The sequence below is a fragment of the Dreissena polymorpha genome, chromosome 10 (assembly GCF_020536995.1).
Source record: "Dreissena polymorpha isolate Duluth1 chromosome 10, UMN_Dpol_1.0, whole genome shotgun sequence".
NCBI classification, from domain to species: Eukaryota; Metazoa; Mollusca; class Bivalvia; order Myida; family Dreissenidae; genus Dreissena; species Dreissena polymorpha.
Window position 1 is genome coordinate 68,863,884 of NC_068364.1, and position 72,089 is coordinate 68,935,972.

Below are 72,089 nucleotides of genomic sequence, written 5' to 3' on the forward strand. Positions count from 1 at the left end.
TTATTTAGAGAAGGTAAATAATTTTTATAAAACCTTGATGGAAGTATGGTTATGACAGTGAACAAATAACACACCAAACATGGTCTTCAAACAGCTCAATTGAAATTGAAATATTGAACAAGACTATTGCCAATCAATATAAGTTCCTTATCGGTGAAAGTCCACCATTTTCAGCAATATTTTTAGTCTAATCTTGGCGTAGGAACAAAATGAAATGACATGCATAATATCTATATTGCCATCTATTTATGTTTCAAGTTTTATGAAAAAAAAAATATGAAGAACTTTTAACGTTATCGCAGGATCGACCATTTTCAGCAATATTTCTAATCTATTTGTTGCCATAGCAACCAGAATTCTCGACGTAGGAACAAAATGAAATTACGTGCATAATCTCCATATTGCCAATCTCCAAAAGATAGCGCAGTATCCAGAAAAGTGTGACGGACTGGCAGACTGACTGACTGACAGACACACAGAGCGCACACCGAATGTCCCTCCAGTGTCACCGGTAGGGTACAATAACAAACAAGTTTTATGTGATACCTTTCTAATATGATCTGCAAAGTCTTCTTTGTATTTGATCCACCAATCAGTGAAAGATAATTAACCTGAAAGAATTATACATGTGATTAGTATGTGTTTTTAGGGCTGCAAAAAACATGCTCATTAACCTGAATGACAGTATAATTTTGGTGTGGATTAATTTAAAATGCTTATTTAAAAAGTTCCTGTGTCTCTTACTTAAGGGCAAGATTTCATATATATTCAAAATATGAATGGCAATCACTGTAGTTGTTAACAACATACGACACAGAATATTGCTTGTCATAGTAGGTTGTGCCTATTTCCCCGGCCAGTACCATCTCCATCCTGTACATCGGCGACTTATATATTCGTATATCCCAAAACACATATTTGCAAAAATTGTGAAGAGAATTCAGGTACGTTTCTGTCGCCTTGCATTAAATTAGTATTAAAACTGACAAAAATTTAAGGACCTGATGTATTGTAACTATTTGAATAACCAAATTACAGTGAATTAATATAGGCGTTTTAGCGAATTCTAGCTTTGTTAGTTCTAGGCTCGAATGGCTTCCAAAAACTCTAAAATGCGGCTTTTTTATTTTTTACAATGGTCGCTCACCCAAAGTTACGAGGAATGCCAGTATGAAAACGTACCTGAATAACATCTATCATGAAAACATGGCCTGTATATATTGAACAACGGTTACAACATCACGTAGCACTATTTGCAGTAGAATAATGAATATAGTCCAAATTTACAACACAAACAAGAAATTTACCAAGCGAATGACCGTTTACATTGAATTGTTTGCACACATGATATTCAAAACAGCGGGACGTCATGTGTGCCAGAAATTTGTGAATTAAATTATAGATAATATCTTCTTTTTTCAACGAACTAATCTAATGTTAAAGTGGCACTTGTGTAAAAAATACTTAAATTCATTTTTCAAATTCTACGTGGTTACGTTTACAAAAAACTGTTGAAACGGATCCAATTTTGAAGGCGGAGTTACGAGCTCTTTACATGTCATTTGAAAACATTGCAACATTTAATTTGCGGTCACGAATAAAAAAAATGACATCTTCGTAACATAAAATTATAAAGGTATTGTTTAATAAAGTATCGTAATCTGCATGTTTATATTTGACTAATTGAAAATTTAATGATGTAACTCTAAATAAATTTTCGCCCTGCATTACTAATGGGAAATTTAAATGCGAGTGTACCAGATGACTGGCGAGATAAAAATATGTTTTCGCATAGGAATTGTCTCCAGCTCGAAAATTTTTAAACACCATAGAATATGTGAAAGCTGGAATTCTGCAGCTATTGACCTTTTTGCCGATCCATAAAGGGTACACTAAATGCCGGTTTCACGGACCAAAACAAGGGGGGTCCGCGTGTATATTTACATAACAGTGAGAAATAAAAAATATGAATTATATCCGATAATAAAGCTAATTAACACAAACATTTGTTCCGATTAACTTCACTCTATATTGTTTATTAACTAAACAGACAACAGCACATTAAAATAAATTTTGATTACAATTGATTTATTTAAGTTAGGGGCAGGTGAGAATTATCCGTAGAACATCGTCAGTTCAGTACTATACCCCATCCACTTTCAGACATTGGACTTTCATTTTAAATGACGGTCGATATGCTGTTATTTTGGCATACTCTTGCATAAACACACATGATCACTTTGAATATCTGTCTTTCCTGGTCAATTAAGTTTTCTCTTTTTCGTTGAATCGGAGGTTTTTCTTCAGATGATTTTTCTCATTCGGTTTTTAAAAATTCCGGTTTTCTAAGCGAATGCGCCACAGTTTCGCATTTTAATTTTCATTGTTTTACATGCGTTAACCATCGTTTTTTATTTTCTTTTTACAGAATAAGACACAATTACATATTTAAACATTGAGTTTTTCACATTTATTACAAAATTAATTCGCATTAAAACATAATTAGTTATGTACGAAATTGTGACTTGAAATGCAGCCCCACCTATTTATATACTGTGAAACCATTATTATTCGTCCGACATTAATTTCCGCCTTTTTCGTCCTTCGACCGATTATTTTGCAAGGGAGTTAAGTACTAAATTAGGCACCAAGAAGATTTGTAGCGATTACTGTACAAGTTATTTAACCTTTCTTTCATATATTTGGAATGGTTTAAACTACCCCGGTTGGGTGATCGTCAAGGTTTACTTTTACCAATATATAACGTTGGTACAACGTTGATTACTGACGTTGTATTGATGTTAGTATTTTAACGTTGCATCAACGTTGGAGTTTTTTTGGTTGATAACTAGCCAACCAAAATCCGACCATAACCTGACGTTGTATGACGACGCATGTTTGCTGGGTAATGTCTATTAAAGACAGTTAACATATCGATGGTTGAAAACAAGAATCCAGTGTCTTACCATTTATTTATGGTTTTCTTATGCAACAACATATCCTGTAATGAGAATAACATATTGTGCCAAAAGCACAAAATGTATATTTGTTTGTAAGGTACTGATGAAAAATCAGTCAGCGATTTAAGAGGACTTCTACCATATAGCATCATGTTCAAATAAAACAAAATCCTGTATTTGTTTGCCATTATGACCGACCAAAACATAGCCGTATTCAATATTTAAGGGTACCGGGTACTTTGATTAGCTTTATCTAAACCACAATATGTCGAGCATTTGTCAGTATCCAAAATATCGCATATCACAATACACCTATCTGACTTAACAACATGTGAAAACGTTATCGAACTACTAGAGGTCAAAGCAAAAAAATGTGTCTTAAATGTGTTTTATCCATAACCCCCCAAAGTTTACTGTCTATAATGGTTTATATATACGTTTCTCATTACAATGTGTTAAATAAATAAAAAGTTCAATGCACTCGTAAAAGCGATAATAACCTGAAAATTTAATGTTCAGTTCCATAAATATGTAAATATCATTACGTCACATAGCTTATATTATTTATTTTTTTATATTGGTAGAAATATTGAATAAATTTCTACTTGTTTTGTTTCGTTAACTCAGCGAATGAAATGCTAGAAATTTAAGTAAAGGAAAACAGGCAAATCTGATTATTGGCACCTCCAATTAAGAACTTTTAGTTAGATTCTGGATTATATTGCAATAAAACATAATACAGTTTTACATTGGTAATGATATATTTGTACGAGCCATGAATGTAGATAATTATTTTTGTCTTAGAAAAGGTTCTATTTCAGAGCATAAAATGAAAACGTTATTGAAAAGCATCCATGTTTAAAATTTGACTACAAATGACGTCTTAAATCATTATTAAGCATCTTCAATGAAATAAATATCATGAAAATTCATTCAATACAAATATAATAAATAAATAATTTGTCAATCGGTCATACTGTTTACTTTTGCAAACAGGAAAGTCGCAGTAATGTAAGAATAAGACTCCATTTACAATTTCATTCAGCAATAAAAGACATTAAAAGTCTTAGAACTGTACGCAACTTCGTGTAATTTAGATTATGAGCGTCAAACTAAGAAGGTTTAATACAAATCAAAATAAGAGGTCATTATGATCTTTTTCGAGCCCGACTTCATGTCATCATACCTTATTTTAACATCATTTCGATTTCACTGTATGAAACAAATTACATGAACATAGCTCTAACTTCGTAGAAAGAACAACCTATGATAATATTGCTGCATTTTTCATTTAAGAGCCACTTAACATGACCATGGTGTGCCATGAGACTAACTAAAACAATAATTTCATGAGCCTCCTGAACATATGACTGGGTTCAATTTACTTTAATTTAATCATTACTGTTTTTCTCACATGTATAAACTATGGCAACGTGCTTGCTTGTTTCTCGCAGACTTCCAGGTCACTGCTTGGACGGAAACGCCGTTTACGGTAACTACTGGAACAGGTACTGCAACTATCTCTGGTTCAGTCACGACCAAGGTCGCGGTAAATGAAGTCCCCGGTTACACCCTTTTCACCGCGGCCGCTACGGGAGCTTCTTCGTGCACCATAACTTCCGGCAACACCGGCAGTGTGATGCAGATCAGTGCAGCCGGTGTGGTCACGTTGGTTGCTGGAAAGAGCCTTGACTTTGAACCACGCCTTTCTACACCTAAGTTATAACGTAAGACTTTACAAAATAATTTATTGAAATAACGCTGCTTTGTTATACCGTATGACTAATTTGCACGCTTTTGTAATAACAAAATACTTATCATTTGACGTTGTTATAAGGAAAGACTTAAAACACGTCCTTTTTATATTGTAAGACTTGTATCTGAGTTGCTATACTGTAATGCTTATCACTAAGACTGTAATAACTTAAGTATGATCACTAGAACTGTGTTCCTTCGAATGCATGCACATTACATCATTTCAATAAGCAATATAATTCATTTGCGTACGATAATATGACATACATTTACACATATGTACCTAATTTATTAACGGACAATGTTTACTTTATTGTTGTCATACCAGCTGACTGGGTTATGGAGGTTTCGGTAAATGACAAGTTCGGTAAATTGATTTATATAGTAAAAGCCGTGGAGGTTTCGGTAAATTGATTTTATAGAGGAGGTATACCTACAACGAGGTGTTAATGACACCTATTATCGGCTTACAATAACATTAGGGGCATTTATTTGCAAACTGTGGAATAATTTTGATGTACATTAATTGAGTTGTTTGGCACTAATTAATTTATCAGTTTAAATGTACGGACTTGATTTTATCAAATTAGAGATGTTTGCAAAGTGTTATTATTAATTATCCAGGCTTGCAACCTATTGATATTCTAATCGATGGAGGTAAATTATATATTAAAAGTTTATCTTTAGGTCATGATCGTTTTGTATTTTATATATGTTTTTAAACAATTAGTTGATAAAAACCTTAATTAAAGCGTATCAGTTAAAAAATATAATAATGTGGCTCTTACAAGAGGTGGCCTCCACGTGGCAAGAGCTGGGCAACATATTCATTATGTTGGCAAACTACCTCATGTTTATATAATGGTTAAGTTTCGGTGGTTTAAAATACTAAGATCAAATATGTTTGTTTCTTATATAAATAAATTTCTCGCTTCTTTTTCCTACAATCAGGTCAGCACATAAGGTATTATTCTTAAAATAATCTAGATATGTATGTTTAGATCGTGAACATGCTTTAACACTGGTGGCCGAGTTTTTACATACACGACCAGTAACTTTCAAACTGTGAAATAAACAAACGTTTTCCTTCTTTAATCATGTTTACCAAAAAATACTGGTGGTGACATCAAAGGATGTTTGTTTGTGGTAAAAATAACATGTAATTGGGTAATTATAAAATTATCATGGTCATTGTCAAATAAGAAATGATCATCAGCCACATCAATGCCCTGGGACCATCCACAGCGGTCCACCACATGCTCGACGACGACGAGTCTTGAACGATGAACGACTGATATGGTTGATATGTAACATTAAATTGAACAGTGTCGTACATGTATCTCATTTGTATTAGAAATGTAATTAAATTAAATCAGCATGCGGAAAATCTGAATGATAATAATGTGTCGCATTAATATTGTAGTGTGTCAAAAATGTATCTTATTAATATGTGATTACTCCCTCATTATTGTTTTAAATGACATGAAATATTCAAATATATATATTGTATCCATGTTTTACTTGTTGCTAAATAAAACGGATTACAAAGTAAATCAGTTATTATTTTTTATTGAACCGATTTGTTTACGCAAAACATGATATCAGTTATTTTGGCCGTAAAACCCATTGTTCCAGTGCAGTAGCCAGGTGCCTGTGTATTATGTTGATAAAATAATGATCATCACAGCAGCTTGCTATTACACAGTGTATTCATTCTGCTGGCGTTGTGTTAGATGTCATTTTAATCAGTTTTCAATTATGTGTATCTCTTCGCTTAACTCAACGTTCAATGGCACGCGCACTTAACATAATTATAAAACATAACGCGTATCATTATATTACTTTTTATTAATTACGTACACATATTAAATTTTATATATTGTTTTTTTCTTGTGTTTTTCTCAACCAGAAAGAAATAACAAAACATATAAATAAATATAAAATTCAACATGAAATCATTTTTATTAAATCATATTTTACAAGAAACTTTTTAAAATAGCATTAAACTTAATTGAAGAGCTTACATTGATTCCGCCATAAATCATTACTTCTTATTACTATTATGTTACTATTATGTTATTTAAATAAAAGCACCAATTAAAAAAAAAAACAGTATTGCGTTATTTAAATCATAAAATTAACCAAAAATTTCCTAACAGAATTCGTTTTTCAGAGGTAGCTCATTCATTTCCCTTAATTCTTTACCTTAGGCAAAGCATTAATTACTCAACTCAAAATTAATCCACAGTTTGCAAATAAATGCCTCTAATGTTATTGTAAGCCTATAATAGGTGTCATTAACACCTCGTTGTAGGTATACCTCCTCTGTAAAATCAATTTACCGAAACCTCCACGGCTTTTACTATATAAATCAATTTACCGAACTTGTCATTTACCGAAACCTCCAGCACCCCAGCTGACTTATCTTGTCTATGAACGCACGATCCAATAATACAGCTTTTCAGCACTAATTCCTTGCAATAACGAACGTTTATGTTTGTATACAACGCGTCTCTACATGAAACTAAACAAGAAAGTACACACAGCACGTCTTTGAAAGTATAATTCGTATTGTATTTATGTGTGAGAAGATAATCCGTATCTTTATTAATGTTAAGTAGTAAAATGAGCATATGATTTAACGTTAAACATTATAAATTGTCTTTTTCTTTAAGTTAGTCAGTACAATAATTGCGTTTTTGTATTAAGGTAAGAACATATTAATTCGCAATTATATTGACATTAGAGGTTAATGATTTTTAAATTTAATTTAATGTTAGATTGTAGATTCTGTCGTATAGGCTAGTGCACTTTTCCGCCTATGCATACACAAACGATAGTGTAACTTTAATTTGATAAATTCATATTCGTATTTATGTATGACACTGCAAGCCGTTTTACTAAGAGCGAAATGATTTATATCACAAGCTTATGGAGTTAATATGCATTTATCAATTAAACGGCACCCGAATTAGTTAAACCGTACTATGTATGAACTTAGTTTTTAATGCATTTCAGCAAGTGAGTCTTTTCACAGTGATGTGTTTATTCGATCTGCACTGACTATAAGACCTCTATTGATCATTGAATGAAAGTTCAAGGCAATATCGACCGCATTTACGAATATGAATCTCAAATATCGCTCGGATTTATTACTGAATTTGTGTTTTGTTTTACATAGTGCAAATCCTGCGAGCGGGGCTGTAGGAGGTTTAGCACACAATTTGAACATTAAAATAAAACCTCTAATTGTCTGTCCCGAGGGACTTACTTGCTTAACATATTCAAATAAATAGTAAATAAAACACCATTTAACAGTATCCAGATTAAGTTTGCAAATCCAGATTATTTGCAAACTTATTTTATTTATTTATTGAACAATTGTTATGAAATTTTGCATATTTGTAGGGGGCATTGAGTACATACATATAATTGAAAAAAAAGAGTTAAAATGTTTTTGGAAAGTAGAGTTATTTGATGATAAAGTTGCCATCCCCCGTTGGATCCCAACGGGGTTTTGGCCCCCCCGTTAAAAATTGCAATTCTCCAACGGGAGTTTTTTCCAGACGGGAGAATTTTACCTATATTTTACAAAAAATGTTATTTAAATATTATGCTTTGTTTTCTGTTTCAATGTTTACAAATACACATGTTTAAGTTATAATTGTAAGAAATTTGTACTTTAATAAGAAAATAAAGTGTTTGTAGATTTTCTTTCCCCGTGGGATTTTGACGGGGGATCCCGTCCATCTCCCATATCCATTAAACTCCAACGGGGTTTTCACGGGGGACCCCGTCAATCCCCCATTTTAATTAAACCCCAATGGAAGTTTGACGGGGGATCCCCGTTTAACTCCAATTTATAAAGAACTCCGATGGGAGTTTGACCAGAGAAGGGAGGGGGGGGGATCAGACTTCAATAAACAGTTTATACCCATTGCAATATATTCCATTGTATAAAGAGTAAAAGACACCAAACTTTATTAAACAATTGATGTTTTCTTTTTAAGGTGTCAAAATCAATTTATAATTTTTGAATTTTCTTAACTCGGTACGTTACGTTGAATAAAATGTCTTTTTGAAAGAGATTAGACCCACATATTGCTATTTCTGGACAGATGAATTTAAAACGTTCCATTATTTTGAAAGACTGTATAAATAATATAGTGACTTATCTCGAAAATATATTACATTTACCTTTTGATAATCCAAACGTTGCTTTTATCCATTTCTGTGATGATAAATACAATCCAGAAAGACAATAACATTGGAAGCATAATTATTGTCATTCGGAATTGTATTTCTTTTGCTGTTTATTCCCGTGTAACAGTTTTGGAGGTTTTTTCCTAGAAATTTAGCTTGCAAACATTTTCGGTGCAATGTCGTACCTTAGTGTACCGGTTACATTCCACAAGTTGTTTTTTTTTACACAAAATGCCTGAATAGGGCAGTGTGTTAGGTTCATTGTTTTGTTATTGTAGTTGTTTGTTTTTTATCTTTAACAACACCGTGTACTGGTAGCGTTATTAGCAGAGACATGGGGGAGTCTTCTTGAAACATACTGTACTGGCTAGTTTCAATCATGGGACACACCACTTCTCCAATAGAATCGATGATGTTTAAATACATTTGAGTTATATTTGCAGTTTCAGTTATTAAAGGGATCTTTTCACGCTTTGGTAAATTGACAAAATTGAAAACAGTTGTTTCAAATTCGCAAAGTTTCGTTTTAGTTATGATATTTGTGAGGAAACAGTAATACTGAACATTTACCATGGTCTAATATAGCCATTATATGCATCTTTTGATGATTTAAAACCTAAAAATTATAAAGCGTTGCAACGCGAAACGATTGAATAATTTGGAAAGTTCTGCTTTTGTCGTTAAATTTTGTGAAACTACGAAGATTGCTTATATAACGTATAAAATACGTCGAATATGTGTACTCGGCGGAATAGCTCAGTAGGCTAGAGCGTTTTTACTTCAGGACTCTTGCAGGACTCCAGGGGTCACAGGTTCGAAACCTGGTCCGGGCAATGTTCTTTTCCTTTTCTTAATTTTATTCTTGATTTTTTACTGGAGCTTTTACGATCCAATGTTTACATTTATCGATATAAAGCATTCAATGAATAAGTTAAAAAATGCCAAAATCTGTGAAAAGGCCCCTTTAACTGTTTTGTTTTCTGATAAGGATATGATATCCCAGACGTTAGTTCCTGTGCTGTCTTTTTCCCTCTAAACAAACAGACATATAACACCAAGGACTTATATCACTTTTCATTATTGTGTATAAAATACAAAATACCACACACAACTGAAATATTTGATATAACCCATATAAGCAGTATGATTTCCTTTCTAAATGTAATAAAAACTTAATTTTCAATCATGAACTAGTAGTTTCAGGAAAACAGGAAACCAAGAAAAAATGTGAAACCAACAAAGGCATAGAATTGTGAAATATGCAAGCCAGATTTCTCGACTTATGATTGTTGAACGCTGCACTTCTATACACCACAACCTACCTTTGTTCGAAGTTTGATGTGTAATGGGTCTTATTGTAATTACGTTATGACCCGGACAATAAAAAAGTGAGATAAATAAAGTAATGAAGGGGCTATAGCTATAGTTCTTGTGCACTGAACTTCTCATCAGTGAGATCTATCCATATATGCATATATGAAGTTTCATGTGAATAGGTGATATAGTTAAAGACTAATACTCCGGACAAAGTACTGGAAGCTGCCCGACCCCAGGCATGACATAATTAATCCCTTAATATGGACTCCATTGGTCATTGTCGACTCGGGTACTACTTATGTGTACCCCGGGTACTCTTAAGTATACTTACATGTACCCCGGGTACGGTAAATATACTAAATCGTACCCGGTCGATATTAGACTTTACTCGAGTTGTATTCCCGCCTAAAAGCATATGTCGTAAAACGCGCTACCGATTATCTTAAACAAACTTCTATTAAAAAAAAAACTGCCTCAACATGCTTTGTGAGTATGAGTTTCGATAATATAGAGGCCATTTTACAGAAAATTGACATAAATGTGAAAATATTTAATTAAAAACAAGATGTGTTTGTGAAACACAATGTCCCCCAATATGACGTTTGACCTTGACCTTGTGAAGGATGACCTTGACCTTTCACCACTCAAAATGTGCAGCTCCATGAGATACACATGCATGCCAAATATCAAGTTGCTATCTTCGTGAAACACAATGTCTCCCTATATGACGTTTGACCTTGAAGGATGACCTTGACCTTGTGAAGGATGACCTTGACCTTTCACCACTCAAAATGTGCAGCTCCATGAGATACACATGCATGCCAAATATCAAGTTGCTATCTTCAATATTGCAAAAGTATTCATAAAATGAGCGATTTGGGCCACATATATTTGACCTCTGACCTTGAAGGATGACCTTGACCTTTCACCACTCAAAATGTGCAGCTCCATGAGATACACATGCATGCCAAATATCAAATTGCTATCTTCAATATTGCAAAAGTATTTATAAAATAAGCGATTTGGGCCTCATATATTTGACCTCTGACCTTGAAGGATGACCTTGACCTTTCACCACTCAAAATGTGCAGCTCCATGAGATACACATGCATGCCAAATATCAAGTTGCTATCTTTAATAATGCAAAAGTATTCATAAAATGAGCGATTTTGGCCACATATTTGACCTCTGACCTTAAAGGATGACCTTGACCTTTCACCACTCAAAATGTGCAGCTTCATGAGATACACAAGCATATGAAGTTGCTATCTTCAATATAGCAAAAGTTATTGCAAAATGTTAAAGTTGGCGCAAACAGACAGACCAACAGACAGACCAACAGACAGGGCAAAAACAATATGCCCCCCACTACTATAGTGGGGGACATAAAAATAGCCGACAACGACCGATTAAGCTTTAAAATTCCCGGGTACGTTTTAGTATATTTACCGTACCCGGGGTACATGTAAGTATACTTAAGAGTACCCAAGGTACATGTAAGTAGTACCCGAGCCGACAATGACCAATCGAGCCTTAATATGCCCTGTATTTGACAGACATAAAAAAAAGAGACAAATGGAAAGGATGAAAAAAAAACAACACAGCAGTAATTAGTTTTATCAGAGACATAGATAACAGAGATAGGCAGCTCGCCAAATATCGGCAAACTCTCGCGCATCTAGTGGTTTTGGCGAGATAGGTTTAATTTTAGTCTGTGCAATAAAAGAATGCATGAACATAGTTTTTACAATTTAATGATATTTCATCAAAACTTCATCATTCATAAACACATATCAATACAACTGGCATAAAAAAATAAGCAATTTATTACAGGTATTAAGCAAGTTGTTGATATTAAAAAATTAATAACATATCGGGAGAAAACAGCTAATATTCTGCAGTGATGCAGGCAACAAACATGTAAGCATAAGAGCCATTATCGTATGGGGCAGGGTATTAATGTTGCTGAAGAAAATTCATAATCACATAAGAATTCTTCATCATGGAGACTGGACTATAAATGCGACTGAGAGTGTTAACATGTTTTTACCATAGTCATGTAAGGAAAAAGCCCCGCCCCTTGGTGGCCATGTTTTTCATGATATCATTGGGACACTCTATAGAGTGTTGAAATATATTTCTGGATTTTATGTGATAGTGTGCAGTGTACCAAAATGTAAACGTTAAACAATGAGTAAATCGCGGGATAGAAAAAGAAAAGATAGAAACAGCAGTGAAAATGAATTACATGGACGAAAAGTACATAAACAAAGAGGCCCATCTGGGGATACGGACTATAATCTACCAGTAAGTGAAGTTTTAAATTGGACACATTCTGTTCTATATGGTGAGGACAATTTGGATTGTAGTGTTTTCTCGAATACATCAAGTAGTTCAACAATGGCTGAAAAAGGCGCCGAGCCAACAAACAGGGATATAATGATCCTTTTACAGAACGTAAGTGGGCGCATCGAAGTAATGGAAAAAAAGATGGGTGCCATTGAGTCCATAGAAAAGAGAATGGGTACACTTGAAAAGGACATTAATAAGCTATGGGTGGCAATGGAAGAAAGAGTCCAAAAGGTAGACCATCGCGTGACGCGCCTCGAGGACAAGGTTGACGGTGCGGACATACATGCGGCGCAGCTGTCCGAGCGGATGCAGCAGTTGGAAAAAGAACGAGATACCCTGCGTGACAATGTTTCCTATCTACAGTCGCAGTCCATGCGAAACAACCTAATTTTCACCGGGGTAACAGAAGACAACTCGACCGGAAACGAACCGCCGGAAGTTACTGAACGGAAACTCCGCCAGCATCTACAAGACGCCTTTAAGATCGCTCATGAGGTTGTAGACACAATTAGATTTGAGAGGGTGCATCGCTCTCCTGGGTCGCCAATATCAGGAAAAGTGAGGAACATTGTTGCAAAATTCACGTTTTTTAAGGAAAGAGAAACGGTACGCAAACTTTGGAAAGAACTCGACGGAACACTGTATCGTGTCTTTGAGCAGTTCCCACAAGAGGTGATAGAAAAGAGGCGCAAGTTAGTACCCCAAATGAAAGAGGCGAGACGGTTAGGAAAACGCGCCTATCTGGCATATGACACTCTGTACATCGATGGAACCGCAGTTAAAGCATAGGGGCACGATGGTGGTGAGGTGTCGATATTATCGTGGAACGTTCATGGTTTAACTGATGTGAAAAGGTCTAGTACCGAGTTTACTAATATTTTAAGTTCATTTGATATCTGTTTTTTGTTTGAAACATGGACAAAAGTATCTAGTAATATTTCGATTGACGGTTATCAATGTTTTAATTTCTTTAGAAAATTTCAGCATAGAAACGCCCGAAGATGCAGTGGTGGTATTGCTATTTATATAAAAGATCATCTAAAAAATGGAATTGAAATTGTACGAAATCATCATGACACTATTATTTGGATAAAATTAAATCATGCGTTTTTTAATACGACCCGTGATATTTACATATGTGGAAGCTATATATGGGGAGAGGACTCACCAGTTTACAATACAATTAATGTGGATCTTTTTGATATTTTAGAAAATGACATAACATATTTTTCCGAAATTGGAAGTGTTTTTATAACCGGGGATTTAAATAGTAGAACCAGTAATAAATTTGATTTTATCGTACATGATACAATTAATTCCGAAAATGATGATGTCGATTATTCACCAGATCAAACCTTTGTCAGGGCCTCAATCGACAAAATACACAATAGCCATGGTATAAAATTGCTTGATCTGTGTAAATCCTCTACATTACGCATTACCAATGGTAGAATAGGCGATAGCTGTAAACACACATTTTTCTCAAATAACGGTTCTTCCGTAATTGATTACCTGTTGACTAAAGAAAGCAATTTCCAATTATTATCTAACTTTACTGTTTGTGATTTTAATGAATGGAGCGATCACGCACCGTTGCAGTTTTCATTGTATTGTAATAATTTTTCGCCTAGCTACGATTCTTTCACTGATGTTAAATATAAATGGGACCACTCGTTTCGAGATGAATTTCGTTCAGGACTTATTTCTCGACTTCCCGTATTGACGGATATTGTTGAAAACATTGATTGTTCTAATAAACTGTCCATTAACGTGGCGGTAGAAAAATTCACTAATACAATCCGAAACGTTGCGGACCCATTGTTCTCAAAATCTCGTGTTTACAGTAATAAACCCACGTTCTATGTTGACAGTTGTATAAAACACGCTGAGTGGTTTGATAACGACTGTGTAATTGCTCGAAATCAATACCATGACGCTTTACGATGTTTTAATTTGATTAAGTCTGATTTAAATAGAATAACGCTGTGTGGAAAGAAAAGTCAGTATAAGCAGTTGATTAACAAAAAGAAAAGGGATGCATTTAAACAAAAAATGATAGAAATTGAAAGTTTAAAGAGTAAAAAACCTAAGGAATTTTGGAAATATTTTAAATCTAAAAACAAATTAAATGGAAATACAATTTCAATAAATGCATTTAAGGATTATTTTGAAAATTTGAGTAATACTACTTCTAATAGTAATAATCCAGTAGCTGAAGAATTTTGTTTAAATAATGATTTTAACGAAGAAAATTGTACATTTCCAGAACTAGATCAGCCGATAACGGTAGATGAAGTTAGGAATGCAGTTAAACGCTTAAAATGTAATAAAGCGCCTGGTAGCGATTTTATTTTGAATGAATATTTTCTTGAAAGCATGGATATTTTATCCAATCATTTGTGTGTTATGTTTAATAACATTTTAGTTTCTGGCTATTTTCCCGACCAGTGGACGGAAGGAATTATCATTCCTCTGCATAAAAAAGGCTCTGTTGATGATATTAGTAATTATAGAGGGATAACACTCGTTAGTTGTTTTTCTAAGTTGTTTACTACCATTTTAAACAAACGTATCGAATTGTTTTGTGAAGATAATGCTAAAATTTCAGATGCTCAATTTGGTTTTAGAAAAGGATGTTCAACTGTTGACGCTATGTATATATTGATGTCTGTTGTGCAGAATTTTTTAAATGAAAACAAACGTTTGTATGTTGTATACGTTGATTTGCTTAAATGTTTTGATAGTATATCGTAACGCATTATGGTTAAAAATGTATAAATCTGGTGTAAAAGGCAAATTATTGAGAATAATTAAAAATATGTATGAAAATGTTAAGTCTTGTGTTAAGTCGTGTACATCATATTCTGACTACTTTAGTTATGCTGTCGGTCTCAGACAAGGGGAGGTAATGTCCCCGATTCTTTTTTCACTGTTTGTAGAAGATTTGGAACTTTTTTTACAAGATAGCACCTTGTCTGGCTTAAATATAAACGATATAACTTTAATTTTATTGTTATTTGCGGATGACATGGCTATTGTAGGTAAATCACCAGAAGAACTACAGAACCATTTAAATAACCTTTATCTGTATTGTAATTCTTGGGGGCTAAATGTGAACACTTCAAAAACAAAAATAATGGTTTTTCGCAAAAGGGGTAAAATTCGACAAGATGAAAAATGGACATATAATGGCCAAACTATAGAAATCGTCGACAATTTTAATTATCTCGGCACTGTTTTTAATTACACTGGTAGTTTCAACCTTAATCAAGAACACCTTGTTGGAAAAGCCCTTAAGGCTATGAATATTTTACTTTATAAATGTAAGCAGTATGATCTTAAGCCGAAATTATTTTGTCAGTTGTTTGATTCTTTTATTGGGTCTATTTGTTGCTATGCCTCTGAAATATGGGGTTTTAATAAATCAAAAGAGATCGAACGCATTCATTTAAAATTTTGCAAAAGATTGTTAAATGTGAAAATAAACACATGTAATGCTACAGTTTATGGTGAGCTAGGCAGATACCCTTTATATGTAAATAGATATGTACGAATTGTTAAGTATTGGTTAAAAATTATTAACAGTAATAATATTATTATACGAACTGTGTATATTCAAGCATTAAATGATTGTAATAAAGGATGCAAAAATTGGGTTGCAAATGTTAAACAATTGTTAAACGATTACGGTTTTTCCTATTGTTTTGAGTCTGCGAATATAACTAATAGCCATGCTTTTGTATGTGAACTTAAATGCAGAATTATTGACACCTTTAAGCAAGAATGGTTTGGTAATATGAACGGAATTTCAATTTTAGATATGTATAGAATGTTTAAAACTACTTTTGAATATGAACATTACTTAGATTTATTGCCGAAGAGTCTACGTTTATACTTTGTAAAATTAAGGGCTTCTGCCCATCCCTTGAGAATACAGACCGGGAGATATACACGCAACAATATTCCCCGTGAAGAACGTTATTGCCTTTGTTGTAATCAACGGGACATAGAGGATGAGTTCCATTTTATTTGTGTCTGTTCATGTTACCGTTTACTACGACAAAAATATATTAAACGTTTTTATTACATGCACCCATCTGTTGTCAAGTTTCATAATTTATTAATATCAACATGTAAAATTGAAATACTTAATGTATGTAAATATGTTAAGGAAGCCCTAATTGTACGAAATACTATTTTAAATACCACTAATTGAAATTAATAATGTTCTCTACTTCGCATGCGCGAAGTTTATGTATCACTTTGCAGTCATGATAGTATGTGTATTATTGTTTTGTTCTTTATTTTTCCTTTGTATCATATATATGTGTACCATAGTAAATGAAATGTAGTTTGTCCTTACTACCTTTAAAATTATTATGTTTTTTCTTTGCGAAATCGTTGTTGTTCTCTGTTCTTATTTTGTGTCGAAATTTCATTGAATTGTCATATTTATAAATATATAATGTATTATTAATTTAGTTACTTACTATAGTATAATGACACGTGACATTACTTTATTTATGATTATATGCATTAAAGACGATGTACTTATGTATAAGTCTAATAAACTGTCTGTTCTGTTCTGTTCTGTTCTGTTCTGTTGAAAAGGTTTTTGGAATCCCGGACAATCGCTCCTACGGACAATCTCTCCAACGCTAAATTTGACAAGGCGGACAGTCGCTCCTGCGATGTTTTGACAGGGCGGACAGTCGCTCCTACGATGTTTTGACAGGGCGGAAAGTCGCTCCTACGATGTTTTGACAGGGCGGACAGTCGCTCCTACATTATTTTGCCAACCCGGACAATCACTCCTACATTATTTTGTCAACCCGGACAATCGCTCCTACATTAATTTTGACTCCACGGCAAAACATATTATTCGCTGATCAAAGGCTTACACCTATAATTAACCAACAATTAAAATTTGCCAACCTGTTAACAGAAAGCCAATTTAATTAACATGAGCCGATCAATTTGATTTTAATTAATTAATTTACTTACTGACAAACTATGTTACAGTTTGTCGATTCTGTAAATATAAGGTAGTTATAAGGGCACTTTGGACAATGGTTCCTACATTAATCCTATCGGGGACATTCGTTCCTATATTACATTTATTGGAATAAGTGCCATTTTGCGAATGGACTAAACATAAAAACCGCATTAAATCAATAATTGCTATAACAACAATTGCAGTATCAATCGATAATGACCACTTTGACACCTATGATGTGCGAACCGTGCATAAAGATTACAGAATGGCGTCACATTAAAGGGGCCTTTTCACAGATTTTGGCATGTTTTGAAGTTTGTCATTAAATGCTTTATATTGATAAATGTAAACATTAAATTTTAAAAGCTCCAGTAAAAAATCAAAAATAAAATTTAAAAAAGGAAAACAATAGTAGCCCGCAGCAGGACTCGAAGTAAAAAACGCATAAGCCAACTGAGCTATCCTGCCAAGGATACATAAGATGCGTATTTTATACCTTATATCATCGTAGTTTCACAAATTTAAACGACATCACTAGAACTTTCCAAATTATTCAATCGCTTCAATCAATTATACATTGAATACAAAATTCATGAAATGCAACATAATGGCGAATTCAAATGTACAGACATTTTCGATTTCAAATTTAAATATCTGGCTTATTTCGCATTTTTCGACACAAGTTGGCAATTTTAATTGTCGGTTAATCATAGGTGTTAGCCTTTGATCGGCGTACACTACATTTTGCCGTGGACTCAAAATAATGTAGGAGCGACTGTCCGGGTTGACAAAATAATGTAGGAGCGATTGTCCGGGTTGGTAAAATAATGTAGGAGGGACTGTCCGCCCTGTCAAAACATCGTAGGAGCGACTGTCCGCCCTAGCAAAACATCGTAGGAGCGACTGTCCGCCCTGTCAAAACATCGTAGGAGCGACCGTCCGCCCTATCAAATTTAGCGTAGGAGCGATTGTCTGTAGGAGCGATTGTCCGGATAATAGGTTTTTCTATAGCTATATATAGACATATAAGGAAAAATGCCCCACCCCCTGGTGCGCATGTTTTTAAACCAACCGGAACCATTTTTGAACTTGCCCAAGATATCATTTTGACAAATCTTCTGACCAAGTTTCATGATTGCAGACAATAAACCGGTACAATTTTTTTAACTTGTCCAAGATTTCATTTGGAAAAATGTTCTGACCAAATTTCATGAAGTTTGGACAATTAATGTGGCCTCAATATTGTTTACAAGGCAAATGTTGACGCCACACAACACGCACTCCATGACTGCCAAAAGGCGATCAAAAAAGCTCACAATTAGCACATTGTGCTCAGGTGAGCTAAAGGGCAAAAAGATAATCACTCGAAATTTGTTCCCACAAAAAATGGTTCTGGGCAACTTCCTAACCATGAACATATTCAGTAGTGTGTCCTGCTTCATTAACACATACTTTCATTCTTAAATATGTTTTGCCATGCTTTGATCTGAATGTAAAAAGCGAATGTCCAGGTCTCTAGCGTGCGTATTGACAATACATTGCTTTGGATCACTTCGTTCAGTATGTAACACTCAACCCTGATAGGCACAGTGATCTCAACTTGACAGTCTCCAACGTCAGCTGAGTCTGGTTCTGTTGTTGGCGATGACTAACCACACTGAGTTGCTTTGTCTTCATACAATGCAGTGTTGAGAGAAGTATCATCCTCAGTTCTCAGTTATGGATTCATCCTCATCGAGCAAGAAACCATCCTCAAGCGCTGTTGGGGATGATTCATCATGTTGAGATGGCTTGTGCTTCTTCTGCACCCCATAACTCAGTCACTCCCTCCTGGGCATGGCCAAACTGAAAATACAAATGAGCATATCAGATGAACACCAACTAATATGAAATGTATTATATGCTATTCTAAATTTAGATAAAACAAGAGATGTGTTCATCAGAAACACAATGCCCCCTACTGTGCCGCAATTTGACCTTTGACCTTGAAGAATGACCTTGGCCTTGAACTTCCACCACTCAAAATGTGCGGATTCATGAGATACACATGCATGACAAATATCAAGTTGCTATCTTCAATATTGCAAAAGTTATGGCCAACGTTAATTTTTTTTCGGACGGACGGACAGACTGACATACTGACAGTTCAACTGCTATATGCCACCCTACCGGGGGCATAAAATATAAAGGCCTCATGGAATTTATAAAGAAGGCACATAAGCATGCAATTTATAATGTTTCATATGTGAATTCTTTTTCTTTCTATCAGCATTTTAACCATTTTAACCCAACAACATTCAGGCTGTTTAGTTGACTTGTTACTGCATAATGTAATAATGGCAATTTCTCCATAAGATGCAACAGACTACTGCAGTTGGCGGCAAATTACCTTTAAAATAGGATATATGTGTGTTACATGAATATTGTAACTTAAAAACTCTTCCATTATACAAAATTCCTTTTCTTGTAATAGAATGAGCTTCATTTTTATAAATTCATTGTCATATTTCAGCAAATGAACACAGACAGACAATAAACAACCAATCCACCATTTACACCACACAATAACGGGTAATAAGACAAAATGCTGTCTTATTTCCAGGTATTGTGTGGTATTTAATATTACCTGAGCTAAGACACCTTATTAAATTATCTTCCTATATTATAAATTGATCAACAAGCACCTGTTTTAAATTAAATTCTTAGATTTAATATTCCTTGATCAATGGATTTAAATTAAATTATTAATTGAATTCTTATCTTAATTATTAAATGACTCTTGTTTCAAAACTTAATTTATAAATTAAATCATATATTAAATGATCAATTTATTAAAACTTTCCTGAACTTATAAAACTGAAGCACTTTTTAAATTAAGCACATTCTTCGATGATTTTAACTACACAAAATAAACAAACCATTGTTTATACTTATTTACACAAAGTAAGATTGTGAATGAGAATGAAGTCAAATTATAAATGTTTAAATTATTATAAAAAGTTGATTTAATTGGGGAGGGCTAATCTCTTATCTGGCACCATACTGTGTCTGCCATTATAACTTTGATATACATCAAATGATATACATCACCATTCGGTGGTCGGACCGACTGACCGACATGTACACAAAATATACCCCCTCTTCTTTGAAGGGGGCATACATATGGGAAACCATAAAACTATTGAAATCAGAAATTTGCTTATATATAAATGCATAATAGATTGATTATTAAATGAGGCATGTATTGATACGTCTTGCTAATTACAGCATTTAAACTTAGAGCAGATAATATACAGATTTTTTAGAGAGTAAATTTTCCCCCCACAACTAAAATTTTGTACATAACATCTAACTGTATTTTTTCTTTATCAATTGCGGATTTTAAAAATTCACTTAACTTTGTTAAATCAGAAAGAGCTTTCTCTGACATCACACATTCTCACAAGTCATATATTTGTACAAAATGCATAAACATATTTTTTGTGTTATTTTGATGCATGTGTATTGTGTATTTATTATTATGGTAGTTTGATGTTTAGCTGTATATGCTTATGTCGCAAATAAACTCGCTGTTCTGTTCTGTTAATTTTATAATATTGGGATTTTTTGTGCTCGAATCAAAGTCAGGGGAAGTCTACACTGTGTATTAGCAACCTGCTGTGTTGATCACTATCTTATTAGCTCAATACACAGGCACCTGGCTACTGTACTGGAAAAATTGGATTTACTGCCAAAATAACTGATTTCATTTATTGCTAAATTGTTGTGTACCTAAAAAAACTTCAATAAATAGTAAACGCTCTACCATTGTCTTATATTTATACCGTTTGAAAAAGTTAATGACAATTATTGCAAGCGTCCGTTTTATTTACCATTATTATTTTAAATACGCGTTCAATGGCAATTAATACAGGTAAAATCATTATTTGATGTGGATATCAGTACAGTTAATAAATGTTAATAAATGTCTATATATTCTAAGCATAGCATAAGCAATTGTATAATTCCGAACTAATATAATTTACTTAAATATGATCTAGCTAGAATACACATCAACATGGATCAACATCACCGTTGTACTTTTTATTTAGTTTTCAGTAATCTGTCCTTGAAATAGAGGTAGCCTTATTAAAGACAGCGCTAAGTGTGAAAGTGGAGATTAAGAAATAAGATCTATTGCATCGCACCGGCGGTATAGCCTGTAGTCTTAAATAAGACACATTTAAGACATGGATAAAATACAAATATGACACATATGAATCTTTCATTTCTTCAAAAAATAAGCACGTAGTCACATATAAATAAGACACATTTAAGACACAGAAACAATATGAATAAGACACATTTGAATCTTTCATTTCTTAAAAAAGCATGTGAATCTTTAGAATACAATATAAAATAACATGTATTACTGACACACTATTCTCAAACAACATGTTTAATTAAAAAAATGTATCCGTACAATACTCAATATCCTTTTACAATGAATTTAACAAGTTTTCTTTAATGACCGATTCATCAAAGAAACACAAATTCCCAACCATTAACACATGTTCAATTATAAAAAAAATAATTTCCGTACAATACTCAATATCCTTAAAAAATATTGCTCAAAAATCTGTTTTACTTTATAGCGTCTGGCATTCTTTTTCCTATGGAATTTTTACCTATGGCATTTTTACCACTTTACCTCTGGCATTTTTACCGCTGGCATTTTTACCTCTGGCATTTTTACCTATGGCATTTTTACCTCTGGCATTTTTACCGCACACCATATAAATGGGTATCAAAAAGTAAATTTCAGTAGCGTTAAAGATATCATAGCAAATTCAATAAGTATACTGTATTGATATGACAGAAATAAAAATTCAAGTATGAAATGTGTCCACTTTATCAAATTCTAGTATTTAAATGGGTCCAGTTTAGGGAGGGGGACTACATCTTGTTCGGTTTCAATAATTTTAATGTTTAAGTGGTCATTATTTTATGTTATTTTCTATTGATGCAAAGAAATACTTAAATTACTTCCCAAAATGTATAATATATTATAACATCATTATTTTTTTGCAAGCATTCCCCACACATTTGGCAACGTCAATATGGTGAAATAATCAAAAATAATATTTTCATGATATTGTTGAATACACAATAAGAATCTTTTATTGACATACCATATATATATATATCGCTCAAATCAGCCAATGGAATAAATGAAGTGTCTTTATTTGTGTCTAGCCGCAGGAAATTTTATTGGACAGTCTGTCTTACAAAGGTCAGGTAAGGTGAAAAGCTGGCTTAGACAGCTTCCACGAGAAAGTACAATTGAAACATATACATGTAACTGTTAAGCATGTGCTAATTATAGCAAAAAACAAAACCTGCATATTTAATTGGCTCTGGAGATAATCTGTCTACTGGGGTCGGTGATGTCCCCCAATAGCTTATCTTATCATATAATTTATAAACTGCAGTTTGATAGCTCTTATAATGAAGTGAAGCAAAATGTCTATGTCACAAAAGAATGTTACTCTCAGTTGCAACTGGGCAGACATGTGGTCAATTACTCGAAAAAAAATCAATGAAATTAATGATTTTAACTTATTTTTTAACATGATTAATGTTTTTTTCATTGATATATTATTAATTGGTAATCTCAACCAAAGTGATCAAATTGATAACAAATGTATTAATTCATGCATTTAATAATATTTGGGCTTCTAGACCCTTTATCAACCACTGTTCATCTATAAAAAAAAATCCTATTCTTATTAAGGGTGTCATGATACGCTCCCCTTCATTACTATACGTATCGCGGTACAGTGTGTACGATACAATACGTAACGGGATACGTATTGTCAGATGGAAACAACATACAAACCATTTTAAACCATTTTTTCAATTTTATTTAAAGACCTCTACATACATTCATTTCTTTAATTTGTAAAAAATGTTATTTTATTTTAAATTCATGATTACAAAATTTGTCATTTAAAAATGTGATATGAGATGATATTGGGAGAATTTCCGTTAACATTGATCCAATTACTGTGCCACATATATAATTGATTGCGCCAATGGAATCTTTCTTGCCGCGTATTGTTACAACATCCAAACATTAAAAGTTTACTTGGCGCGTTGGCGCATATGAAAAATGCTGTACCGTACCATACGCACTCGAAGGCGTATCATGCACCGTACTGAGAGGAGACTATTACGATATACCGTCCCACAGAGTACCGTGACACCCTTAATTCTTATCCTATTAACTTGCACAAAAAAGAAAGATGCATGGTACTGCACGATTATTGCATTTGATGTTCATGGGCATTTGAAAAGTGCGGTCACTCATTCAACTTCTATCAGAAAGGAAAGAAAATGCCAGAGTCTCTCCACTGGTGCAGAAGATGCATGAATTGCTTTTTCAAAATGTAACTTGTATACATGGGTTAACATGGTTCACTAAAATTCTCATGAAATCAATTATTTGACTGATTACTTAACAGTTGTTCCAACACCTAATTAAGCTCCAACACTTATTTTTTGCATAAATGCAGATCATCAATGCAATAGACTGTATTCGGAACTCCACTAATCGTTAGGTACAATAAACTTTTTACCATTATGACCCTAGTGTCACATGAATATTCTGGTACCGCTCTTACTTAGTTTGAACAAGACTACCCTTGTCAAATAAAAACGCTCTTTTTACCAAAACACACATTTAGCGCACTTAAAAGTGCGTTAATTGTGTGTTTTTTGTTAATATGTGCGTTTTCAGTGTTCAAAAGTGCATTTAAGTGCGCTTTTTGTGCGTTTTTACTTTTCAAGTGCGTTATTTTAGTGAAAAAGTGCGTTTTTTGTGTGTTTTCTTCATCTGTAAGTGCGCTTTTGAGTGTAGATGTGAGCAAAATGTTTGTTTTTTATCTAAGAAGTGCGTCTTTTATTTAGGAAATGCGTTTTTTGTGTGTTTTCTTTATCTGTAAGTGCGCTTTTGAGTGTAGATGTGAGCAAAATGTGTGTTTGTTATCTAAGAAGTGCGTCTTTTATTTAGGAAGTGCGTCTTTTATCTAAGAAGTGTGTTTTAAGGTTTACAGATGTGGGTTTTTTCTCACAAAAGTGCGTTTTTCTATTTTGATGTGCGTCTTTTTTAAGCATAAGTTAGTCTTTTATTTCATAAGTGCGTTTTTATCATATGATCTGTTTTAAACGGATGTATCTAAAAAGACACATGTTTAACATACTTCTTACAAAGTGCGTCTTTAACAACCGTTTAGCAAATGTACAGAAATTGAACAAGAAACAAAATTGTTGCAGGCTCTAACAATTTATTTACATCAAATGAATAAACATAGACATATATCTCAGTAACCTGTAATAATATAAGGGGCAGTTTGAATAATTACTGGTTGTCCATATTAACCTGTTTAATGTTTACATACTTTATCATACAATTTCAATGCATACCCTATTGCTTACGTTTTAATCTCAAACATTTCTTAAAATTTCCACCTAAATCAGACTGTGTGTAACTAATTAAAAATATTGAAAGTGTCAAAAGTATTATGTGGGCTTGATAGTATCAATTATATTTCCTCAACATTAATAAGTATTTGAACTTTCTTATACTGATATTTATACCCTAATACAATTAATGTCTACCACATTGACCATAAACATACATTTTAAAAGGCAATTAAAATAATATTTATACTATTTTTATTATTTGCTAAAACCATTCAGCATGTTATATTTAAATATTTACAATTAAATATAATGTGTTAAGGGTGCTGTGTATTATTCAATAAATATTTTGGTGTTGAAATGACTGCCTTATCAGTATTTCTCAAATTATTCAATTTTTGGCTTAGACACAGCATGGAATCAGATAAGAGAATAGCCAGTCCCTATAAGTCCTCCATCTAAGCCTAACTAAGGGGTGTTGATATACTTTTGATTTGTTCAGGCACCATCTATTTGAGAACCACAGATAGGAAGTTATTTTTTGAAAACAAGCAGCATTAGCAACTGACTTTAAGCTAGAATTAAGACTTATTATTCTAGTGTAAAATGTCTTGAAATATTTTCAGCATGAAGTATTGTGTGATGAAAAAAATGTGTATTTACTACAATGTGTTAATCAACAATAAGTTTGTTGCAAAGGAGATTAAAAGTGGGTGGTTAAAGACATATAAAGTGATATGGTCTAGTTCAACAACTGCCTGTATTTTTGGAATACTGAAGAACTGTCTGTTGTAACAGGTTCGTATTTTCAATTCTGCATCCCTTTTTTATTTAGTTTATTGAATTAATTATGATCATTATCATATTTATGTATTGTCACTGGGAAATGTAAATGGATGAGTAAATGTAATGCAATTTTAAAGAAAAACAACACCATTTGAATTATTATGGCTGTATTTTATGGTTATTGTCATCTTAAAGTTATTTACACCTATTTTTGGTCATTAATGAACAGATTTTTCCCCCATATTAAATGAGAACTTTTAAATTTAAAGGTTAAACCCCATGGTGACCGTGAAATTTACATTGATCAGAAGATCCTTTGGAAAGAATGTGCATCATCGCATCGCCTGCCAAAAAAGGGAGCAAAAGAGAGACTACCTGATGTATGGACTTGAATACCAGGTTTTACCCTGCACAAGCTGGCCGACATGAGGAGAACAGGATTTGGAAAACCGCGCCCTCTCCTTGACCAAGAAAAGCTGGATTTGTTTAGAGGTTTAAACTATACAGGGTACTGGTTATTGCATTTTAAAGGTGTCACACTTCCGACCAGTCCACACAGCAAAATGAAACCACGTATCTTGGTACATTTTCGAACAGTATTTTCTATCAAACGTATTCCAGTGCCCCAGATAAGCTGCGTATCTGCGTCTTTCACCCTATTAAAATGTTTAAAAACGCAAACAAATACAATATCATGCGTATCGAATTCGCAACCAATATACCTGTTACGCAAATTAGTCAAATTTGATGCGTACAATATAATAACTTCGATCGAAAATGCTTTGCTCATTTTCGGTATTATGTCTTATTCTTATCGTAACGCGGCGTTGCTTTCATTAGGAAGCGCCTTGATGACGGAGCAGAAGAACAGTCAAAGTTATTCAAACGCTCTGCGGACTAGATTTCATTGTTGAATAAAGCGTCTGACCAAATTATTTACGACGACATACATGCGTTTTCAATCTGACTTAATCCGACGCTCATTGTGCGTGTATTCGTAACGCGTCTGTTCTTTCAGTTTCGATTGTGTCATAAAATGTCTAAGCGGGGTCGCAAGACGTCCGCGATTGTTTCGCAAAAAAGTCAGTCTATTGCAAACTTTTTCGAAAGAAAGCAAGGGACAATAAGTGTAGAATCGTTCGTGGTATCAATCTTATTAGAAACTGTTAATGCAGCAGTTGACTTTACATCAAAAAAGCATGATGGAAAGTCCGTTACTGAAAACACTTGTCAAAAATGGAAAAAGGCATTTCCTTGGTTAACAATTGTTGACATAGATGGGGAAGTAAACAGACTGAAATGTGCATACTGCACCCAGTTTAATTTAAAAAACGTATGGTCAGCAGAAGGAACTCCTTACATACAGCGATCGTCAGTTGAAAGACACAATGAATCCAAAGACCATGTAAGTGCTGCAAAACTGTTTTTGAGTAGGAATCTTGATATTAGCATTGAGACTGAGTGTAATGAAACTGAAACCTATGATGGAAATGTCAGTGAGCAAGATGTGTTTTTATTGAGAACTATTTATAGCCTTGCTAAAAATGAAATACCATCAGAAAGAGTAAATGATATGTTAGAATTGCAAACTTTAAACGAGGTTGACATTAAATACCAGAATTTGATTTGGACCACCATAAATGACATTCAGCAGTGCATCTCAACTGTAACAGAAGTAAAGCAGCAATGATTTTAAGGTATGCATTTTTATAACTCATTTCACCCTATTTCAAAAATGAAATCACCCTATTTTTCAAAATCGATGGGTGAAAACCCTATTACCCAAATAATTATCTGGGGCACTGGTATTCATTTATGAAAAGCGTTAAGTCACATGTGATCAGGGGATTAAAATTGCAAAATAAACAACCAAAAACAACAAGCAAACAAACTAGTTTTGATTTAAATTTATAATTTTTATAGCAACAAGATTACCATAACAGCAATATTCAACACTTACATTATAAAATATCTTTCAGGACCTGATCAAATGAGATCATGCACGAGACACATCATGCAAAGGCCATGACAGTATAATAGTTGCAAAGAAGTTTGACCGGCTGGCGGCAGACTTGGAGAGAAAGATGAGAGCTGCACTCCGCAGCCTCAAAGAAATGCTGACAGGCCTTGATTGATATGCATCTTTCTTATGTATATAGCTGTTTGTGTGTATATACTGTACATGTTATTATAGTATGCTATTATTTTTTGTTTATTTATAATCAAATTATGTTTATATGTATTTCATCAAATTGCCATTGATATTAAATTACTCATGTATGTTAAAAAATGTTGGTGTTCATTAAAGTATAAAATTGAATTATCTTGTAGTTATTAAAATACACAAATATATATGTTTATATAATTATTGGTTTTTATTACATATCTGAATTAAAAAAAAACTTTTAACAGCATATAATTGAATCAACTGTTAAGGCAAAAGATGCACCTTTAACGCACATGTGTGCTTTTTGTGAGTGCGTTATTTGCTGCCATTCATGTGCATAAATTGTGCGTTTTGTGTGGGTTATAACTGCGCTTAACGTGCGTTAAATGTGCGCTTTTTATTTAAAAAGCGCACATTTAACGCACATAAAAGCGCACAATTAACACACATGTGCGCTTTTATGCGGATTATAACTGCGCTTTTCGTGAGTTAAATGTGCGCTTTTTAAATAAAACAGCGAACATTTAACTCACAAAAAGCACACATTTAACGCACTTAAAAGCGCACATTTTACACACATAAATGGCAGTCAAAAACGCACTTATAAAAAGCGCACGTTTAACGCACATTTAACGCACATAAAAGCGCACATTAAACACACTTATAAAAAGCGCACGTTTAACGCACATAAAGATTAGTTTACTAAACAATGATTATAAAATTGCAACTAAAAGTATAGCAAACAGAATAAAAAAATATTACCATCAATCATTTCAAAATCTCAATCTGGTTTTATAAAAGGACGTTACATTGGTGAAAACGTTCGTCTTATCCAAGAATGCATAAACTATTTCAACAATTAAAATAATCCTGGTCTAGTATTCTTTGCAGACTTTGAAAAGGCATTCGATTCGCGTGATCATTCATTTATGTTCTCTTGCTTAGAAAATATGAACTCTGGTGAAAGTCTCATTCAATGGGTCAAACTATTCTATACCGATATTAACAGTATAATCATTAACAATGGCTTCTTTTCAAACAGTTTTAACATCGAACGAGGGGTTCGACAAGGATGTCCACTCTCATCATCGCTATTTATTATTTGCATCGAGTATCTATCACATCACATCCAATCAAATAAACACATAAAAGGCATATCACTAGAACCTGACAAAGAAATCAAACAATCCCTATTTGCTGACGATGCAACTTATTTTTTAAATGACAATTACGATTCTTTCCATAACCTAATAGAGTCGCTAACCCTTTACGGAATGACATCGGGTCTTAAACTAAACAAATGTAAATGTACTGTGCTACGAGTAGGTAAATTAAAACAAAGTAATGTTCAATATAAACAAGAAATGAAATTTAATTGGACATCCGATGAAGCCACAACGTTACGAATTACATTCACAAATAATGAAAAAGATACAATTCTTAAAAACATACTACCTAAATTACAGAATTTGAAAAACTGCTTAAAATCATGGCATCATCGTAAACTTACACTAATAGGAAAAAACACAGTATTGAAAACGTTTGCACTTCCTAAATTAATATATGTATTAACAGTCCCCCCAAATCCACCAAATGATGTTATTAACGATATTAAATATTTAATTTCATATGGGACGGTAAGCCTGATAAAATAAAAAGAACTCAGTTAATTCAATCTGTAGAAAATGGAGGTATCCAATTAACGAACATTGACTCATTTTTGAATGCAACCAAATGCAGCTGGGTTAAACGATACCTAGATAATACCAATACGAGTAAATGGAAATTATTCAACCAGAAAATCCTAAAAAAATATGGTGACTCCTTACTCTTTGAATGTAACATCAGCAATACTATCTTACATGAAATTGCAAACGAAAACATATTTCTGTTTGATGTTTTATCAGCGTGGAGTGATGTCACTCATAACTTAGAAACCCAAACCAGCAGTTAAACAATTTTATGGAACAATAAAGACATAACTTCAAACAATAAGACGTTTTTCTATAAAGACTGGTTTGAACGAAGCATAAAATATGTCGACCAATTATATGACTACAGAATTAAGGATTTCTACTCTTTTGATAATATATGCTACACATACGGAATACCTTCAAATAATTTTCTGAAGTACTACACACTAATCAAAAGCATACCCATACATATTAAATCTGAAATCAATACAAATAATACACCATGTACTCAAACAACATTTGTAGAAAACATACTTGGAAGAAAAAACAAAACAAATTAAATATTTTACACACTACAAATTAAAAATCCTACAGAAAACTCCAAAATCCAAAATAAATGGCAAGTCTTTTTTGGAGAAAATGAACTTAATTGTAAACACATATTTACCATGCCATATAAAGCAACTATTGAAAGCACACTGAGAAATTTTCAATATAAATACATCCATAGAATTATAGCTACAAATAAATATCTCTTTAAATGCAAATTATCTAACTCAAATCTGTGTGACTTCTGCAGTGAAAACATTGAAACTATAGAACATCTTTTTTGGGAGTGCAAACACATCCAACCTATTTGGAATCCATTAATATCTTTTCTTGAACAACATCAACTAAACGTTAAACTATCTTTCTTAAATGTAAGTTTCGGAATTAATTCATTGAAATCAATAGACTGTAATAATATTGTGAATTTTATGGTTATATTGATGAAATATTTTATCTTAAACATGAAGTACAAAAAACAAGTACCAAATTTTAATTGTTTTGTCCATAGTCTTAAACTAAAAATCCAGATTGAGAGAGAAATAGCCCTCAGTAATGACACATTACAAATCTTTGAACAAAAATGGAATCGGATTAAATTCTCATAATGTTTTGTCCACGTATCTACATTTCACTCTAATGTTAGTTTATCTCTCTAAAATAGCTTTGTTTATATTTTTATTTTTATTTTATTTTTCAATCTGACAAGATCATTGTAAATATACAACAAAACACACAAGCCCAGTATGCTTTCTTCCGACTTTATACAACTCATCATTTTTCATAACTATTCCTCTGTTGTTCTTTTCTTTTCTCTCAAAAAAATAAATATATATATATATATATGTATGTGTATGTATATATATATATATATATATATATATATATATATATATATATATATATATATATATATATATATATATATATATATATATATATATATATATATTAGCATATCTTGTATAACCTGTCTGAACTTTATTGCTTTGTACAATCACTATGTTGTATGATCATATACATGTTTACATTGTATGTATGATATTGAATTAAAAAAAAAATGTTCTTGTTGACAAACAGATAACTGTATGTATATAATAGAATGAAAATTACAAATATGACACCGCTGCCTGTGTCCATATGTTGTTGCATATAATGATTTATGCATTTCTTTATAACCTAAATTTATTAGTAAGTTTGTTATAAAGCACAATATTTAATAGTATTCTGAACTGACAAAGATAGTTGATCAAATTTAATTACATTTTTTTTTAAATTCTGGTACGATGCTGTTTAGGATTTTTGAACATTTTCTGTAGTTATTCTTAAATTGTGTCATTATTCTTTTAGACTTTGTTTCTAATTTTATGTATTAATCATTTTTCTCAGTCGTGGTTTACGTAGATCAGAAGACTATTTTCAAACGTGTTCGTTGTTTGCCTGCATTAAGCAGAGACAGATACAATCTTTTATCTTTGCTGGATAATGCATATCGAATAAACAGTCAAATGTTTTAACGCTGGACCGACAAAAATAATCAAAGTAATCTCACAAAGTGTTTCAAATATCATACCAAACGTTTGGACCAGATTTCCATAATCTGTAGTTTTGTGTCAAACCATGTCACAAGTCGAGCAAAATAAAGAAAGACGTTTCAATAAAAAGCGTAATCTTACTTCTGTTTATCAATTTTCAAAGTTCTGTTATCCGTTATATACCTTAGTGCTTTGTACGCAAAATACTATTCTCTATTCCTTTATCAGAGTAGCAGAGTCTTAAAAATCAATACATCATCTTCAATAGACAGAGGGAAATAAAACACCCATTAAAGCCGATACAAATTTCACCCATGTTCATTTACAAAAAAAGCAAATTCCTAACATTAAACCTGAATTGTGATATTTCCTATACCAGGCAAAACTTCAGACGAACCTATGCAGTGCCGTATAATTTTCATAAAGCATGCCATGAGGAGGAGCATGCAGAGAACGAGCAGGTGGGGGTGGAGAAGCAGGAGAAGAAGGATGAGGATCAGAAGGAGGAGGAGGTTAATCAGGAGGAGAAGGAGGAGGAGAAGGGAGAAGGTGGAGGAGAAGCACGAGGAATAGCATGAGAAGGAGCAGGAAGACGAGAAGCAGGAGGAGGATAATGAGGAGGTGAAAAAGGAGCATGAAGAGGAGGAAAATACGGACGAGCAGGGGGAGGGGCAGGCGGAAGTGAAGCAGGGTTATCTGAATGATGAGGAGGAGTTCGATCAGATGTATCAGGAGAAACAGGAGAAGAAGGAGAAGGAGCAGGAAAGGGAGCAGGAAGAGGAGCAGGAAGAGGAGCGGGATGAGGAAAAGGATGAGGAGAAAAAATTAGGAGCAGTATGAGGAAAAGGAGAAGCACTTGGAAGAAAAAAGAGCAGTAGGAGGATCAGTAGGAGGAGCAGTACGAGGAGCAGTACGAGGAGGAGGAGCATGAGGAGAAGCAGGAGGAGGAGCAGGAGGAGGAGCAGGAGGAGAAGCAGGAGGAGGAGCATGAGGAGGAGAAGGAGGAGGAGCAGGATGAGGATCAGGAGGAGGAACAGGAGGAGGATCAGGAGGAGGAGGCGGAGCAAGAGGAGGAGCAGGAGGAGGAGCAGGCGGAGAGTCAGGAAAAGGAGCAGGGGGAAGCGTTGTGTGTTCAGGTTCTTCCTTTTACTTCAGATTCAAATATAAACATGACGTATATAAAACAACAACACTCACTAAGACGTCTCTAAAAAACACCGTACCATGGTGCACGTTTGGGAATAAATCGCCACTCTGTTCCCTTTCTGCTGAGCTCCTCTTGTACGACTTGGGAGTTGAATAGCTTCTTAAGGTGATTAGCAGCAGCAATATAAGTCGTAGCATTGTCTGATATCATCACCATGGGCAACGACTTCCGGCTGGCAAATCTACGGAACGCTTGAAGGAACGAGTCGGTTGATAGGTCTTGTACAACTTCCAAATGGACGGCTCTTGTTGATGCGCATGTAAAAAGGCAGATGTAGCATTTCGTTTCACTTCCGGTAGCGTTCTTTACAAATAATGCGCCAGTGAAATCTACACCTGTGACGCTGAAGGGTGGGGCTTCGCTTACTCTGACTTTGGGGAGGGGAGGTGGGTCTGGTGCTGCATAGGGTCTTCCGGTTACTCTGGTACACTGTATACATGTCATTAGTAACGATCTTACACACTGGCGGATGGATGGTATCCAGTACTTCTGTCTGATCTGTGTAATGGTGCTGTTAACTCCGGAATGAAGTTGGTTCTTGTGGTCATCGAACACAATCAATTTGGTCAGGACATGTTTCTTTGGTAAGAGGTAGGGAAATTTGACATCATACTCCAAGGGGGCGTTATGAATTCTACCACCACAACGAAGTAATCCTTGCTGGTCCAGGTACAATCTAAGTTGCTTAACAAGCGGTAAACGGGTACTGTTTGATTGAAGATTTTCTACTTCATCTTGAAAGTTGGTTGTTTGACACGATCTCAGCCATTTAACTTCTGCCTCTTTTAGTTCTGTTGCTGACAAGCTGTTGGTTAGTCTTTCATCTCTTGGTCTTCTGCAGTTGCGGATGAATCTGTGTACATAAGCGGTGACGCGAAGTAATTTCAGGTAAGTACTGTACTTCTCTATGTTGATGGCTCTATGAACGCCCGTGATCTCCGTGCAATTTAACGTTACCACATTTGTCGCCTGCTGAGAACTCGTGTCTTCACTTTCGGATGTCTTCTGCAGGATTGACTGGTCGTATTTCCAAGTAGGCCATTCTTCTGAGTGAGGTAACCATGTCGGACCGGCGTTCCATAACTGGTTGTCAAGGTAGGTATCTGCTGATACACCACGTGTCAGTAAATCTGCTGGGTTTTCATGGGTGGGGCAATACCTCCATGGTGATTGATCTGTTAGCTGGTGGATTTCGTCTACTCGGTTTTGGACAAAGCGTTTCAATGATTTGGATGTAGTTAGCCAGTGGAGTACAATCTGGCTGTCTGACCAAAATGTCACTTTCTGTGGGGGTATGGACTTTTGTAGGTGGGATGAAAGTCTTGCTCCAATCAATGCTGCCATCAGTTCAAGTTGGGGTAGGGTTAATGTCTTTAGTGGCGCTACTCTGTTCTTTGCCATTACGAGTCTAGATTGTGATTGGTCGCAAATGTAGGCTGCTGCTCCGTAGGATTTGACGCTTGCATCTACAAATATATGAAGGCTGGTTTCACTGTTCACTGAGGGTTAGAATTGTCGGGAAAAGTTCACACCTGTAGCTCTGTTGAGGGATTTAGCTAGCTGGTTCCAGGTCTCGCATATATGATCGGGTAAAGCGGTATCCCAGTCATATTTGGCTTTCCATAGTTCTTGAAGTAAGATCTTTGCACTGACGGACACGGGGCTAAGTAGACCAAGGGGGTCATAGATCTGGGATGAGTATTTTAGAATGGTTTTCTTCGTAACGACATCTAGGATTGTGATGTTTCTTTCAGCAAATGACATTTCATCCTTGACCGGGTTCCATCTCATTCCAAGTATCTTAACAACTTCGTCCGTATCAAGCACATTCTCTTTTTTTGCACGGGATCTAAGTGTTTCACTGTTGGAGGTCCATGAACGGAGGTTCATACATGCGCTGGACATCAAACGTCGGGACTCTGTGAAGTAGGTTAGCAGATCTGACCTTTTTTCGAAGCTTGAAAGTATATTGTCCACGTATATATCTTTCTCGATGACCTTGGCTGCGGGCACGTGCTTGTTTATTTCAAGATGTTTCAAAATGGTCGCACTAAGCATGAATGGCGAGCAGGTGGCACCAAATAACACGGACTTTAAACGGTAAGTTTGTAATGGGCTGTTGGGATTAGAAGTATCGCTTGTCCATAGAAATCTGGTAGCGTCTCGGTCTCCTTCATTTAATCCGACATGAAGGAAGGCTTTCTCAATGTCTGTTGTGATGGCGTAACCATGGAGACGGAATTTCACTAGTATGGTGGTAAGGTCATTCAACATGGGTGGGGTCGACTCTAAACAATCATTCAAGCATGGGAACTGGGTTGATGTGCGGCAGCTGCAATCATATACTATCCGAATGGGCGTGGTCGCTGAATCCTTTTTCACTGGGTGGTGGGGAATGTAGTGGAGTTGTCCTGTGGGTGGGGTATCGTTATCAATTCTCTCAATAAAACCACGTCGTTCCTGTTCAGCAATGATTTCGTCATATTTCTGGAGTAGATGGGGCTCTCTACGTAGTCTTCTCAGAGTACTCTCGGTTCTTGCTTTCACTATGTCGTAGTTACTAGGGAGGGTCGAGTGGTCTAGTTTCCAAGGTAATTTGGCAGTGTACCGTCCGTTCTCGTATTCTATGGATGAAGTCTGGTAATCCTTGAAATAGCGTGTCTTGTCTATATTCTTTTCGCTCTGAGTAACTCCCATACTCTCCAGATTCCAAAAACGTTCTAATACGTCCGTTGTCATAGGCGACGCCATTACATTGAACACGTGATCTGTAGCTCGGTTGTTTTGTGCTTGGAAAGGTCCCGATAACAGGTAGCCGATCTTTGATCTCACAGCGGTGGATCCATTTCCACGTACTATGTGATCTTCAACGATATCCCAGTAAAAGTCTGCACCTATCAGCATCGAAATTGTAAATATGGAGTTTCCTGTAACTGGATGGGCGAGTTTAAGACCTTGTAGATACGGTAAATCGGACACTGATTGTTGGTATCTCTGGTTGAGGGGCGTTGAAATGGTAGGTACTATTAATACTCGTATCGGGATCTTCTGGCCTCTATCTGTAACAACGTTCACTATAGCCACATCTTTTTGCTGTGCTTTGTTGCTAGTGCTCCCGAACGACGATAAGTATATAGTTTCTGTGCCTTGTATAGGGAGTTCAAGTTCCTGTGCCAATTGTTCCGTAATCTACGACTTCTGGGCACCCTCATCGAATAAGATGTTTGCTTCAGTCTGTACTTTCACAGACGATACGGTTGCTATGGCAGTTTTTAACAATACATCCTTGTCTGGAAGGCTCGTGCATTAATGAAGTACGGCTGTTTCCGGCGATGCAGTCTCGGCGTTTTTCGTCTGGTTGTCCTTTTCTCCTGATTTGCAAATTGCCGTATGGTGTTTTCGCTGGCAGAATTGGCATAATTTGCGTTAGTCATGGCAAAACCTTCAATAACTCGTGCGGCATTTCCTTCAAGTTGGGATTTGAGATACGTGAATTTCTGGACATCGGTCAGATTAGCGTTCATGTGAATGGTAGACTCATATGAATCCCAAAAGGATTGCCATCGCAATATATCTCCACTAAAACTTGGTAATGCAATTTTAGGTAGCCTGTAAAATTGCGTCGAATTGCTACTGACTGAATGATTAGAATTGTAACTTACAGTTCTGTTGGGAAAGAAAGAAGAAGCGTCCGGGTTCAAACCATTGTTGTTGCTCTGCTGATTACATGAATTTCTCTGGTCATCTCGTGGTAGGTCGGTAGTATGCGGGGCTGCTCTCTTTTCCTGTTGATCTCGGAAAGCTCGTAAGCGACACAGCTGGATATCCAGTTCCGCTGAATACGTGTCTGTTTGAAAAATTTCTTCCTCCAATCCATCTATCTCCGTCTGTGATAGTATTTTCTCATTCAGTGTCTCTAGAATCGTGACTTTCGCTTCGATAGCTTTGAGAATAGCGTGAAAATCGGTCAATGAATCGTTCTCCTTAGATTGTTCGATTTTCTCCAAATATTTCTCAATGAAACGGCGGTGACCCTCTCTCTGTATCTGTATTTTCTGTAGATTCATTTTTTTTGTCACGGCACCAATATCGCGATCGTGTGGGTAATAAAGCTACAAAGCGTTGTGTGTTCAGGTTCTTCCTTTTACTTCAGATTCAAATATAAACATGACGTATATAAAACAACAACAAATATGGCGTGACGTCAGGGACGTAATACACTTAAGCGCGGCGCGGCAAATAACGTTACGTTACATTCACAACAAGCAGAAAGAGGAGCAGGAGGGGGAGGAAGATGAGGAGCAGGCGGAGGAGCAGGAGTAGGAGGAGTAGGAGAAGCAGGAGGAGGAGCAGGAGGAGGAGCAGGAGGAGCACTATGAGGAGGAGCACTAGCTAGAGCAGGAGCCGGAGGAGGTTCAGGAGGAGGAAGATGATCAGGAGGAGGATCAAGAGAAGTATGAGCATCAGGAGGTGTAGCTGGAGGAGGAGGAGTAGGGGGAGCAGGAGGAGGAGCAGCATGAAGAGCAGCATGAGTAGCAGCAGCATTAGAAGGAGTAGGAGCCGGAGGAAAGGCATCATGAGGAGGAGGAAGAAGAGGAGATGGTGGAGAAAACGACGAGGTGACGGAAGAGGAGAAGGAGGATCAGTAGAAGGAGAAGCAGGAGGGGAGCAGCAAGTAGATAAGGTTGAGCCCAAAGAGCAGGACGACAAGGAGAAGGAAGAATAGGAGAAGGATCAGTAGTAGGAACAGGAGGAGGAGGAAGATAATGCGGAGCCGTACGAGTATTACGACGAGAAGGAGTAGAAGGACTAGGAGGAGCAGGAGAAGGAGCCGTAGGGTAGAGAGGAGTAAGAGGAGCAGGAGTACGAAAAATAGGAGTAGGAGGCTGGATGGGTAACACGATGAGCATTGCAATAAGACACTTCAGCACATTTTTTGTCAATAAAATATTTGAAATAAATGGGTTATTTTCACTGAAGTACAATATAAGTTGAAATCACTTTCTGTACACCTTCCGTGTTGTTTTATTGTATTGAATCCCGGAATTCTTTAACTTCCATGCCTTTTTGTTTTTAGTCGCAATTTAGTTTTGTATCCGTTTTGAAATATTATAATGCAGATTTGTAACTTCCTTTATAACTTTTGCATTCCATTTGAATAAATGTATTCATGGATGATGTTTTTGGATAGCAGACCGGGTTTATTAAAAAACGGATTGATATAAAAATGTCACATCTAATCATTCATTCAATTAAGTGACGCGTCTTGCGATCATAGAAAAAAAACACATAACAGCTTTGGTATACACTAAGAGACATTGAGCAATCAGTAGATGAACATGCCTTATTTGAATTATAATATAACCGTAGTCGCTTCTTTACCTCATTAGTCGATGGTCAAAATGCCACTCGATACGATGTGCAAAAAGGAGCTTTAAATAATATATTGAAGAACATACTTGATTTGGCTATTACTTAAATTTTCCATAAATTAGTTCCAAACTTTGGAATATTGATTTAAGTGTCAACTAAACGTTTAAGAAATTATATTTTGTTAACAAATGAATATGAACATGTTTAAGTTTATTCGGGACAAACAGAATCACATTCAGCTAATACAAACATCAACAAACATATCGTTTTCTTTCTATTTCGATAAGATTGTGTTTGTAATTTCAAATAGAAATGAATATTTAGAAAAAAAAACACTACTTTATTGAATATAAAATTGACATTACATGGAATACGGGAATAACAAGTTTTATTTAAATCAGCAATGGTCGAATGGCTTAATTCATTTAACACTAAATTTAAATAATAGGTTATACAATATAACATTAATTAAATAAATCGATGTATGTACTATTATACTTATTAAATACATACATACGGAATTAAGTTTATCGGAACAAAAGTAAAACCACTAATACCTAACATGTAACCCGACGTTTATTACAAGCATATAATAATCGGTAATTATACATGGAATTATGGGATGAAATCTGTTTAAAATGCATTCAACAGACGGAAGTCAAGTAGTCGCTGTTATTCATGTTTTGTTTTGTGAACAACTTTTGCTTAAAATAGTTTGATCAAGACTTAAAGTATTCGAATTTAAATGAAAGCATGTTCGGTAATCTTGATTTCTGTTCTTTCTTGTAACAGCTTCGTGAATAATATTAATGATCATTAAACATTTAAAATGAGTCATTCAAACGTATACACTCAAAGCGAAAAGCTAAAATAGTTAAAGGTTGCAAACACATAAAGCAAGTTTTAACAAAAGAACGCGTTATGTCGTCTCATATTTTCGCGTGTTACGTCTTTATGTGCTCTGAATTATTAAGGTTTTAAATTTGGTTGAAAATTGCAAACCAAGAAGGACACAACATTACGCCTAGCCAGAATCGTGACTTTCTTTAGTTATTGCGAACTATTTTGTGCCATAAGTTCTACATAGGTATTTTACCACAAGCCCGACCAATTTATTTCGACCTTTAAATTTTCTTGACATGCAAGACGTTTTGATAATATGTTGCGACATTTGATTATATGCGTTTAAAATACTTGAAATTCGCTAGCATTAATAACAGAAATAATTTAACATAGATATTTGCAAGATCCAGCGTGTAAAATCGTCGTGCATCTGTCTACAATTGTTTCTTAAATGAATCGAGTAGCGTGAATACCGAAAATACGTCATTGTTATCCAGTACACTCGTTGAAAGTTATCACGTTTTTCGGTGACAATTTTGTTCTCGTACATGTTCCGTGTTAAAACAAGTTGCCGACTTTTATAAGAGTACGCGGTACCTACATGTTTGAGCGCAAGTATAAGACCAGGTCGTTGTCACTTACGTAGCATAAAGCGATGTCAATTTTAAAGGATGCATTTAAATAAATCGATGAAATAGAATATTCGTTGAAAGAAAATATTGGGAATAGCGTGCCTTTGTGTTCATCCATTTGCCTGCTCGTCAACTTGCCTATTGTGTTTAAATACATTTGACAACTATTCGCTGTAATAATACACGCAAATCAAAACAAGCAAATAAGACATACATTCTGGTGTATTTGATAAAACACATTTTAATAGGTATTGCCTGTTTTAACAGATGGTACGGCATCAATTTAGGTAATCTTCATATTTTTTTCGAAACACATTTTAGGTGTTTATTCTCTATAAGTGTTATTATGCAAATTTTGTCTATTTTCTAAATACACAGACATTCGTTAAGGTGTGCTCTATTTTAGTTTTGTGATTAATAGTTATTTTAAATTAATGCAAATAATTTAAAGAAAACATAACTACAAAAGTTTTATGAGAAATGTCATGCATGGCACACCTTCTAAGCTTCCGTTTCATTTGTACCTCGATTTTTGTGTTTATTTGATGTATTATCATTATTTTTTGAGGGATGGGGGAGGAACAAATATTATAATAAAGATGTGTTTTATTATTTAAGAAAAAATATTGGTTTCCTCCTCATTCTAATCCTCATCATATTTTTCATCTTCATTTTCTGTTTCACTTGCTTCTTCTTACTTAACATTACTATCCATATTGTCATCCACATTCTCGTGTGCATATGCATCATGGTCATCATTATTAACAAAATCATCAAATCTTTATCATTCCCGTCGCAATTGTCTTTTAAATTTTCCTTGTCTTTGTTATCACGCTACTCGTCATTGTCGTTATTGTCGACCTCTCACTTATCATCATCATCAACATCATCTTCGTCTCCTTATTATTTTTTTTTTTTCGTCTTCTTCGTCTTCGCCATTATTGTCGTCGGATATACCTTTTTGAAAACGATTGATGATGTTGCAAGCACTATTTATGTTTCCATAAAATTCACAGTTGGATTAAAACAGGAATTGCATAATTGTGATAATTAGAAGAAGTGCAGCTAGAAATTATCTCATCATAAAGGTCATCACCACTATCATGTTTATTATCACAATTACCAGTGTAACAATAACAACAACTACCATCATCACCATCACCAACACAACAACCACAAATCATCATAATATATTTTTTCATCATCATGATGATAATCACTATCGGCATCAAAATCACAGCCACTATCACCATCAATATCCCGATCTATGTTATCATAGCAGTCATAACCACTTCGATCATAACAGACACACCCACTTTCATAATAGCAGTCACAAGTACTATCATAATCATAATCGCCATAACTATCGCCCCGAATGTCACAACCATGAGCATCATTAATATAACCATTACCATGAACACAATTATCATTTTACTATAATTATCATCACTCTATCATCATACAAATCACCACCGCTATCATCATAACAGTCATTAACACTTTCATTTTAATCCTTAATATCACCATCATCAAAGCTATTTCGATCATAACCAACACTACAGTCACCAACACTGTCAGAATATATACCATCTGCATTTCCATCGCCTCTATCCCCATCGCTATCACCTTCACATTAAAAACTACTATAATCAACAACACTTGTATCATCATTCCAATCCCCTACGCTATCAGCTTTGATAACACTTCTATTATTATCATCATCTTAACTATTTTAGCATTACTATCACTGTCATCAACATCATCATCATTATCATCATCATCATCATCATCATCATCATCATCAACATCATCATCATCATCATCATCATCATCATCATCATCATCATCATCATCATCATCATCATCATCATCATCATCATCATCATCATCATCATCATCATCATCATCACCATCATTATCATCATCATCATCATCATCATCATCATCATCATCATCATCATCATCATCATCATCATCATCATCAATTTCATCAATCTCATCAATCTCATCACTTTCACTTACCTTATCATCAATACTATCACCACCACATCATCAAGTCATTCACAAAACACACACAATATTAACCGTGACCACCACTATCGTCATCCTGTTCAACAACACTAAATCGTCATCCTTACCGACACCACTATAAGCATAATTATTTCCACCAGTGTCAACATAACTATTACCACCAATATCAGCATTACTATTTTCTAAAATACCAGCATTACTATGGCACCACTATCAGCATTACTAAGACACGACATAATGAGGATTCCACCTGAAAAACGAAATCTTGTTATTTCGATACTCGCTCCAACGTGTCGACCGAATAATGCTTCGATATACAAGTTAGCAAGACCAAAACCTTATATTAAACAAACTTTTTAACAACCTTGTTCATCAAAATCTGAAAATATTGGGCAATCATCATATGATTTGTTTTCATTATATCGGCATGAAGTACAACATTGGTCAAGTGGTTAGATATTTGCGTATGTATTCAAATCCCCTTAAGACCATTTTAATGTTTATAAGTAATACATGTTTTAACAACATTTATCCCACTCTTGTTCATATCTACCATATCCATCTCGCGCTTGTTCCAATCCGCCCTATATGACCCTCTATTTTTTCTATCCACCACATGTATACCACTTTTGTTCATATTCATCACATTTATCCAACCTCTTGTTCCCATCAATCAAATTGAACATGCCTCTTGTTCTGATCCACCTAATTTATCCCAATCTTTCTCCTATCCACCTAGTTAATCCAAATCTTCCTCCTATCTACCTAGTTAATCCCAATCTTTCTACTATCTACCTAATTTATCCCAATCTTTCTCCTATCCACCTAGTTAATCCCCATCTTATTTCGATCAATAGCATTTATCCCGCCTCTTGATCCTATCCACCTCATTTATCTGTTTTCTACCAACCGTTTTTATACCATTTTTTTCATATACATCACATGTAGCCTACCTCGCGTTCCCATCAACCACTTTATCCCACCACTTCTACCTATATACCTCATTTACCCCACTATTGTTCCTATCCACCTCATTTATCTCACCTATTGTTCCTATCCACCTCATTTATCTCACCTATTGTTCCTATCCACCTCATTTATCTGACCTTATGCTCATATCCACCTCTTTTTTTTCACCAATTGTTCCTATCCACCCCATTTATCTCACCTACTGTCCCATTTCACCTCATTTATCTCATCTAGTGTTCCTTTTTACCTCATTTATCTCACCTATTGTTCATATACACCCCATTTATCTCACCTATTGTTCATATCCACGTCATTTATCTCACCTATTGTTTCTATCCACCCCATTTATCTCACCTATTGTTCCTATCCACCTCATTTATCTCATTTCTTGTTCATATCCACCTCATTTATCTCACCTAATGTTCCTATCCACCTCATTTATCCCACCCCTTGTTCCAATTCACCTCATTTATCCCACTCATGCTCTTATCCAACCAAATTTAAAACAGTTATCATGAAGGAATAGAAATGCTAAATGATCATTACCGCCATTGGGAATCGAACTGACATTGACAGAAATGACGCACAGCCAAGCATGGTCTTACTCTCAATTCATATATATATTTATCGCCAACAGCAAAAAAATTATAACATGCATTTTATGAATTGATAAATACGTTATTTATATATCGGATGAATGACTGGTCAAATAATGAAAGGGAGATAACAACGTAAAGAATAATAAAATTAGGTTTGTACATTGTATTTTCCCTTGAGATGTATCTGTAGGTTAGATTTAGCTGCCCGGCAGAAAAGTTGTAATTTTTCACCTTTCCTGGAATGAGTTGTATATTAAAATTTCTAGTATTTTTGTTAGGGGATATGCTTTTAATGAAGAATCCAAATGATGCTAGGATGGTTACGTTTAGGGCTTTGAGAAATTAAAGATGGCGTTCAATATGGCTGCCATGTTCGGTTTAACATAAAGAGCACGTATTATGTTATGTACTATCATGTAAATTTTATATTGTTATGTATTAAATATGAGCTGAGCAAAATGGAGGTATATCAAAAATGATGAAGATGTATTCCGAAATGGCTGCCCGAATCAATATCATACATCAGCAACTTCGTCAAAAGTTATTTTTGTTATGAAAATAGACCAGTGTAATTCTTTAATCACATTTTATATTGAACAACCATAAAACGTAAAACTAAAATTTTGTTCACAAAGGTCATAATCATTTTGCAAACATCTTTGCATAAAGTAGTATTTCTACTAATTTAGCTCAAGTCTTGAGTTGTCTATCATAGATTAATGTTGTATCGTAAATATAAGTATATTTCACATGTTTTTCTTTCCACACTAACACAATACACTAACAATCTCCATCTTTCCTTTCTTATCGACAAAGTAAGAAATCTAACGGGCAGGTTTCGTCTTCTCATTGTAAAATTGTATTATGTAATCCTCAATCTTTTGACGAGCACAAGAGATAGTACATGGTAGTCGCGCTTGATTACATGAGCACCGAAATGCTGTAAATGGGCCATCCTGTTTCGCCTGTTTACCCACATTTTGTCATTTTACGTTCATTTGGTTGAGCTAAAAATCAACATTTGATGTTACTGTCATGGAAAATGTTCGAAACATCGTCCTTTCTTAAACAGTAATCACTTTTATTCAGATCTGAATGGACTACATCTTATGCATGTTTCCAAACGCACGACTGTTTGTGAGCACATCCACATTTTCATAGAAAGCTTCTGTGGTTGGCTACAAGCTAGCTAGCGATTGCATAGCCTCACACGACTTGCCTACCCTGGTTGCTCAAATGGGTTGTCGTGTAATGTTCCTCTTTCCAGGCTTTCAATAGCTTGCTGATACAAATCTGTCCGTTTCTATCACAACTTCCATCATACTAGCTGTCATATCGCCTAACAGTCTGATGAAGTTGGTCAGCAACTGAATCACTGTACTCTTACATATACCAACCTATCCAGCAAAGACGCCACATCAAGAGATAGCGTGAGCAGGCAGTAAGTCGGTCGCGATATTTCTATGTGTATGGTCAGTTTTGCGAATGGCTATAACCGCTCTCTTTCACTGCTGATAGCATGATGACCAATAATGATCGTTGAAAACATAGCAATTCAACAACAAAATAAACACGTCTGTATAAGCAACCACATAAATGCCAGTGTGTTCTACTTCTACAGTATCAAACATCAGCCTTATCATAATAACTTTGGCTTGGTTATCAGCTAGGTTTTTAATGACACCTTTATATTTCAGTTGGTGTATCATGATCTCTCATGTGTTTTAAAAGAGGAGAGATCAAAATCTTCATCTGTGCGAAAAGCTTTACAAATCACAGAGATCAGCTGTTTTTTAGTATAAGTGACACCTAGTATAACAGTATATGGTGGTTATGGCATGTAACCTGTAAGATTTTGAACTCTTGAGAAAAAGAATTGTCTACCTGACCTCGCCACACGTTTGGTGCTGAAGTCATTCTGGTTTTACTAATATCTATTATTGATCAACATTAGCAGAATGTGGTGCTTTTTTTCAGTCCCAATGCCCACTAGACTTGGTAGATGCTTGCTTGTAGTAGACGGGTTTATACATTCTTTCTTCTTTCTCCGATAACTCGCTTTATCTTTAGAATGTGAACATATCAGTCACATCTTTACTTCTACTGGCATCTATAGTTTCTTCGGTCCTTGAAATCGCGCTTATTATCAATATCATTCTCAATCGGCTTGGTCATATTTTGATTTTCATGTACGCCATATTGTCTGGCTCAAATCAAGCTCATGTGTAGAGGAAGACACTTTAACTTTCATGGACGAAATTTCGGCGTCAAATTTATCGACAACTGTTTGCATCAGACCAGCGTCGCAATCGTAAATAGTTCATACATTATTGTCACTCGTTGCACATATGACTGCTGATGTCTTGAAGTGAAGTACCTCGTCGCATGAAAATATAATGTTATGACCATGTACCTGATTGATCAGAGTGTAATCATTTCTCTTTAGTACAATCTGTAATGCAGTTGGTTGTTACTATAGTATACAAGTTATCATTATCGTGTAGGCAAGATAACTTTTGCAGACATATTTGCTAACATAGAAATCAGTGTATTGTAAACACAACTTCAAATAACTACACTCGTGTCTTGGTACACTCAATCACAACACATACACATACATGTATATTCAAACGTATTGTTATTTAAGTTTAAAAGCCGATATGTCCCAGTAGTAACTCGTTAGAAATATGGCGACATGTTAACAGTTTATTCTTTATAAATTATGTTACAATTTAAGCAGTTTTCACTGACTTTCAGAAGAGTAAAAAAGTAAAAAAAAATCATCGTGAGCATATTGCTTTTTGTCTCTCAACTATTTTTTTTGAAATGCACTGCAGTAGGAAAGACAACCATTTACTGTTTCAGACAGGTAACAGATAGAGTTACAACACGTCGTTTAATTCCCTCGATGAGCGTTTGAAGCTGTGTTTTGTGGTATGTGAAATATCTTTTTTTAGACGTACAATGATATTTATGCAAGTGGTAATACATTTTTTTCTGTTCTGTTTCATGCTTATAAAATATCGCAAGGTTAGATACCATTATGATCAAAATGTGTTTTAAAAGATTTGCGTTTTAACCCAAATATTCTAGAAGGTACGGCATGTAAAAAAAACACTAAGAATTTAATGCAATAAACATATTTTTGAAAAAAAAAATGCTCAGCATTTATTTGCCTTAAAAAAAATGTAAAAAACGTGATATGCGGCATCAGATCATTAATTGCATGTGACTTGAAAATTCTAAAATAGACCATACTGTACTATTAAAAGCGACAACGTTACGCGGATTTTTTTTCATTCAAACAACTGGCTACCTGTATTCCAAAAATACGATCATTTGAATTAATAAAAGTGAACAAAGGCAACGAGTTAAAAAACACTGTAAAAGTGATGCGCCATTATTTGACATATTTGAAATGATAGAAATTTAATCTATCTCGGGCTGGCATTCTGTTTATGGCTTCAATCTGTGATCCAGATAATCAATCTCAAAATGTGTTGGAACTCTATTCTTAAAGTGGAAAGTTTGGTCTTGAAAGTAGGCAACATTTTGCGGTTTACACAATTTCGCGATTTGACATGGACGGTACCAGATATTCAATAAAATTGATTAAAATGATCTTAATATCAACTTTATTCGCCGTAATTATAAACACCTTATTACAACCAAGAGCATATTTCTATTCTTCGCGATTGTTTTTTCGGATAATTATCCACATTGCAATACAATTTGACGCATCGACTTAATTATTTAGCCTATATTAAAATCACACGCATTCATCGATGCGGACCTTAACTGTTACAGAGACGGCGTTTAATGTCGTATCGCATTTTACAAGCCATTCACAACACAAGATATTATTACATGATGAGCATCGGTAGTTTTAAAATGGCAACTGTAACACTCGCTCCAAAAAAAGATCGGTTTCACTGAATTAAACATTCGACTAAGCAGATTGTTATATGAGAGCCAATTACTGAATGATTAACTTTTTTGGTGGGAGCCTATAACGAAGAACGCTTTAAGGGGACTCGAAACGGAAAATTTCCGGCAGAAGTAAAGCGTGATGCAGAAAATCTTTTTTGCCTTAACGGGAATCGATCCGGAGCCGTCAAGATAAATCTCTTGACTCATTGTAGTTTTTGTAATCTGTCAGCGAATTTACACATATTGTAACGAAAACAAAAGGAACACAATAACAAGTAAATTGTTTCTCGTTTTTAAGGCATTAAATATTGGGCTAAAATTGCAAATTGGCAATATGACACCTATTGAATGTGTGATACCAATTGACACTATGACACATATTGAAATTATGACACCCATTCGCAGTATGAGACATATTGACAGTATGAGACTTACTGACCATATGACGACCATTGGCATTATCACGCTTATTGAGAGTATAACAAACATTGACATTATGACACCTATTGACAGTATGACACCTATTGACAGTATGACACCTATTGACAGTATGACACCTATTGACACTTTGATACCTATAGACAGTAGGACAACTAATGAGAGTATGACACCTATTGACGGTATGAAACCTATTTACACTATGACACCTATAGACAGTATGACAGATATTGACAGTATGGCACATATTGACAGTATGACACCTATTGACCTTATGATACCAATTGACCACTTGACACCGGTAGACAGTATGACACCAATCGACATTATGACACTAATTGACATAACGACACCTATTGAAATAATTATTCCTATTGACAGTATGGCACCTGTTAACAGTATGACACATATTGAGAGCATGACACCTATTGACGGTATGATATCTATTGATAGCATGATACCTATTGACAGAATGACACCTATTGACAGCATGACAACTATTGACATTATGACTCCTATTGACAGTATGAAACCTATTGACAGAATGACACCTATTTACAGCATGACACATATTGACATAATGACACGTATTGACAATATAACACCAATTGATAGTATGACACCAATTGACAGCATGAAAAATATTGACGTAAAGCCACCTATTGACAGGATGACGCCAATTTACAATATGACACTTATTGACAGTATGACACCTGTTTACAGTATGACACCTATTGGCGGTATGACACCTATTGACAGTATAACACCTATTAACAGTATGACACCTTTTGACAGTATGACACATTTACAGTATGACATCAATTGACAGTATGACACCTATTGACAGTATAACACCTATTGACAGTATGACACCTATTGACAGAATGACACCTATGAACACATATTGACAGTATAACACAAATTGACAGTATGCCACATATTGGCTGTATAACACATATTGACAGTATGACACATATTGGCTGTATTGAACCTTTTGACAGTATGACATCAAAAGACAGAATATGATACATATTGACAGTTTGACTCCTATTGACGGTATGAAACCTTTGGACAGTATGACACCTATTGACAGCATTGAACCTTTTGACAGTTTGACACCTAGTTACAGTATGACACATATTGACAGTCTGACACCTATTGACATTATGGGACATATTCGCACCATGCCACCTATAGACAGCATGAAACGTATTGACTATATGACACGTATTGACAATGTGACACCTATTGGCAGTATGACTGTATGACACGTATAAGCACTTGGTCACATATTTACAGTATGACATTTATTGACAGTATGACATATATTGACAATAAGACACCTATTGACAGTATGATACCTATTGATATAATTACACATGTTGACATTATGACACGTATTGACAGTATGACACATATTGACAGTATGACACCTATTGACCGTATGAGACATATTCGCACCGTGACACCTATTAACAGTATGTGACCTATTGACTATATAACACGTATTGACAGTATTACACTTATTGCCATTATGACGCCTATTGACAATATGACACACATTAGCACTATGACACATATTAACAGTATGCCACCTATTGAGAGTATAAAACATTGACAGTATGACGCATTGACAGTATGACACATATTGGCAGTATGACACCTATTGACAGTATGACACCTATTAGTACTATTACAACTATTGACAGTATGACACAAATTCACACTTTGACACATATGGGCACTATGATTCCTAAAGTGTGACACCAATTTACAGTATGACACCTACTTGAGCTATGACACTTATTGGCTATATGACACCTTTTGGCACTATGCCATCTTTTGGCAATACTGCACATATTGGCAATTACTATAAGGGTTTGTTGGATAACTGAAACCTCTTATAGTTATTTGAATTCGGGACAATGTGACTGAGATCTTTCGTGATTCGATATGCTACCTTTGAAGAGAAAAATATTTTTTCACTGGGGATTATAGACCATGTTTTTTATTATAACCTACTATTGTATATTCATTTGCAATCAAATCGATTTGTATATATATATAGGATTTTTGTGACAACAAGTATTGTTTCAAACTTATACATGTTAACATAGTTAATCACCAAATTTGTCAGCTCTTTGTTGAATTTATTGAAAAATTGTTCGTTGCTTGATAAAATAATCACGATTAAACAGTTATAATTTTGAAAGGATCCTTGATTACTTCGGCTCTGTTGATGTTTATACATCAATACCATTATTTGATAGATTTTCAAATGATACGTTTTTAAGATTAACTGATATGTAATAGCGATCTTTTAAATGCGTTATGTGCTTCGTTGAGAACATTGTTTTCAAACAATAATTAAACGAGTTATATCTTCTAAGGTATCGAAACAAAATTCAATTATAACATATCCTATTACGACACACAATTTGCCTATTAGAAAAAACAATTTATTCATTAAAGCATGAGATGCACTAAGCAGTGATGTTAATGTGATTATGTAAATAAAAACTAAACGGTCAGCAGAGAAAAAGTGGTTACTCCGCTGTCGGTCCGTCCCGTCCACTATCTCCTCCGACACTATTAGCACTAGAACCTTGAAACTTACACACATGGTAGCAATGGGCAATGTGCGACGGTGACGGCGACGGGGGTTATGGGGTTGGTGTGGGGCCGGGTCAGAGATTTTCCTGCGACCGCATATTTGGTATGCATGTGTATCTAGACAAGACCTTTCCAGGCGCATACAATTTTGACCCCTGTGACCTTGACCTTTAAATTGAGGTCAGCGTTCAGGTTTCGAAATTTGCGACCGCGATTCGAAAAAGGTTCATAACTACTGTGTTCCTTGAGATAATGCCTTCATATTTAGTATGCATGTGTATCTGGACAACACCGTTCAATGCGCATACAAAGTTTTACCCCTGTGACATTGACCTTGAACTTGAGGTCAGCGTTCTGGTTTTGAAATCTGCGACCGCGATTCGAAAAAGGTCCATACCTACTGTGTTCTTCCAGATATTGCTTTCATATTTGGTACGCAAGTGTATCTTGACAACACCTTTCCATGCGCATAAAATGTGTGATCCCTGTGACCTTGACCTTGAACTTGAAATCAGCGTTCAGGTTTCTAAATATGCGACCGCGATTTGAAAAAGAACTCATACATACTGTGTCCCTTCAGATATTGCTTTCATATTTGTTACGCATGTGTATCTGGACACCACCTTTCCATGCGCATGAAATTTTTGAACTTAGGGTCCGCGTTCAGGTTTCGAAATATGCGACCGCAATTTAAAAAAAAACTTTTAACGTATGTGTCCCTTAAGAAGTTACCTTCATATTTGGTACGCTTATGTATTTGGACAAGACCTTGCGAGGCGCATACTTTTGACCCCTGTGACCTTGACCTTGAACTTGGGGTCCGCGTTTTGATATTGAAATCTATTATGCGGTTATCTCCGCCGTCTGTCTGTCCGTCCTGGCCACTATCTCCACCTACATTATTAGCACTAGAACCTTGAAACTTACGCACATGGTAGCTATCATGATATGTAGATAATGCACTATTTGGAATTTTGATCTGACCTATTGGGTGAAAAGTAATAGTGGTTGTGGTGTGGCCGGGCCAACTTTTTACTCATTTTTAGGTGATTTTACATGTATTTCTGCATTTCTACACCGATTTACTTCAAATTGATACTGAACGTCTATTATGACAATACGGTCAATCTCATTTATGCATGGTCCAATAACCAACCCTGGGGCCCCCTAGGTCAAACATGCGGCGCAGGGATACGCGTCGGCCTCTGCTGCGCTATTTCTAGTTTTCTATTTTATTTTTACGATAGCGTTTTCGTTAAAATTTGATGTTTTTTGCTTTTTCAATACCTCCGGGACTTATCGATATAATAATATATAATAATAATTTAATGGTAAAATATTTAAACAAATTATTGGCGTTCCTATGGGTACTAATTGTGCGCCACTTATAGCTGACCTTTTTTTTATTGTTATGAAAGCGAATTTATTTTAGAATTATCTAAAACTAAGCAAGTAGATTTGATTAATGTTTTTAACCTTACTAGTAGGTACATTGATGACATACTTAATTTAGATAATCCATTATTTGAACAATATATTCACAAAATCTACCCGAAAGAACTAGTCTTAAATAGATCGTGTATATCCTATACAGACGCTGCGTATTTAGACTTACATTAAACTATTAATAATAATTTGATCAAAACTAGTTTATACGACAAACGGGACGATTTTAACTTTGAAATTGTGAATTTTCCGTTTCTATATGGCAACATCCCTAAAGGACCTTCCTATGGTATTTACATTTCGCAGTTGGTACGTTATGCCAGAGCATGTTCGTGTATTAAAGATTTTAATGATCGTAATCTTATATTAACTAAAAAATTTCTAAAACAAGGCTTTTTGTATCATAACCTAAGAAATAAATTTGCTAGATTTTACTCTAAGTATGGTGATTTAATATCAAAATATAATGTTTCTTTAAAATGGCATTTAAATAATGGAATCTCCCATCCATCATTTTACGGAGATGTTTTTAAGCGTGTCCGCAAATTAAAATATGTTAAACCAAATGTTCATATTAAACTTTTCAATTTAATTAACTTGTTTTTATCAAAAGGATACGATGCTTATGTACTTAAAAACACGTGTTTGATGGTTTTCGATTCACTATATCTTTCTTCCCTTAAAATTTGGAATCATTAGTGATATTATAGACATTTTTCACTGTTGAATAAAATTGTGTCATTGTGTCGTATGAACAAATCTGCATGAATACTACATTATAGGCATTTTTCACTGTTGAATAAAATTGTGTCACTGTGTCGTATGAACAAATCTGCACGTTAACTACATTTGGACTCAAATCGTACATCAAATCATTTCTGTCTTCAGTTGTCAAAACACCTATATACTGTTTGATTCCAATAATGTCGCTTTAATGGAATTACCATTTTTATTCATTTGCTTCTTAATATTAAATCACCTAAACTTGTTTTATTAGTAGCACAGCCCCATTAATATTTTTATTTAGTACTGCCCATGGAATTTGTTCACGTCATTATGTCATTATGGATTTTTGTGAAGACATACGACCGACTTTCCCAGTTGTAATCTATATGCATAGGTCATTGGGTTTATATCGTTCCATTTTATTTATATTTTATCTTTGATAGGCGTTTCTTGTTTGATAAAATTATTTTTAATGTGTTTAGCAGTCACATAAACAACCAAGCTATGTAATATGGAATTTTTACACCCATTATTGCTGCTTCTTCCTGTATTTGCGCGATGATTATCTGAGATATTAACTCTATGATTCTATATTCTCAAATCTTTTCTATAAAGAAGGAATGTAGTTGACGATAGTTAATAGTTTTATTTGATCGTTCGTCAAAAAGTTGTAATTCTGTTACTCTTGTATCTTCAATGCAATTGAGTAATTAAATAGTAATTAAATTGAATGCGTTTTAATTCCCTTTTATTATTGTTTAATTTGAGTTGCAATGCTATGACGTTAAATTTTATTTACACTTAAATGTATGATGAATATTGCTGGGCCAAGTGTGAGGTTGAGCGCTCTATAACCAGGTTTAAACCCCCAATGCTTTGCATTGACCGTTCCAAGGCAGTGACCCCAGCTTTATTCATATTTTGTGTTTATGTTGGTTTGTATTGTGCTGTATTGTGCTGTTTTGTACTGTTTTGGCAATCGGTCACTTGCCTTAAATAAAGGACCAACTAATTGTTTTTAATGAAAATTAATTACTGCTCCAGCAGCTGGAGTTTCACTTCTTTATATTGATATAGAATTTGATATTGGCAATCAGGTGAGCAGTCAATGGCCGCCGTGCTCTCATTTGTTCGACTATATTTCTTAAGAACCAGTTCATCAAGCAAATAGTCCACGAATGGTTTGGTTACATTTGGTTTGCCGATAGCAACGGGTTAGGTTAATAGTTAAAACTTTTGTGCAGATACTATGTGCACATTTTGTCATTCTAGTGGGTACATTTGTGTTTATTTTAGTGCTTTGTTGGCTACAATTATACCAACCAGGACAAGAAAAGAGGGCGATAAATGTCCAAAACAGCAGCGGAACTAATGTCTGGGATATCATATCCTTATAAAAACAACAACAGCTTAACTAAAACTGCAAATATAACTCAAATGTTTTTTAACATCATCGATTCTATTGGAGAAGTGGTGTTGTGTCCCATAACAGAAACTGCTTGTATTGGTTATGTTGTAACGTTTCAAGAACTTCAAGACTCCCTCAGGTCCCTGCTAATAAAGCCCCCAGTGCACGGTGTTGTTAAAGTTAAAAAAACAAACAGCTACAACAAAACAATGAACCTAACACACTGCCCTTTTCAGGCATTATGTGTAAAAACTTGTGGAATGTAACCGGCACATTAATGTACGACATTGCTATCGGAATGGTTACAAGCTAAAGGTCGAGCAAAAATCTACCAAAACTGTTACACGGGAATTAACAACAAAAGAAAAACAATTCATTCCGAATGACAATAAGTATGTTTTAAATCTTAATGCCTTTCTGAATTGTATTAATCATCACAGTAATGGATAAAAGCAAAGTTTGGATTATCAAAAGGTAAATGTTATATATTATCGAGACAAGTCACTTTATACAATGAGTCTTTCAAAATTATGGAACGTTTCAATAATTTTTACATAAATATAGATATGTGGATCTAATCTCTTACCAAAAAGCATTTTATTAATGCAAATTTTTGTATTGATTTAAGAAAATTAAATAAGTATTTATTGATTTTTACACCTTAAAAAAACATCATTTTTAAAAATAAAGTTTGGTGTCTTTATACTATGGAATTTATTGCAATGGGTATTAACTGTTTAATGAAGTCTGATGCACCCCCTGTCAAACTTCCATGGAAGTTCTTTGTTAATGGGAGTTAGACGGGTGCTCCCATCAAACTCCCATGGGAGTATATTAAAAATTGGAGTTTGACGTGGGCACCTGTCAAAATCCCGCAGAAGTTTAATGGTAATGGGGGGGTTGATAGGAACACCCGTCAAAACCCCACAGGAGCAGACAATCTACAAAGACGTTATTTTTGTTATTAAAGTACACATTTCTTACAATTATGACTTAAGCATGTGTATTTGTAAACATTGAAACAGAACACAAAGCATACTATTTGAATTACATTTTTTTGTTAAATATTGGTAAAATTCTCCCATCTGGAAAAAAAACACCCGTAGGAGAAATGCAATTTTTAACGGGGGAGCCAAAACTCCGTTGAGCCCCCATGATGGAAGGCAAATTTATCATCAAATAGTCTGGATTTGCAAACTTAATCTGGATACTGTTAATTGTCATATCGATGCCATTTTTGTCGTTCTTACTTGTATATAAATATCTTTATGAAATCTCAAACGCACCCAAAATATACAAAGCAGAATTAGGCAGTATTGTTTAACTAATAGCCGCATGCTGTAGAATGTGATATTTCGTTTCAGACAATTGGTCGGTATTCGAACTTAAGTTTCAGTGCAATAATGGATTCTGAAATCTAAGATAATATAACCTCTTTGTTTGACCACCGCGTTGGTTTCTTTTGATACTTAACCATTTATGTGTAATTATTAATCTATATTGTGTACGTGTATCAGGTAATAGTTCGTGTTTCGCCAGATTAATAAATTAATAATAATTACACATTGTCAAATTGAATTTTTATAGGCTATGTTTTTGAAATAATGATGACCTATATTACATTACATTATCATATCCAATAAAACAGTTCTGTTGTTCATTAATGCAGTTTTCGGAACAATACAATTAATTGTCCGATATAAAACCAAGACAAAGTAATTTATCCAATAACACGCTCTTATAAATAATAAAGATATATCACAAGCCTGAAATCTTAAAGTCCATCAGATGAACAAAGGTTATCATTTACATGTACTAGTATTCAATACGTTATTGTTCACGTTTTCAGTTTGCTAATGCCCTATGGTTGGATTGATCAAAGACCCATATATTATGGTAACAATATCATCTTTCGCGTGCAGCACGTTGTTTGCATAAATTTTGTTAAGTCTTACGGTGATAGTTCAAGTAAATACTATTCATTTTTGTATTGCATAATCAATAAACAAATGAAAATAATGACGACAAATAAGAAATGAAAAATATTTCCTTCTTTAATTGATAAATATTTAGCTTGTTATAAGGTAAACACGTTGTTGATAATAACTCGAAGAATGACCTACTACGAGGTATATGTTTTTTTAAATAAGTGTTTTGTTAACAACATCGAAATACTCATTATCACTTATGTTCGAATGGTCACAGTATTAAATAAAGCTCTTGTTCAGTGGTGAGGTAGTAACGATATAGGGTATGAAACCCGTGTGCAACTTTTTGTATTTAGATGATTTAATTGCGCTTGAAAAATGCTTGAAAATAAATGCAAAACGTTCACTGACAAAGATAATATTTAAAGTAGGTAAAATATCTTCGATCTTGTAAAAACGAAAGCAGCATTAATATTTATATTGACAAATATAATCTCATAAAACTCACCCATTCAAATTACAAGTCTAAATTACAGTTACGGGAGTAATATGTTTATGCGTGCGATAATTCATTGTTTTTATCTACAGTCGATTCAATAGCATTATATCACCCAATCATAAGACGCATATGACATAGGAGACATTTTCGCATGACGCCGGTCATTTTAACTTGCCCCTTTTTATTTGAACGCACTGTGTGGTAAGCGATAGGTTGGCGTGTCAACCATGCTACTCAAAATAAAGCGTATGAAAAGATAATGAAAATGTGCACCTGTCATCAGATTTAACATTATTTCCTCCCGCGGATAATACATCTTGTTCGTCATCTGTCAAGTATGACTTCGATGGCGTAAATGTTTCATGTTTATCGAACACTGCTTAATGTTACCAAATATAATTATGCTTTTGTATCGATGTTTATAACTAAGATTGTTGTGACAAACTATTTTGTTAAATACTGATTTCTCTGAAGGTACTGAATCGTCAAGTGCGTCTGATAAAATAAGCCCGATGTTGTTTTCTGAAAGCCTTAATGTCAACTTTATATTCATACTTTTTTCATTAATATCGAATGAATCTTGCTCATCGATTTATATTCAATATAACGTATCGAGTTCATCTTGATGAACAAACTCTTTATGGTTATTGTTAAAACGTATTTCCAGATCTGAACATTCTTTGTTTCTCCTACATTAACGATGAACGTGGAGGTCATCTTGATAACTCAATGTTCTACGATCTGCTTTAAAAGCATTATTTCAAACAATTACTAAACAAGGCATCTCTTGATTGTCGACAAATAGTACCGAAATAAACTAAGAACAATATAATTATATGCATCAAACAATAATACTTCACATCAGTTTTTACTAATTACTTTGCATTACAATCAGATGAGCTTTTTTGTATAAGTTAACGGCAGTTCGTTGATCTTTGTGAACGAAATGTTATAGGCACAAACGAATGCCGTTAAATGTTCACGATATAATACTTAATGGTAACTAATTTTACGGTATCTAAAAGGCATCATTACCACCTCAGCTGTGTAATTCGTGATACTTCAACGTTGAAAAGACAAGGCATTTGATTCCCCCTACAACGTCCAAAAATCCTTGTTGAATCAATTAATTCGATATCTTTTTTCGTTTTGCGGTGTTATAATTGTTGAAATTAAATATCACCTGAACAAAATATGCACTCAATAGTCATGGTGGATGAACAAGAAAAGCCTTATTAAGCCAGATTATAGGAATGGTATGTTACCATGAAGGAGTATGCTGCAGTCCAACATCAAGTCAACATAAAACGCTGTATATATCTCTTTGTGTCGTGAAAACTTTAACATCAATTGAAAGAACTGATTACATATATTCGCATTTATTTGTAACGCATGTGTCACGAAAACTGCATATAAACAAAGATGTAGTCCGTTTCAATTATGTATACATGATAACCACGTTTTTGCTTCTTTAGCAATATTAAAGTTATAATATCAAAGGTGGTAGCGTCCGATGTAGCGCATTATAAATTTCATTATAGTCACGGGTTCGGATTCCGGAACCTGCTTTAATTTTCACTTAAGACTATTCAAAACTATACTATAAATGTATTGCTATTTTTCTTGAATAAAATACACTTATATTTTTTTCTCAAACTTAAAATGTTGCATTCTTCACAGCGGTCTGGATATAAGAAATGCGTTGTAAAATCGAGGATTTGATAACATCTTTTGACATTCATAGTCACGCCAAAATTACCAAACCATTGAGTCAGCCAACCCTGGTGGTTGCATTTAAACTAACAACCGACGGTAATTAGACGGTAATTAGGAGTGTTACACAATCTGAGTATAACAAATCCCACTGTAATCTAATGGATACATCGGAACTCATGTCAAAGATGCGGAGTCTTTACAACCGGTGATATTTGCTTTTGTCTGACCCGCTATTAGGAAAGATCTATTCAAACAAATTTGATGCTAGGGTGAAACTGTTAAAATAAACACGGCAATTCTAATGAATTTTAATTAGAAAATAGTAAAGTAATTGCTAGTTGTCTTCGCCAACTTCATATACTTTTAAACAGTCGTTTATTTCGCAAATAAACAACGTTTTGTAGTGACGTGTTAAGAAGTGAACTCATGAAGATGTTACTACCATTAAATTATTGATCATGAATACGAACGATAAACTTTTAATCAAATATTAACCACCAACCCACGATAAGTGACAAATACTTTCGATTTAACCATGAATTGAATTCATGGCACTAAACATTGGTTAATTGACGTTGATGTAGCTGTGTAACTTGCTTGACCATTTCTTTAAATCCAGCAATGACTACAAAATAATTTGTCTGATTGCATTCTGGCACAATGAATGCAAATCTTAATGTTTTTGTGTTTTTTCTTAATCTATAGTAATACAATCTTATTTACTATATATTAGCTGGTGATATTTGTGCCAAAAAAATAACAATGTGACAGATCTATACATGAAACTGATCAGCAAGAGACAATTCACTTAGAAACATACCTTGTATGTGATTGTTATTTGTTGAAAAGGTAGCGTTTGAATGAACAACTAATCGATCGACAGAAAGTCAGCTTCAACTTTCACTGTTCTCATACCAAATCAACAGTGTACATGATCGAATAAGATGCATGTGATCCTTTATAAACCAATTGTGACAACTCAGTAAATCAAAGCTCACAACCGGACTTGCTCATACAATGAACCATTGAAACCCATTTGTACATCATATGCATACGTTATCTTTTAACAATCTATATAGTTTGTACTTTCAGTATTGACCTTGATTGTCGGTCCATTAACAATTGTGTCAAATAGATCCCTAGCTTTCAAATATGGCCGAAAATACATTGAAAGCAAATTTTCGCCTCTCCAACACATCACTGTATCATAAAAATTGAATTGAGGTTATAACTGCTATTGGACACTAAATGATGGTCTTAAAGGACTCCATGAACTTGAAATTATCAGACACTTTACTATTAAAGGGCACGGCTATTGAAAGCTAAAACGCCTATTATCGTCCCACTGCCGAAATAACGGCCAGTGGGCCTTTGGCACGTTGGCGATTATTTGGCTGGTACCGATTATAGACGTCCATTCCAGCTCTGACGTGTGATATCGTTTACATACCATCCATTTTTTTTCCGTTATTCACATTTATTTAAAAATAATATTTCCGTAAATTGATTTTCATCTAATTGATTACATACAAACATACATACGTAGTTTTGGACGTATCTCGTGCGACGAACATTTTGTGACGAATCACCCATATTTAAGCTAGACTCTATGGAGTTTTCAGACGACAATTCGGTCGTAGTGGACTGTTTCAAATTGTGTTTTTGTCATGCATACCTGACAACTTTGATAGGAATAAAATAAATCTCCCCGACCAGTCATTTGAATTCGTAAATCATTTGTCATTTGATAAAAACTTTTCCAATAAATGGAGCATAATGTGTTCAAAAATCAATTTAGAATAAGGGAAGTACGAATATTAAATGGAAGTGCATATCGTTATATTTTATTGTTACAAGTATTGGCTTAAAGTTTTCGTTTAGGTGAACGTGTTGTTTATTAAATTTTGTGTTGGTGACTCTTGTTAAATCTCAAAGAGTGCGATTAAACTCATCTGCAGTACGGTTTTAGTTGCACACTGTATTTCCATTATTCCTTTTCTATGCAACGTATTATTATCATTACCGGCATGTTTGGTCTCCATGCTTTTAGATGCTCTGGTCGTTACGTCTGCGTTCCTCCCGGAAGTCTCATGATTAAAATGGTCCTCACGCTCCTTAACACTTAAACAAGGTCAACGTCTCATCCGGAAGAATACGCCGCCGTGGTGGTCCTTGCGCCCACTGACTGCCCTTTTGCCCGCGTACAGTGTGGAGGTATGATACTCTGTGCACCAATTAGTTATAGATATGGGCGATTAACGCAAGGCATGTATAAGTCGCGACCTTGCCGAATGATCCTTTTACACAGCAGCCTTCCACGACGTAACGCAACGCGTAGATGTATAATGAAATCCGGATGTCGCTATTTATTTGAAGCGTCTGTCGTCACAAATGTTGGAGTCTTGCCGACGCTGTTGTTACGTAACAACCAGTTGAATTATTGGTCGACTAACGTTTGGTCCCACAATCCAAATGTACGCTTTATCTCATGCGCATTGTGCTGCCAATATGTGTGCCGATATTGTTCTTTCGCGCGAAGCCAAGCTCGGTCTTTTCAAGGTTGTATTTCCGTTGTCGTTGACGATTTTAATCTGTCTCCCATTAGACTTGATGCACATTGATAAAGAGAGTGATTTACTGATTTGCACTGTAAAAATATATACTTGAATTCGTCAAATTTCTTTATAATTGCATATGAGCTTTATGGCTATGTCGTACAATGCATATGAGTGACTATTGGCATCTTGATGGCAGAAGTTGTAACCATCCGAAGAGATCTTCGAAAAGCAGCGTAACTGTTTCTACATTGTCATTTGACATTATTTTCTCTCTGTTACCTTGTGCATTCTTCCCGATTGCTCTATGTATGTTTTCTGGTGCGCCTAACTAGTTGTGACTCCATTTTGTTTCGTAAAGATGTTTTGAGAAATATTAATGCCCTGCGTTTCAGAAAGAAGTCGATAATACGGCCGTTTTAAAGTTGTTAGTTTCCGTTCTCTTCGTTTTATAAGTTAAAAAAATCCGATTGTTCAATTTTCTACAAGCTTATATTGAAAACAATAGTGTACATCTAACCAATCTAACGGCATGTATAAGATTCCGACTGTATAATTCAACTTTAATATTATTTACCGATTATGACGTATAGTGGTTAGTTAAACCGTAATGCACATGTAGCTTAATATACATACTAGAGCAAGTAGTTGACAGCTGTCAGATCCCGCGATCCATGGATTAGTATTAAAGAGCCTTACCAACTACGCAATACGGCCCTTGTAAGCTTGTACTTTAAGTTGTGTAGCGCGTTTGATTATTTTGCATTATAATCCTTAGCCAGAACATTTCTCCATTGGCATCATTAAATATCAATAAACGACAATGGCAAAATTTGCGATATTGCTGATCTCTTAAATAAATATCGAAAGCAGATTCGATATCAGATATTAGATTCGCATTAAACGGACACATTATTTGGTGATGAAATTTAACATTAAACACATCATTGACACATAATGTTAGACGATTGCATGTATACACTTATACATAATAAACATACATCTATAGCCTAAATATAAAAAGTTGTTGATTTGTAATTTTTAAACAGAAATTTATATATATAAACCAAAATTTAAAATATTTCCATTTCATAAGCTATTTTCGAACAATATTTCAGCTAGGTTAGCAAAAGAACAACATTTTATACATGTATTTAAACCCAAATTAAATTTCATTTAATATTTATTGACGAACCAAAATTTAAAATATTTCCATTTTATAAGCTATTTTCGAACAATATTTCAGCTAGGTTAGCAAAAGAACAACATTTTATACATGTATTTAAACCCAAATTAAATTTCATTTAATATTTATTGACGAACCAAAATTTAAAATATTTCCATTTTATAAGCTATTTTCGAACAATATTTCAGCTAGGTTAGCAAAAGAACAACATTTTATACATGTATTTAAACCCAAATTAAATTTCATTTAATATTTATTGACGGGCTAAATCAATATATATTTAAAATCCCCCCCCAAAAAAGGCTAAATCAATATATATTTAAAATCCCCCCCCCAAAAAAAAGGTTGTAATATATTGTATTATGCCCTGATGAGCTATGCGAAACGCGTTGGCTAAATCAATATATATTTAAAATCCCAGACGCGTGTTTTTACTTTATTATATATATATATATATATATATATATATATATATATATATATATATATATATATATATATATATATATATATATATATATATATGATTACAATCCTTTCTTTATAATCAAACTGTTGAATAGCTTTACCATTTTCGCATAAATCAACAGTTTAATACAGCTTTGTATTTGTCAGTTGAATAAGTCATATAAAAATTGTTAGCAGTAATCAGTTGGCTAATGACGTCCCGACACAATATACACAGTATCCCATCATATCGTATTCGGGAGTCAAAACCCCATTCGTTGGCAGTTAAACGCCCCACCTTCAGTGTAGTAAATTGTTATCAAATACTTGTAATGAATTATATTTCAACGCCCCATTGCGTTAATTGCTCTCAAATGATTGGTCTACGCAGTGACGGTATTCAAGGAGGACATTTCATATACTGACGATTCAGACAGAACTGAGCAGTTCGTGAGGTGACCGGACTTTAGGCAAGATGAAGGGAATCGCGAAATTTACAGATAAGATCACAATGTTTTGGTTGTTGATGGATCACTGATAATCAATGATGGCACATGTAAATAAAATTACATGCCTATTTAGTTTGGGCATATCTCTATTTATCTGATTAAATCTAGAAAAAAAGAAGACAAGATATTTCACTCGTCTTTTCAAAACATTTGAACCTTGTTACTATGCATTGCCATACTTTATACAACAAAGTTTGCAATTTCAATTACTGACACTACCGTTATTACTCTGAGTTTTCGGATTACTTAAACAAATTTTTTTTGGTGTCCGAAAATTTACATATGTTATGTTAGTTTGTCAATTATTGTATATTGAAATAAAACCAATTAATTAACGTGCACTAAGTGTATTATGATGTACTCTCCTTTCTCTGCTTTAAATAAAAATACAACTTCGCTTATTTGCAATTTCTTACTTGAAATGGTATATAAAAACGCTATAAAAACAACCATGCAGCTTCCTTAATACGATATCATTTCTGTTGGGTGAACCCATTGTTTATTACCGGTATAAATGGTAATCTAACCTATAACGCAGTTGTGATGGTCCATGGCCCTCAGGGAATTCTAAACTTTGACCTTAATCCGGTCGTAAAACACCACGATCGAAGGTTCCCAATTAAGCGAAAACAGGGAAGAAATCTAGGTACATAACGCTATAAAAAATACTGTCCCAAAAATTTGAGTCATTAATTATGGTCAAAAGCCCGTATGTCCGAAAATATAGAGTCACGAAAAATAACTATTTTTGCTAAAAAAGGGGGTGTCCGAAAACTTAGTGTCCGAAAACTTAGAGTAATTACGGCAAATTAACGCACGAACAGCACAGAGGACAGAGAATAAGAGCGGATGATGTAGTCTTAACGAGTTCTCCTTAGCACATAGTTAATGCAATCGAATGTGTTCCGTCGAAAATGATTGGTTTACATGTTCAAGTAACATATTAGTTAATTAATAATTTTAATTATTATAATTTAACAGTTGAGAAAACTTTGAAATAAAATGATAAGAACAAAACATATAATAAACATGTTATAAAGAAGAGTTGAGAGCAATTTAGTTCATATGTTGTGCATGCTGTGTTGTTATTAGTCCTTTTTCTCTCTACAACGCCATGAATGTCGTTGAATGTACAGATTAACAATAGATAAATATACAACTTATTTTTTTATTCATCAACAGATACACAGATTACAGCATGAACGGTTACGGGTTTTACCCTGACAGGGTCTAACGGTAAAATAGTCACCATGACGAAAACCGCCTCAGTGTCCGAAGTACTTGCAGTAGGTTCAGAGATCATGACTATCACTTCAACACCTACTACTCTTAACGCAGCGGTGACATACGCGTTCGCAACGTCCGGTAACCCAGGCGATGTCGGTGTATTTGATGGAACAACCGCAAATAAGATCAACCTGAACATCGGGAAAAAATTCGATTACGAAACTAGCAAGACGATTGTGTTTATCATCACGTAAGATTTGTCATATTAATATGTAATGTGTGTGTGTGTGCGTGTGCATGTGCGTGCGTGTGTGTGTGTGTAAAAAGTAATAATGTTATTATTATTATAATTATTTTGGTTTTCATGAAAAATTTGTAGAATATTTTTTAAGTTGTCCCCAGAATAATTTTAATGGAAATAAAATACGGCCGTTAATCACGGGCGCCATCTCTTTTGCGATGCATTGATAATTGAGCCTAATGATACTTCAGAGGTGGCGCTAAGAACTGGATGTTATATTATTTAAAGGATAAGTATTCGATGTCGTTCCAAATTAAATCGGATGGAAATTTGCTCGTCACAAAGGACTTACACATAGATTTGCTTACAAAAACGCCACCATTTCATAACTTATAAAGGTCCTCAAGTTTCATTTTCCAAATGGGTTGTGATTGCATGTTTATGTACATTTGTGGATGAATTATTCTTTGCTAATTAATTAATCAATCGCACTATAGTATCCAATTCTTTAAATATTGCGAATTATGTTGGAAAAAACATATAAAACATACTCAACCTGAATAATTATCCGTGAAATTTCAAACATCCGTTTCTTAGCGCCAACTCGTAAGAAGGCTCAATTTTTTATTTTTTTTTCCAACACATTTTATTTCGAAATTGCAAATAAGTACACATTCACTAAAAATTGCAACAATAATGATTTGCAATACGATAACTAAAAAAACAAGCATGTAATGCAATAAACTCATGTCTTAAGTTATATATAGTAGTAGTCAACAGCAGACAAACTATATAAGTTAGTGAAGCGTCTTGAAAACTTTACAGTATTATGAAGTTGTGTGTTGGAACGAAAAACATGTACAAAGTAAATAAATAGAGAAAAAAACATCTTCCAGTTTGAAAGGACAACAAAGAATGTGTTCAGTGTTGTAACAGATGAAATAAGCATTGAGAGGCGGTAATAGGTATTTATAGTTATATAATATAACACAAAGTACATAAAACGAAAAACAACAACATCGTTCAATGTGAGAAGACAACAAAGAATGTGTACATTGTAAAAACATTTTAGAAAGGCACATAGAAGCAATAAAAGGTGCATATAGTTATAGTAAATAGAATATGACACAAAGTACATAAAAGGAGAACAACAGCATCTTTTAGTGTGAGAAGACAACAAAGAGTGTGTGCATTGTAATAACATTTAAGAAAGGAGCAGAGAAGCAAAAATAGATGCATGAAGTTGTAGTATATAATCCATAGGTCCTACATTTATTTGTATAAACGGTACACTTTCAATAGTATTAGTAAATTTTTTTAATCTACAACAATCATCAGATTCTAAGTTGTGAGAACATAGCATTAAACTGTTCCCAATCACTGTCAAAGGAATCTAACTTATTTTGTGAAATTGATATTTTTCTCAAGTTATCATATTCATACTTAGTGTATATATTTGCTCCTGTTATGCTTGGAATGCATTTATTCATTTTACACTTGTACAAGTATAACTAAATAAATAAAATAACAGTATTTAAAGCTTTAGCAGTCTTACTTAAATATCCAAGTAGAAAAATGGTCATGTTAATGAAAGGAAAATATTGTTCTGGTCGCATTTCATCAAAAATTGCTTTAGATATCTGACATTCCCAGAATAGATGTTCTACATTTTCCTCACTTTGCTTACAAAATGAGCATAATGGGTCATCATTAATTTTCTTTTTTTTTCAAAAGACTATTTGTTCCCAATATCCTGTGAATTAACCTATATTGGAACCACTGAACCTTTACATCACTGGATATTAAAAAGGGTAGCTCAAATAAACAATGCCATTCTTTTTCAGTAATACTGGTATTGAGTTTTGTACACCATTTTGCTAAAACTGATGGTTGTTCGTTACTTTTATTTAGAATGGTGTATTGTCTTTTTGCAACAGATTCTTTTTCAGTACAAGTTGAAATAGTGGGGGCAAAAAGGGTTTGTTAAACAATATTATTTTCGCAAATTTATCAATTGCTCTTGTCAAGAGAGATAAAGGTTCCATTTTTTAATATATCACCTATACATTGAATTCCAGCTTCAAACCAGGACTTAAAGAAAACACTTGTATTTCCTATCAATATATTTGGATAATAAAAAGTGGATAATCCAAGAAGTCTTCTGTGTTTACTTCTAATTTACCACAATAAAGTGAGAAGCTTTTAAAACATCTACCCAAAAAGGGTTAGAAATCCTGTTAGACATATTTAAAGGCAAAAGCATAATGATAGCTGAAATTAAAGAGTTTATATGTATCAAAATAGAGTTTTGAGATTTCTATCCAATTTCCTTTAAAGGATTGAATTTTTTGTAGCCATGTTAGTTTCAATTCTGGAATAAAAGCATCCAAATTGATCATTTTTAATCCTCCTTCACTATATTCCTTTACTAATGTTGAAAACTTAATTTTACTTCGCCCGTCCCAAATAAAGCTCATAATAGAAGACTTATTGAATCTAAAATAGTATCATGTGGGTTTGGCAATTCTATGAACAAGTGATTGAAAAGTGAAACAATAAGTGTTTTTAACAATTACAATCTTTCCAATCAGTGTTAAAATTCTTCTTTTCCAGTTTTTCAGAATATTTTGCATTTTGACAGTTTTTTTTCATCATAATTGATTTTAACCATTTTTGACAGCTCAACGTGGAAATTGATTCTTAACATTTTAAAGCTGTGTTGCATCCAATTTAGTCTCCATTTTGTTTTTATGGTGTAACAACTATGTTTGTTTTTATCAAATCCATACAACATTTGTTTTATCAAAATTAACACTAAGTCCTGAAATATTTGAAAAATCCTGTATAACAGTAAGAGTTTCATTTTAGGATTGTTCAGTATCGTCTAATAAAATTGTAGTATCGTCCGCAAACTGGGACAATTTATGTTCAATTCCGTTCATTGTTATACCTTTTATTGGCTCATTTATTAATACATCGCGAACAAGAGATTGCGCCCATGATTAACGGCCGTGTAAAAGTTGAATACAACGGATTTGGGTTATTGTTTAACGCATAAGACATATCGATTACGTTACTTGAATGCAGTTTCCAAAAGGCTTTTGATGCAATCGACATAAATTAATAGGGTAACACTTATCTAAGATCGCGAATGTAGAAGCGTGAATTTGAATTTTACTTAAACAAAATGTAGGTACGTATTTTGTTTAACAATTGCATCAAACAATTGATTGGTATATGTACAATATGCGCATGAAACGAGTGAATATGCATTTAATCCTGGGTTTTAGTGGTTATTTCTTCTAAATTCCACCTTAATGTTACAAAATTTATCACACTTATGTTATTACTGTAAATAAATACAGAGCAACGGAAGCTTCCGAAACAGCTGCAGCTTCAATAGGTACAGCTACGTTTACAGTGAACATCAAAAACAAGTTGGAGTTTTCTAAGTCAAAGTTTGGGCTTTGCGCAAACGATGGACTGACTGCAGGTAAGAGCGCACTGCATTATTTTTTGAAAACCATTAATCAATAGATCTATACTGACGTATGTTTATATATTTTCGTGCATACGTGTTATTTATTTGAATTGTGTACACCAGTTGATCTGCATTTTATTTCTAAGGTTCCTTAATCGCGACAGTTCGCTGTAGCTGATGCACAAACTGGCGAAACAGTGGCATATAGAGGAGTTTGTATATAAAATACGGAATGCTATTTGATATAATTGTTAAATTCCTTTAGAAAATCCTCATATTATTGGTTTAAGTCTTATCATTATTGTGTTTGCTTATGAATGAAATGTTTACTGAGCTAACGAATGCATGTTTATTAAGTTGACATAAGACGATATAGAGAATACTAGGTTAGCGTTGAATACAGAGAAGTTTATGTTGCGAGGCTTAGAACGCCGGAAGCGCGAGCCTTGGCGAGCGCTTTTGGTGTTCGAGCCGAGCAACATAAACTTCTCTGTATTCAACGCTAATCCTAGTATTCTATTTATCCCATTTGATTTTTTTCAACGTGACATTTAACATTAAAAGATTTAATAACCTTAACAATAATTTTAATTCAGTCATAAAAGCGTTTTAATTAAAATCTAACAAATGTAACCATGCGTAGTGATATACATGTATTTGTTCTGGTACGCAAAATAGTTTTTAAAAAATTCACACACAAACTGTAAAACAAGTAAAAATATCACCATATGCCTACATTCAATTTTACGCAGTAAGCGAATTTTAACACATTACGACCGCGAAAAGAAGATTTTACTTTACTATAATTTATTTTATTTTCGAAAGAAAATGATCAAAATCCAATATGGCGGCGATTGCTCCTGACAAAATGCTGTCGATGTCAACATACATGTACACCATCGATGACCTAGTTATGGCTACCATAACTTTAAATGTTGCTTTTTATGCTTTTTGACTGGCGCGGCTTTGTACAGGTCTGTCAATACTAAATAAACTGTACGCTGGAGTTTCTTTAGCTATCGAAGACCTTGACAATTTTGACGAGTAAACAGACAATTGCAGCGACTGACACTTTATTTGACAAAATATACAGGGCAATACGTTATCCGACTTTGGACGACGAATTTAAGGACGCGCAGAACGTGTTTTTATATAATGTTATGGGTATGCCGTGTGTGATCCGATGCATCAATGGCGCCCATGTTAAAATCATTTCCCCGAGAACAGGGAACGACAAAAGTACAAACAAAAATCAAAACACGTAAGAACTAGTATCTTACCTTTAATTATCCTTTAAAATCCATCTAAAAATCCATTTAACTCAATAATTGACGATTTTGCATCTAGGGTCTTTAATAATTATTTTAGCATAGTTAAATAAAGACCCTTATGCCATTCTATCACTTTATTCAAATGAGTTTATGAACGCGATAAACTTTCTTCTTCGTCACACGCTACGTCATGTACTCTACATTTCTGCTGTTCAAATGAACCGGAGCAGATCATCTAATAATAGCCGTTGGTAAACTCGGTTGCATTTACAGATTTCTGCATACAAACATAATTATGTTTAAACTTGCACAATGTTTTATTTATCTATGGTAAATACCCTTATTGTACGAGAAAATAATTTAATATATAAATACACAAAGAATGGAAAACATTCCAGTACACAACAGATAAATGAGTATAACCGTGTACAAAATGGGACGTTCCCAATTCCAATGTGGTGATATTTTTACCGTCTTATACTTTACACAGCTCTATGCCTAACGTGAATTAAATAGGAAAGCAAACATAGCATATTATTCATGAACTGTGCGATATGTGTATGGCTTGTTGTGCATTCTTAATATTTAAGTTAAATGTCAAAAGTATATGCTTTGGTTATAAACAATGCACATTACACGAAATAAGGAAAATGTGATCAATTGACAATTCAGATATGTCGACATACAGTACATGTAGAAAACATGTGAAATAAGTCGCGTTCATAATAAATCGTCAAAACAAATGGGGGAAATGACGCAATAAGTATGTCATTTTATGACGCCATCAATCAGCTGATTCATTATACGGATGGCGAAAAATTGTCATATGACTACTAGATTTAAAGGTTTAAGGTCGAACAATTTTGAAGCTTAAGTTTTGTCGACTTTGTTTCTTATGAAAAATCATTCAGTGGTAAAGTAAATATAAATAAAAAAATAACAAAACAAAAATCGTGTAATTTTATATTTTATTTCAATATTTCTTTTGGTGAATATGTCATATATATATTTTTCTGCAAAATATGCACATTTTCTTCTAATGGGTGACCTTAAAATTCGATCAATGAACCAAACAATATCGACCTAATTTTAGCGCATATCGCATGACGTCATTTAAAAAGTAGTCCGTGCACGCGACAGGTATATTCCACAGTGTTGAATACAAGCAAGTATATTCCACAACGTGTTATACCGTCAATGTCGCGGTGAAAATGGGATAAAATTCAATACATAACCGCGTATTTTTAACAACATTGTTCTTTCTTTGTTTCTTTCATTCTTTCTTTATTTTTTTCTTTGTGTCTTTTTTTCTTTGTCAACCTCAAAAGTACCCAACATGGAATACTCACAATTATATTTTATGTAGAAACTACAGTTCAACTATGATGTGTTTCCCTTTAGTTTTTCGCGTCGTAGAGTCATTTTTTTTCCTCGTTTTCTTTACAAGCATTTACTTATAAAATGCCCCAGCATTTCTGAATGACTTTGAAGATGTTTGTTTTGACAATTTTTACCTTTTTGATGTTGTTGTTTTGTCATCTTAAACAGGCACCCACCGCAAGTAGTCATGTCCAACGTTGTTTTGTATAAACTGTATATATATATATATATATATATATATATATATATATATATATATATATATATATATATATATATATATATATATATATATATATATATATATAGAAAAATGTTTTGTTTTAAGTTAATGATGAATAATAAGCATGTTAATTTGCTACTGTGTCAAGATAAGAATTAAAACTTTCTTGTGACTTTGACGGACATACGAACAACCGGACCCAATGTTATTTTCTTCAGAAGCTGTGTTGCATGCTTTTTTTCTAAATAAAGAATATATATGAGTGGGTGGGGAATGGGGTTATTGATGCAAGTACCTGCGGTTCAGTCCTCATGTTCATTATAAAGAAACGTAAAGTAGTACTTTTTGGACATATACGGGATGTATATTTTTATCTATAACAATATTACAGGATCTACATTTTAATAAATACGCATATTTACCCAAAACTTTTTAACACACCGAAAGTTATCAATGGTGACACCTCTTCATCATTTGCAAAAACTCTAATTATTTTTGATTTCGTATCACATAATATGGGCATGATTTCAACAATGGTGTTCTGAAGATTAACTTTTCTAATTGAACTTGTTTCTGCTCCGTTTTCAATTAATTTGATTTAATAATATGCTACATTTGTCTCGTTGCTGTTAATGTCCGCCATGTCGGAATTGCAATTTGAAAATCATTTGTTTAACACTGGCTAATAGCGTGTGGTATTGGCTGCAATAGCCAATGAAAATCGCTGACGCTTTACAAGTCGACTTGGCACAACGAAACAACCCGTATTATAAACAAATTTTGAACAACACTTTCGGCAATCTGTGCATTTGTTTTCTAGTTTTGGATACAATACCACGTCGGCGGGTGAAATGTAAATAAAAAAAACGAAAGTGACTTTTATCTTTATTTGTATTCGTCGAAACATAGGGTCGGGCGCTCCCGTAAAACAGATAATAAAAAAAAATGCTGGCCTTAGTAATAAAGCAGAAACCACCGTAGTTCTGCTTTTGTTCACATGGCATTTAAAATGATCTGACCACCTTCATATGCAATCACAGGCTGGATTTCCTTGTAAGTTACCTAGACACAACCCTTGCATGCAAAACCTGATTTCAAACTAAAGTTATTTAGCGGAAACTAAACGGTGTTATTGACCTTGACCCATCTATCCCCAATCACAATCAAAAGCTCAAAGCATGCTTGAAACATTGAAAGTTGGCTGGTTACCAAACCTTTTGAAGGTTTTATGACCACGATAAAGTCACCATGTTCAATGATGATCCGATGTAAAACTATCGGAGTAAGAGAGATATATTTTTTTAAATGTACCCACTAGTTTAAGTGCCTAATGCGATATGGCTGGTTATCGATAACGGCCGAGATGTTTGCGTATTGAGCTGACATCATTCTCCCGTACACCGTCCAATCGCCCGTCAGCAAATGGTGATCAAATAGTA

The 72,089-nt window shown here is 34.2% G+C and overlaps 4 protein-coding genes across 4 annotated transcripts; 2 read left to right on the forward strand and 2 right to left on the reverse strand.

Moving 5' to 3' along the window:
• Window positions 1–12,635: 12,635 nt before the first annotated feature.
• LOC127849209 (uncharacterized) lies at window positions 12,636–13,376 on the forward strand. The gene has a single exon (XM_052381928.1). It carries the CDS (start codon window positions 12,636–12,638, stop codon window positions 13,374–13,376), a length of 741 nt encoding a protein of 246 aa, XP_052237888.1.
• A 13,842-nt stretch (window positions 13,377–27,218) lies between these two features.
• On the forward strand, window positions 27,219–32,983 carry LOC127849210 (cilia- and flagella-associated protein 251-like). Its single transcript, XM_052381930.1, has 5 exons — window positions 27,219–27,235; window positions 32,152–32,321; window positions 32,365–32,606; window positions 32,663–32,895; window positions 32,974–32,983. Exons 1-5 carry the CDS (start codon window positions 27,219–27,221, stop codon window positions 32,981–32,983), a joined length of 672 nt encoding a protein of 223 aa, XP_052237890.1.
• LOC127849211 (uncharacterized) lies at window positions 32,980–34,380 on the reverse strand. Its single transcript, XM_052381931.1, has one exon. It carries the CDS (start codon window positions 34,378–34,380, stop codon window positions 32,980–32,982), a length of 1,401 nt encoding a protein of 466 aa, XP_052237891.1.
• A 105-nt stretch (window positions 34,381–34,485) lies between these two features.
• LOC127849212 (uncharacterized) lies at window positions 34,486–37,046 on the reverse strand. Its single transcript, XM_052381932.1, has 2 exons — window positions 36,683–37,046; window positions 34,486–36,038 (listed from the first exon to the last, which is right to left on the reverse strand). Exons 1-2 carry the CDS (start codon window positions 37,044–37,046, stop codon window positions 34,486–34,488), a joined length of 1,917 nt encoding a protein of 638 aa, XP_052237892.1.
• Window positions 37,047–72,089: the final 35,043 nt, after the last annotated feature.

Coding starts and splice junctions, on each gene's coding strand:
- LOC127849209 (XM_052381928.1), top strand. CDS start 12,636: ATGGCTGAAAAAGGCGCCGAGCCAACAAACAGGGATATAATGATCCTT.
- LOC127849210 (XM_052381930.1), top strand. Junction 32,322..32,364: donor GGAGGAGGAGAAGGGAGAAG/GTGGAGGAGAAG, acceptor AGGAGCAGGAAG/ACGAGAAGCAGGAGGAGGAT. Junction 32,607..32,662: donor AGGAGAAAAAATTAGGAGCA/GTATGAGGAAAA, acceptor GAGGATCAGTAG/GAGGAGCAGTACGAGGAGCA.
- LOC127849212 (XM_052381932.1), bottom strand. CDS start 37,046: ATGAATCTACAGAAAATACAGATACAGAGAGAGGGTCACCGCCGTTTC. Junction 36,039..36,682: donor TCAGCAGAGCAACAACAATG/GTTTGAACCCGG, acceptor ACGTTGTTACAG/ATAGAGGCCAGAAGATCCCG.
- LOC127849211 (XM_052381931.1), bottom strand. CDS start 34,380: ATGGCAAAGAACAGAGTAGCGCCACTAAAGACATTAACCCTACCCCAA.